This window comes from Oncorhynchus kisutch, unplaced genomic scaffold (genome assembly GCF_002021735.2).
Source record: "Oncorhynchus kisutch isolate 150728-3 unplaced genomic scaffold, Okis_V2 scaffold1596, whole genome shotgun sequence".
NCBI lineage: Eukaryota > Metazoa > Chordata > Actinopteri > Salmoniformes > Salmonidae > Oncorhynchus > Oncorhynchus kisutch.
In genome coordinates, this window is record NW_022263541.1 from 1 (window position 1) to 50,784 (window position 50,784).

General features: G+C 43.1%; 1 protein-coding gene and 1 long non-coding RNA gene across 2 annotated transcripts; both read left to right on the plus strand.

Annotated features, from left to right (window-relative positions):
• Positions 1–18,063: 18,063 nt before the first annotated feature.
• On the plus strand, positions 18,064–22,657 carry LOC116366882 (zinc finger protein 239-like). Its single transcript, XM_031818744.1, has 2 exons — positions 18,064–18,516; positions 21,300–22,657. The coding sequence occupies exons 1-2, from the start codon at positions 18,354–18,356 to the stop codon at positions 22,259–22,261; spliced, it is 1,125 nt and encodes a 374-aa protein (XP_031674604.1). The 5' UTR covers positions 18,064–18,353; the 3' UTR covers positions 22,262–22,657.
• A 15,687-nt stretch (positions 22,658–38,344) lies between these two features.
• Positions 38,345–45,183, plus strand: LOC116366883 (uncharacterized). The gene is made up of 2 exons (XR_004208320.1): positions 38,345–39,340; positions 44,949–45,183. It is a non-coding gene; the product is annotated as an uncharacterized LOC116366883 (long non-coding RNA).
• Positions 45,184–50,784: the final 5,601 nt, after the last annotated feature.

Here is a 50,784-nt window from a genome sequence, read left to right on the forward strand (position 1 = left end):
CACTGGTAAGTACTGTCTTAACAACAGAGGCACAAACTCTCAGTTGAACTGATGTTAGGTGTTAAGGTGGAAATCTGCAATGGCTACATCCATATTGTGACTTTTAAATTATTTATTTACAGCCATGTTTATTGAAGAATATAACACATGCCTCATGAGTTGAGGTCAACTGTTGTACCCCATCAGAACCCAGAATAAGCTTTTTTACTATAATGTTTAGAAACAATGTAAATCAACACTGTATAGCAGTTAAGACAGATTTGTACCATGTCAGCTCGGGATGTGAACTTGCAACCTTCTGGTTACTAGTCCAACGCTCTAACCACTAGGCTACCCTGCCGCCTCAACATGGTTAAAACTATAATGTAGGTCTGTCTGTAGTTACATTTCTCCAACCCCATAATCTTTTATTACCAAAATATGGTGGAATGACAGATTTGTTATTGTTTGAACTGCAAATTGCTGGGTTTTGTGTTTTTTTTAAACAGCAACAAAATGGCTGCCCAGAGACTTGGTTAACAGCTGAGGGATGGAGGAAGGAGAAGTGTAACCACTCTCAAATTCATAGAGAACGATATTGAAGAAACCTTAACCCAACACCTAGCGACCTCGTCAAGAAGTTCAGACATCTTGGCGTAACAGTTATAAGGTGTTGATTTGACAGTCGCTGGACCCAGGTTTGAGTTCAGCTCAGGGCTACCCCCTGAATTCAATACACTATGAATACAAGGACTGGCCATCCATGAGGTCATAATGATAATTTAACCAGTTTTCTAGGCTATATAGTATATTCTAGAATTCATCCATGATGTCATAATGATAGTTTAACCAGGTTTCTAGGATATATAGTATATTCTAGAATTCATCCATGATGTCATAATGATAGTTTAACCAGGTTTCTAGGATATATAGTATATTCTAGAATTCATCCATGATGTCATAATGATAGTTTAACCAGGTTTCTAGGATATATAGTATATTCTAGAATTCATCCATGGTGTCATAATGATAGTTTAACCAGGTTTCTAGGATATATAGTATATTCTGGAATTCATCCATGATGTCATAATGATAGTTTAACCAGGTTTCTAGGATATATAGTATATTCTAGAATTCATCCATGATGTCATAATGATAGTTTAACCAGGTTTCTAGGATGTACAGTGGGGCAAAAAAGTATTTAGTCAGCCACCAATTGTGCAAGTTCTCCCACTTAAAAAGATGAGAGGCCTGTAATTTTCATCATAGGTACACTTCAACTATGACAGACAAAATGAGAAAAAAAATCCAGAAAATCACATTGTAGGATTTTTTATGGATTTATTTGCAAATTATGGTGGATATGTATCTCCCTCATTTTTCAGAGTAAAAGCCTGAAACAATGCCTAAAGAATGACCATATGTAGAAGAAGCCATAGAGATCGTGACCTGGGTCCTAAGTCTTTGTATGGTGGATAGGCTTTCAATGGAAAAACAGCCTTTCAAAATAATAGTACTTCCTGGATGGATTTTCCTCAGGTTTTCGCCATATCAGTTCTGTTATACTCACAGACATTATTTTAACAGTTTTGGAAACTTTATATTTTCTATCCAAATCTACTAATTATATGCATATCCTAGCTTCTCGGCCTGAGTAGCAGGCAGTTTAATTTAGGCACGCTTTTCATCCAAATTCTGAATGCTGTCCCCTACCCTGGTGAAGTGAAGCATTCTGTTTAATTAAATAATTAAGACACACAAATTACTCAACGTCATAACTAGAGGGAGCCGCTCGTCAACACAACCTGACCGGAGGGAGCCGCTCCTCAACATAACCTGACCGGAGGGGGCCGCTCGTCAACACAACCTGACCGGAGGGGGCCGCTCGTCAACACAACCTGACCGGAGGGGGCCGCTCGTCAACACAACCTGACCGGAGGGAGCCGCTCGTCAACATAACCTGACCGGAGGGAGCCGCTCGTCAACATAACCTGACCGGAGGGAGCCGCTCGTCAACATAACCTGACCGGAGGGGGCCGCTCGTCAACATAACCTGACCGGAGGGGGCCGCTCGTCAACATAACCTGACCGGAGGGAGCCGCTCGTCAACATAACCTGACCGGAGGGGGCCGCTCGTCAACATAACCTGACCGGAGGGGGCCGCTCGTCAACATAACCTGACCGGAGGGGGCCGCTCGTCAACATACATTAAATTCAATTAATATACCTTCCGGCAACCCGCCTCACCCAATGTGATACGGATCTGCTTTTTTTTTGGCACCTTATAGCTAGAACCTTCATCAGAAGCTAATTAGCTACTAGCTATTTAGTCATTGTTAGCCACTGCTAGCGGCCTTTACCTTTTTAGCTCAAACACCATCGCTTTTAGCCTGGATAATACCTGCCAGTCTCACAGCGCGATATCAACCTGAGCATATCGGACTGTTTTTCTCCACTACATCACTGTATTCCTGCCGTAAGCTCTGGACCATTACACCAGATAATCCGCAGCTGGATAGCTGCCACCGAGTGGCCCAGCCTCGAAGCTAGCCTTGAGCCAGGCCCATCTCCCGGGCCTGCTCGGTGGACCCCATGATCACTCGGCTACACAGCTGATGCCTCCCAGACTCTTCACTAAGACGACTAGAAGCCACTACATCACCGGATTCCTGCCGTAAGCTCTAGACCTTTGCACCGGATTGGCTATAGTGGCCAACGCCCTTGTCCTGAAGCTAGCCACCAGTTAGCCTCGAGCAGGTGCATCTCCCAGCTAGCAAACAAAATTACTCAGCTACAGTACCTCTTTTGCCAATTGGCCTGGGCCCTTTGTCGACACGGAGCCCCGTTGTCGGGCTGATGGAAAAGCCAAAGAGCATTTTACTGGTTGAAGTGTTTTTTAAGTGCAAAGAGGTTGATTGCGATGACGATACAAACATTATATTAAGTAGGACGTTCAAACGAGGCTTACAATTTTAATCCAAAGTAGTGTGACATGCTCTCATAAGCAACCTGGACATGGAGGTTACTCCCCTGAGTTTTCCCCCATTCACATTCAGAATACATTGTGAAAAAACTAAATCTTTGCTCACCATTTTTGCTCCAGGAAGATATACTACATCCAAACTATCGGTTTCTTCATTAGGGGGAACGAGTTTCTACCAAATTGCATGTGCATCGCCCTCGTGCCGCAATTTTAGCAACACAGAAAGGTGCCTATGTGGAGACCAAAAGTCGTCTGGCACACTCTTAGGATTTCAACAACTTTAATAACTTTTTTTCTAGCCTACAATCATCGATGTTACTACTAATGTGAAACAAGACAAAATATGACTATTCTTGCTCATTTTAAGACAATTGTCAATAATCATTACAGACAACAATTGTTGTACAACATCATGGCTACGCTGTTGGCATCACCTTTTACAGTGGATTTCCGCTGTTGTGGGCCTTTAACCATCTGTCTGACTTTGTTGTTCACACAGGAGAGAGACGGGACTACCATGGGTCCTCTGGGGAGCCTCAACAACCTCATGACGCTGACGAGGCAGAGAACAGTCTCTCCACATTAGAACACCCCAAGAAACACCTGCAGAGATCCACAGGGAAGATAACTCTCTGCTGCTCTGACTGTGGGAAGATATTCACCTCATCAGGCATTACAATTCATCAGCGAACACACACAGGAGAGAAACCTTATAGCTGTACTCAATGTGGGAAGAGTTTTACTACATTGAGCAATCTGACTCGTCACCAAGAACACACACAGGAGAGAAACCGTATTGCTGTACTCAATGTGGGAAGAGTTTTACTCGGCTCAGCAGCCTGATAACACACCAGAGAATACACACAGGAGAGAAACCTCATAGCTGTACTCTATGTCGGAAGAGTTTTACTCATTCATCAGGCCTGATATCACACCAGAGAACACACACAGGAGAGAAACCTTCTAGCTGTACTCAATGTGGGAAGAGCTTTACTCAACAGTGCAACCTGATATCACACCGAGAACACACACAGGAGAGAAACCTTATAGCTGTACTCAATGTGGGAAGAGCTTTACTCAACAATGCAACCTGATATCACACCAGAGAACACACACGGGAGAGAAACCTCATAGCTGTGATCTGTGTAACAAGAGATACTCTGATAAAAGATCTCTGATCGAGCATCAGAAATACATGGAGTTATTTCATGATATCAATCAATTAATGTCACAATGTAGAATGTTTTAACATTGTAGAAGGAGTAATTTAATGATGTCACAATGTAGGACCCTAAATGTTTCTCCCTGTTCTATTGATTTCAACATGACATGGATATTATCCTCAGGGGAAAGATCCAGGCTCTGAATTGAGAGAGTAATATTTATGTGATTTAACTAAAGTGACCCACGTGAATCAAAGTGAAACACTTCAAAATGTAGCTAGCTGTTTTCTACAAATTGTCCTCTAACCAGGGATGTACACATTACTCCCAGATTCCGTGTGGTTTTTGAGCTGTTGGTTTTAACAGGACCTGCAACCTCATCTCCCCTCTCTCGCTCAATTGATGTCAACGTGATATTGATGAGTGATGACAAATAAGTGCTGTTCCATTGTTTAGCGACCCCTAAATTTAAATGCAACAATCAAAAATGTAGCTGATTGTCTTCTGCAGGTTGTCCTCTAACCAGTGAGGTAAAATGTATCTCCCATTTCCATGTGTTTTTGTTTTGTTTTACTTTCTAGAGCAGGTTCAACCTGATTTCCTCCCAAATCCATATGCGTTGCCATGGAACACAATTTATTTTGACTGCAATTTTTTTTCCGTATGGAAATTAGTTTTGTTTGCGCTCGTTCCAAGGGGACGAGAGTTCTAGAAGCTAGTGGGTTTTAGGATTCTATTGAAAGAAAAATTAGAAAAAAATAATATGATTGTTTATTATTATTTAGGAATAGGTGTTTTTTCTTGTTTTTAATTGTTGACAGCCAGTAGACACCATGTTTATATTGGTGGAAGGTGAAGCAGTGTAGTTGATTATAATGTGAAGTTGAAGTTGTTTTCTGTTGGTGGTGAGCAAACTTGTCCAACAAAAATATAGGATAAATTTGTTGTCTTAAAGGGGAACAGGCTTTGGTTTTTCCATTTGTGTTTTGAGGTTGGACTTTAGCACGTATAGCTCGTTAGCATGTATAGCTCGTTAGCACGTTGGGCGCACAGATCGGTGTCACCTCGTTAGTCATTATGTGTTACACCTGTGCTGGCTTATTTCATCTCATTAGTGGTAAGCTGTTTCACCTGAGCTGGTCCAGGTTCTATTTAAGAGTGTCTGGCCCAGTCTTGTTACATGTGGAGAGTCAACACCTTTAGTTGCACCAACTTTTTGGTTTTTTGGTCTTTAAGTTTGGTGTGGGTTTTTCTTTTGTTTGCCTCTTCTTGGAGAGATTTAGTGGGTCTCATGGTGGGTGTCTTTTTAGGTCCCAGTTGTTGTTACTAGTAAATTTTAATCGACACCCTCAGTGTCTTTCAGAACCCCTCCAATGAACAAATATGTGCAAAAGCAAAACATATCTTAGTATGAAAAACAGTATCTTCCACTATGTTAAAATAGTACATGGTACGTTTAGTATCACTTTTCAACCAACCCAGTTCATTTGTTGAAACTGAAATGTTTTGAAATCAACAATACGTCAAAAGATTCAACTACTGGATCAATCCCACTTTTCCAGCCTGCTGAAGGCGTGGTGGAGAGGTAAACACCACCCCCGACTCTACCAGGGGCTTGAGGTGGTCTCCCACAGCTCTGCTTATGTCATGTTCTGTGAACTTGCTGTTCCATTTCTTGCCTGCCCTGTAACAAGGAAACACATTTAGTCAAATTATACAGATGCACAATCGAGTGCATCCTGTCGGGCTGTATCACCGCCTGGTACTACCTGCCCTCCAGGACACCTACACCACCCGATGTCACAGGAAGGCCATAAAGATCATCAAGGACAACAACCACCCGAGCCACTGCCTGTTCACCCCGCTATCATCCAGAAGGCGAGGTCAGTACAGGTTCATCAAAGCAGGGACCGAGAGACTGAAAAACAGCTTCTATCTCAAGGCCATCACTGTTAAACAGCCACCACTAATATTGAGTGGCTGTTGCCAACATACTGACACAACTCTAGCCACTTTAATAATGTAAATTGATGTAAAATATATATCACTAGCCACTTTAAACAATGCTACTTAATATGTTTACATACCCTACATTACTCATCTCATAGGTATATGGATATACTGTACTCTATATCATCTACTGCATCTTTTTGTAATACATGTATCACTAGCCACTTTAAACTATGCCACTTTGTTTACATACCCTACATTACTCATCTCATATGTATATACTGTACTCTATACCATCTACTGCATCTTGCCTATTCTGTTCTGTACCATCACTCATTCATATATCTTTATGTACATATTCTTTATCCCTTTACACTTGTGTGTGTATAAGGTAGTAGTTGTGGAATTGTTAGGTTAGATTACTCGTTGGTTATTGCTGCATTGTCGAAACTAGAAGCACAAGCATTTCGCTACACTCGCATTAACATTGCTAACCATGTGTATGTGACAAATAATATTTGATTTACATACAACACTCAAGTAGTGGATATGGAGCATCTACAGCCTCAGTTACACCTGGCACCTAAATGTGACTCCTGTCATCTGATCACTCCAAACTGCATTAGGTTCAGATCTACCAGGACGGACCTTTGACAGTCTGGATGCAGTCAGGCCACTGAATATAAATAAGCAAACTGGAGATTCCTTCAAAACGGTTGCCGACAGTTACCGTGTAGGGCATTGCAAGGTTGGGTGACCAGGGTCATCTGGTACTGCTTCCTGGAGGAATTCAGGTGTGTGAAGGCTACCTGTGTCCTGCGTAACGTCATGAGGATGGACACGAGGACCAGGAGGGGATCTGCAGCTCGCCGCCGTGTCCCAGAGGAGGAGTCTGCTGCTCTGCAGGATGTTTCAAAGATGGGGTTCAACAAGGAAGTGCAAAAACAAAACAGGCTGTTTTAAATCACCCATATTGACCAAATGTGGAACAATTGGACACCCTATAACCCACACACACCTACACACTCATGTATCGATCTGATTGTTGGATTGTGTTGTGCAGTAAGCAGGTTCAGGTGTATAACTGTGGCTCCTTCCACCGTCAAGAGAATAGGCAAGAGGGCCAACCATGGAGAATAGTAAGACACTTCATTATTTCTAAAACTACGCTATATTGTTTGTCTAGAGAAGAGACACTATTATGTAATTGTGATGAACTGAGAGAATATTTATGTAGCACTGTAGTTATTATGCTCGTCAGCTAGTAGTCACTTGGAAACTAGTATTGGTATATATTATGACACACAATGACAGTTTTTTATTTTACCTTTATTTTACTAGGCAAGTCAGTTAAGAACAAATTCTTATTTTCAATGACGGCCTAGGAACAGTGGGTTAACTGCCTGTTCAGGGGCAGAACGACAGATTTGTACCTTGTCAGCTCGGGGATTTGAACTTGCAACCTTTTGGTTACTAGTCCAACGCTCTAACCACTCGGCTACCCCAAATATTCTTTAATTGGTAATTGGTACGCTAGATTACGAATTCCAATATCCTAATACACTTCCAACTCTGTGTATGGACTCAATATATTGTAACTGGTACTTGGCTGTTTCCTTGTATTGCTAATCACATCTGTACTTGATGTCTCACTGTTTTACTGCCGCTTTGTCTGTGATCAAGAGGTGTCAAGACCCCTGTGTTTCAAATATGGTTCTCGTCTAACAAAAAGCGTATAGTGCAATAGTACATTTACCTATGAGGATTCTCCATATGAAGTCTGTCTCATATGTCAGTGAGGATCATGCCTCTCTTATGATCTCTGTTCTCTTTATATACCTTTTTACAGGGGAAGTTCGCAAGTTTATGGAGCTGTGGCTAAACCACACTTTCACACTGACACTGCCCTGCTGCTTGCACCGGCCGCTTACTCGGGGACTGTAGATTGCTTACACTGAGTGCTTACTCGGGGACTGTAGATTGCTTACACTGAGTGCTTACTCGGGGACTGTAGATTGCTTACACTGAGTGCTTACTCGGGGACTGTAGATTGCTTACACTGAGTGCTTACTCAGGGACTGTAGATTGCTTACACTGAGTGCTTACTCAGGGACTGTAGATTGCTTACACTGAGTGCTTACTCGGGGACTGTAGATTGCTTACACTGAGTGCTTACTCGGGGACTGTAGATTGCTTACACTGAGTGCTTACTCGGGGACTATAGATTGCTTACACTGAGTGCTTACACTGGGATGGTAGATTGCTTATTACGTCATCTTAGACCTGTGTCTAAATGGAAGCTTCTTATTCTAAATCTAGGTCATGCACTACTAACTCCCATTCTGCTGCTTCCGTGTTACTGTTGGCTGATTCTACTTAATGATACCAGCTGGTTGTTTCTACCACTTGAGGCGGCGTAGGTGGCATGTCAAGCGTCAGCTGGGAGAAGTCTATGATAGGTATCTCCTCTGCTTCCCCCTGTTGTCCATTTTCTGCAGGTGTGGTCCATGGTTCCATGAGGTCCCGTGAATGCCTTGTGTTGCTGTCCCCATTGCTTGATGGAGTGGGCAGATTCTTTTCATCTCTTGTCACACCAGATATACGACATCCATAACTAGTGGTTTCCTCATTAGCATGGAGGACTTTATGCAATGAAATTGCCCTCGTGCCGCAATTTTAGAAAACACAAAGGGGCCTGTATTGTAGACCAAAAGTCTTCTACCACACTGCTTAGAGTTTCAACAACATGAATAACTTATTTCTAATCTACAATCTTAGATGCTACTACTAATGTGAAAACAAGACAAAATATGACTTCTTGCTCATTTTAAGACAATAATTTTAACATTCAATACAGACATCCATTGTTGTACAACATCATGGCTATGCTGTTGGCATCAACTTTTACACTGGATTACCACTGTTGTGGGTCTTTAATCATCGGTCTGACTTTGTTGTTCACACAGGAGAGAGACGTGACTATCGTGGATCCTCTGGGGAGCCTCAACAACCTCATGATGCTGAGGAGACAGAGAAGAGTCTCTCCAGATCAGAACACCTCAATAAACACCCGCAGAGACCCACAGGGAAGAAATCTCACTGCTGCTCTGACTGTGGGAAGAGATTCACATCATCAGGCAGTAAAATTAATCAGAGAACAGACACAGGAGAGAAATCTTATAGCTGTGGTCAATGTGGGAAGAGATTTGCTACATCTGTTAACCTGACTCAACACCAGAGAACACACACAGGAGAGAAACCTTATAGCTGTGATCAATGTGGGAAGAGATTTGCTACATCTGGCAACCTGACTCAACACCAGAGAACACACACAGGAGAGAAACCTTATAGCTGTGATCAATGTGGGAGGAGATTTGCTACATCTGGCAACCTGACTCAACACCAGAGAACACACACAGGAGAGAAATCTTATAGCTGTGGTCAATGTTGGAGGAGTTTTACAACATTAATCTCTCTGAAAGTACACCAGAGAACACACACAAGAAAGAAAAGTTATAGCTGTGATCAATGTGGGAAGAGATTTTCTACAACTGGCCACCTGACTCAACACCAGAGAACACACACAGGAGAGAAACCTTATAGCTGTGATCAATGTGGGAAGAGATTTGCTACATCTGGCAACCTGACTAAACACCAGAGAATACACACAGGAGAGAAACCTTATAGCTGTGGTCAATGTGGGAAGAGATTTGCTTCATCTGGCTATCTGACTCTACACCAGAGAACACACACAGGAGAGAAACCTTATAGCTGTGGTCAATGTGGGAAGAGATTTGCTTCATCTGGCTCTCTGACTCTACACCAGAGAACACACACAGGAGAGAAACCTTATAGCTGTGGTCAATGTGGGAGGAGTTTTAGTCGATCTGGAGATCTGACAGTGCACAAGAGAATACACACAGGATTGAAATCTCATAGCTGTGACGAGAGATAATCTGATAAAAGATCTCTGATCAAATATTAGAAAATACATACATGAAGGAGTTGTTTCATGATTTCAATGAATTAATGTCACAATGTAGAATTTTATAACATTGTAGTAGGCATATTGTAATGATTTCACAATGTATAAGCCTAAACGTGTGCCCACTTATGGAATTGATATCAACATGTTATGGATATTAGCCTAAAGGGGAAAAATCCAGGCTCTGAAATGGAAGAGTACTATTTATGTAATTTTACAAAAATTGACAAACAAAAAAAGAGTTTGGATCAAATCAAATTTATTTATAAAGCCCTTCTTATATCAGCAGATATCTCAAAGTGCTGTACAGAAACCCAGCCTAAAACCCCAAACAGCAAGCAATGCAGGTGTAGAAGCACGGTGGCTAGTAAAAACTCCCTAGAAAGGCCAAAATCTAGGAAAAACCCTAGAGAGGAACCAGGCTATGAGGGGTGGCCAGCCCTCTTCTGGCTGTGCCGGGTGGAGATAACAGAACATGGCCAAGATGTTCAAATGTTCAGCATGGTCAAATAATAATAATCACAGTAGTTGTCGAGGGTGCAACAGATCAACACCTCAGGAGTAAATGTCAGTTGGCTTTTCATAGCCGATCATTAAGAGTATCTCTTCTGTTCCTGTTGTCTCTAGAGAGTTGAAAACAGCAGGTTTGGGATAGGTAGCACATCCGGTGAACGGGTCAGGGTTCCATAGCCGCAGGGAGAACAGTTGAAACTGGAGCAGCAGCACGGCCAGGTGGACTGGGGACAGCAAGGAGTCATCATGCCAGGTTGTCCTGAGGCCTGGTCCTATCTCGTTAGCACAAAGGACGCACTGATTGGCTAAAACAGTATCCAATCTACAGAAGTAGTACTACGGTGTCACCTCGTTAGTCAGTATGTGTTACACCTGTGCTGGCTTGTCCATCTCGTTAGTGGGAAGGTGTTTCACCTGAGCTGGTCCAGGTTCTATTTAAGAGTGTCTGGCCCAGTGCTCCAGTTGTCTTGATAGATGTGGAGAGTCAACACCTTTCAGTTGCTCCACCTTTTTGGTTATTTGCTTCCTATTTATAAGTTTGAGGTGGTGGGACGGGTGCGCCATCGTCCGTGAGGAGATGGCGCAAAGTACATCTGGACCGTCGGTTCCGGGGATTGGACTGGCCAACACGGTGCGCTTTTCTTGGCGGGGAAAAGAGATGGAGCCTTGGGGGAGAGAAACCTTCGGGAGGAACATCCTAATGGGGCACCTAAAATTGAAGGTTAAAGATGTTCTATGCCTTCGGGGGAACCCAATGGAGAAGGGGTTTGATGTAACCCTATATTTGGAAGAAAAACACAATGAGATTATGAAGACGGTGACGGAAGGGAAAGAAGAAGGTCCCCTGTGTCATTACACGGTGACCAGCCTGGCAAGAAACAACTTCAGGGTGGTCACCGTAACCATGTACAATCCGCACGTGAAGGACGAAGAAGTGAGGGCCTTTCTGGGGAGGTACATGGACAATGTCTCCTCAGCGAGGTACCTCAGGGACTCCCTGGGTTTCTGGAATGGGAAGAGAGGCTTCCAGGCGTTACTCAGGGAGTCCCCGAAGAGTGTGGATGGCTACCTCCATCCTCCAGCAATGTTCTCCCTGGGGGCTGACAGGGGAACCCCATACTATGCACGTCAGCCCCCGTTCTGCAGGTGTTGTACCCTGGCCTCGTGCATTAATAAGAAATGTGGGTCGGAAGAGCACGAGGCCAGGGAGTGTGACGAGCCCAAGGCTTGCCACGGGTGTGGCTCCAGAGAACACCTGTGGCGTGATTGCCCGGATCGTCACAGGTCATACGCGTCTGCAGCTGGGGGGGGAGCGGGGGATGGGGGGAGGAAAGAAAGGACGCGTGCGGATTGCACGGATGGCACAGGGGAAAAGAAGGCAAGAGAAGAGGATGGAAAGAAGGAAGAAATGAGAAGAAAGATGGGGGGGGAAGGAGTGGGGGGACAGCCTGCCAGGCTTCCTCGAGGTCGAAATGAGGGATTTGGTGGAGGGGTTAGCGGGGATGGGACGTTGTGTCTCCCCGCTACCTCCTTCACCAAAGAAGAAAGGGATGAAGAGGGGGAGCTTGGCAGGAAGTGAGAGGGAGGGGGGTGTGGAGGGGGAGGGGGGGCTAAGAGAGTGGCGGGGGGGGGAGTGGAGGGTAATTTGTCCTCCCGGTTTGCCTCAGCCCCATGCATTTTAGTGGATGACTCCAGTGAGGGGTCGGTGGGCTGTTTGCTAGAGGGAATCCCAACTCCTGTTTGGGGAGATGGGGTCCCCTACATGCAGCCCCGAGGCAAACAGGGAGGGGGGGATGGTGGGTGGGGAGGGAGGACCCAACACACTGCCTGGGTCATGGGTTGGGATGGAGGACGGGGGGGCGTCAGGAGAGGAGAGGACGTCCCCACCGGTGGAGATGGACCAGGGGAGCATCGGGTGAGTCCTGTTTTTTTATTTTTTTTATTTGTTGTTAATAATTAAATGAATAGTTCTGTTTCTTTTTTTAGTCTAAATGTTAGGGGGTTAAGGGATAATGTTAAAAGGAGGGAGGTTTTTTGTTATTTAGAGGGTGTGGGGTTTGATTTCTGTTTTTTACAGGAGGTTCACCTGAGGGATGGTGGGGATGTGTGTAGATTTAAGAGGGAGTGGGATAAGGGGGAATCTTTTTGGGGCATAGGAGGGGTGCACTCAACAGGAGTAGGGATTTTGTGTGGGCATAGAGAGGTTAAAATAGAGAACACTTTTGTAATAATGCAGGGTAGAGTTTTGGGGATAGATGTTAAGTTTAGAGAAGCTAGATATAGGTTAATTGGGGTGTATGGGCCACAGGTGGCGGCAGACAGGAGGGAGATGGTGGACTGTCTGGCGCCCCTGTGTGTTACAAACAGGCACTTGGTGATAGGAGGAGACTTTAATATAGATTTAGGGGTAGGCAGTGATAGCAGTGCAGGTGCCATCTCTGGGCTAATGGCTTGCCATGGTCTGGTTGATGGTGGCCTGCACACTACTCCGGCAATGGTCGGTCCTACATGGCGCAACTCCAGGGGGGTTGCGCGGAGGCTCGACTACATTTTTGTATCCAGGTCTTTGGGTCAGTTGTCTGGGCGGCTGTTGCCTGTTTTCTTCACGGATCACGACGGGGTGTTCTTGCAGGTGGGGTCGCCAGTCTGCCTCTTCGGTAGGGGGTACTGGAAGTTAGATCGGGATATACTGGAGGAGCAGGCTTTCTTTGACGCATTTTTTTGTTTCTTTCGGAGGCTTGACGGCCTCCGGTCCATGTGCGAGGGGGTGTTAGAGTGGTGGGATTTAGTTAAGGTGAGGATTAGGGCTTTTATAATAGGATATTGTAGAAGGAAAAAAAGGGAGGAAAGGAGGGAGGTGGATCGTATCCAAAGGTTTTAGCAGACCGGTTGCGCACAGCCCTTCCCTACGTCGTCCACGAGGATCAGACGTGCGGGGTAGAGGGCCGCTCTATAAGATGGAACCTACAGTTGATCAGGGATTCCATCGCTTGGGTTGAAGATAGAGGGCTGCCTTTAATGGTAGCAGCGCTAGATCAGGCGAAAGCTTTTGATCGCGTGAATAGATCTTTTCTATTCAGGGTGTTAGGTAGATTAGGATTTGGGGAGAAGTTTATAGGATGGATCCGTACTTTATATGTCGGAGCGGGGTGTCGAGTTAGTGTAAATAGTCACTTAGGTGACGTTTTTGACCTCTCGTCTGGGGTCAGGCAGGGATGCCCACTCTCGGCTCTCCTCTTCGTTCTGTACATGGAGCCTCTGGGGGCTGCCATTAGGGCAGACACAGGGGTGGAAGGCTTGTTGATCCCTGGAAGTGGTGGGCTGCGTGTTAAGATGACGCAGTACGCCGACGACACTTCCTTGCTGTTGTGCAAGGACTCATGCCTGACAAGGTCCCTTGCCATCTTTGGGGATTTCACCCGAGCGTCGGGAGCAGTTCTGAACCATGCAAAGTCTTCCGTCAAGTTTTTCGGAAGATGGCGCGGTAGAACGGATGTGCCTGGGGGGTTCTCTCTCTGTGAAGGGGCCCTGAGGATTCTCGGGGTTCATTTTGAGACCTCCGGCTCAGCGACGCTAAACTGGAACATGCGTATCGCAGTGGTACAGAGGAAGCTAGCAATGTGGAAGGCTAGGTATTTGTCTTTTATGGGCAAAGTCCTGGTCCTAAAGGTGGATGTGTTGCCGTCTCTTTTGTATTTGGCATATATCTACCCATTGCCGGCTTGTCTGAGGAGGCCTCTAGTGAGGCTTGTGTTTCAGTTTATGTGGAGTGGCAGGTGCGAGTGGGTCGCCAGGGCACGTCCCATCGGGGAGGGAGGTAGGGGGGTACCACATTTCCCCCTCAAGCTGGACTCAATTTTTGTTTCTTTCTTGTTAGCGGAGCTTGCTCAGCCAGTGATACACCCGTCCGGTTACCTCCTGCGGGTGTTCTTCTCGTATCAGGCGAGAAGCGTAATGGTGTGGTCTAACACGGGTCCTCGGGCGGAACAGCTGCCGTGGCACTTTGGTCATGCGGCCAAGTGGCTGCGTGCGTACCCCGAGGTTGAAGTTGCCCGAGTAGGTTTAGACCACAGGCACCTGTACGAGGAGGTCAGGCAGGCAGGGAGTCCTGTGCCCGTAGCGGGCATCTCGTCAGTGGTCTGGGAGGGAGTGCAGGCGCGGGGCCTGGACAACAGGCTCAAGGACCTGAATTGGTTGGGCCTCCATAAGCGCTTGCCGGTACGTGCCATCTTGTACCGGTATAGTTTGGTGCAGTCCCCCACCTGTCCAAGATCCTCTTGTGGCAGGGAGGAGACTGTGCGCCATGCCTTCTGGGACTGTGCCTTTGCCGGAATAGTCTGGGCTAGGGCATGGGTGATGCTAGGTGTGGTTAGGAGTGATTTTGTTTTGACATGGGCTAGGCTAGAGAGAGGCGTAGGGAGAGCAAAGGGAACGGATAGGGACAGGTTTCTGCTCTGGCTTCTCATGAGTCTCTTTAAAAAGGGACTGTGGGAAGCCAGGCAGAATTTAGTCAAGACAGGGAGAGATTGGGGGGTGGAAGGGATAGTGAGAAGGGTGGAAGGTGATTTGAGGGGGAAGATGAAGAGGGAGGAGAGGAAGTGGGGGAAGCATGCGGCACGGGAGAGGTGGAAAGGGGGTTTAGGGCTGGGAGTGTTAGAGTGAGTTTGGTAAGGGGATAGATTAGGGAAGGGGAGATAGGGAAAGGGTTAGGTATTGGTTAGGTATGATGGGGAAGGACGATGCTCCCCTGAGGTTTGTTTTTGTTTGATGGTTTTGTAAATAGAATTAATTAAGAATGAATGAGAATTATGATTTTGTAATAGTATGAATGGTATTGATTGTAATAAATTATTTTAACCACCTTTTTGGTTTACTTCCTGTCTTTAAGTTTGGTGTGGGTTTTTCTTTTGTTTCCCTCTTCTTGGGCAGATTTAGTGGGTCTCATGGTGGGTGTCTTTTATGTCCCAATTGTTGTTACTAGTCAACTTCCAGTGACACCCACATAGTGTCTTTCAGAGCCCCTCCTAAAAAACAAGTTAATATTTTGGGTTGGATATTCCATCCAATTAATATTATAATCAATGGAATTTCCTTAATGTTCATTAGTATTTCAGTTGTTAATCTTCTGTCTGTTGTACTAAATATTTTTGTTTATTTTCATTTTGTTTTTCTTCCTGTGAAGCCATTGTGTTGCATCCATGTCTGAAATGTGCTGTATAAATAAAGCTTGATTTGATTTCAACAAATGAACCCAAAGACTGACCAATCAGTCCCTCTTAGTATGAAAAACAGTATCAATCCCACTTTTCCAGCCTGCTGAAGGCGTGGTGGAGAGGTAAACACCACCCCCGACTCTACCAGGGGCTTGAGGTGGTCTCCCACAGCTCTGCTTATGTCATGTTCTGTGAACTTGCTGTTCCATTTCTTGACTGCCCCTGTAACAGAAATAAATACATTTAGTCATATTATATAAAACATTAAAAGTAATGGATATGGAGCATCTATGGCCTCAGTTACACCTGGCACCTAAATGTGACTTCCGTCATCTGATCACTCCAAACTGCGTTAGGTTCAGATCTACCAGGATGGGCCTTTGACAGTCTGGATGCAGTCAGGCCACTGAATATAAATATGCAACGTTAAGAGGTGGGGTGAATGAGTGGGGAAAAGTACTATCTACACAAATCACCATAATAGCAAAGAACAAATGTGTGTGCCTGGGGGGAAATTAACTTTCATACAGCCAAAAGGGGTGGGAAATTACACCAATATCAGTGGTCAATTTGCACTAATGTAAATAAACATGGATGATGGAACATATTCCCTTTTGCTGATGTGATGAACCACTAAGGGGACATAAATATTTACCATCTAAACCATGTGTGACTTCTCACCTCTCTGGCTGTAGAAGTGTTCTTCCTAACCAGTCCCTCAACAGCTCTCTGACTGAGCTCCACCCTCACTGGGTCTTCAGAGGAGAGGAAGGCTGAGGAGGGTTGAAAGGATGAATGGATCAGTCACTCAATAAAGTGTAGAGCTGCTGTCTGATAAAATCACAATTTTAGTAGTTCATTAAAATAAACAAGGCTTTATGACTGCTGAATACCAACTATCATTCACTTAGATTGTGTAATTTCAGGTAGCGAAACATCCTTGGGACGTCCCTAGCCCATTGAAGTTTACATTTAAAATGGTTAAGTTATGGATTAAGGTTAGGGTTTAGGGTAGGGATGTCCCAAGAATCCCAGATAGCATTGACCATTGTGCATTTGTAACCGATGTGAAATGGCTAGCTAGTTAACGTGCGCTAATAGCGATGGTAACGATGTTTCGTGGGAGGCAGTTGTTTATGTCCCTGGTTAGAGCCCAGGTAGGGGCGAGGAGAGGGACGGAAGCTATACTGTTACACATTCTTCAGTTTCTTTTACGTAGCAGGTGTAAAAGAAACACAGACAAGACAAGTAGGCGCTCAGGTCATTATGGTCATTGTAGTTTAAAAAAAAATTGCATCTGATTATGCGTAACTGTATGTGGGGTTGTTAGAGAAGAATGTGATTGTCAGCCCTAACAATCCATTCTAGCACCTCATCAGGCTCTGAAAAAGTCTTCATTAATGACGTGTTCCTTCTATTCCAAGGGACAGCAGAGGAACTTCATCGATTCCACTCCTTCATCAATACAGTACAAGCAGTGAACATCTGAAATTCACCCTCACCTTTGATGTGCATGAAACAAGTTACCCGATGGTTGGACGATACTTTTCTCATCAATCATCTTAAAACTGGAAATCAACCAATCCTTACCTATGATGTTAACTACATCAGAAATAACTTAAAATGTATAACTTTAAATTAAACCAATCGTTTGCACTCATGACTTGAGTGATTAAAGTAAACCAACGTTTTGGAAATACATTATGCCATCTAACCAATCAAAAAATGTTAGCTATATGCAGTTATCTTAGCCAGCCAGCAAACGTTAGCTATTTAGCCAACTAGCTATTAGCCTAAACAGCATAACCAACCAGCGCGGTTGTGGTCAGCAGAGACCAACTACCGGAGACCAATTAGATCCCAACTAACAGTAAGCCAAGGTGGAAAAGGTTACAAAACTCCCGTAGTCTAATTCACAGAAAACATGCTGAAAAGTAGTGATGGGGAAACAAAGCTTCCTGAAGCATTGGCTCTTTCCAGATAATTGTTTTTTTTGTTAAATAGTTTCATTACTCAAGGCTTTGAGCGACACAGAATTTAGAACAGCCACATTTTGAAAGATGACGTCCCACACCGTAGCAGCGTAGCCTTCATGTCTTCTACGAAACCACTGGCCTTGATCGAGAGCATCAAGTCTATGCTGCATTGTGGGTAAACGGTGACTGGCTGACTGATTTATAAATAATAATGAGTAGTTATTTATGATGCAAGGTGATTTGTAAATTAGTGAGACAGCAGCCACCTGCACTGTCGGCTGCAAAGTCGAACGAGCCCAATACCAAACCAATCAGGTGTTCAACGAAATGATTCTTCAGACGTCATTGATCACGTGCTGCTGATAAAGGGACACTGCTTTGAATTATACCGCTTAGCGACTTCAGTACATGCCTCATAGCTTCAGTCTCAAACTTAACCCCGTTCCTGCTGAAGAAGAGGAGGTCTGCTGGATGGAGAAGGAAGCTCTCGTGAAAGAGGAGGCTGTTACAATACAAAAACAAGTCGAGGTTGAGGCTGTTACCGTGAAAGAATAAGAGAAAGACGTCTCAGTTAAAGAAGACTCGTTCAGAATGAAAGAGGGCGACGACGTTTCAGTGAAAGAAGTGGAGGGGGAGGTGACTGTGTCATCGAACAATGAAGAAGAGGAGGAAACTGGATATCTGGGCCCGGTTTCACAAACGCATCTTAAGGCGTCCGATGGATCTAACGATGAACAGGCCCTGATTAACACTAGTAAGTGCTGTCTTAAACAGAAGCACAAACTCTGCGGTTGTTGAACTGATGTGTGGTGTTAAAGGGGAAATTTGCAATTGCTACATCCATATTTTGACTTTCAATTATTTATTTATAGGCATTGATTCTTGAAGAATATAACGCATGCCTCATGAGCTTAGTTAAACTGTTTACCACATCAGAACCCCAAATAAGCTTTTTTTAACTCTAATGTTTAGAAACAATGTAAACCAACACTGTATAGCCTCCACATGGTTAAAACTATACTGTTGATATCATGGATGGTCAGTCCTTGCATCCATAGGTCTGTCTATGAATTTGAGAGTAGTTACATTTCTCCAGCCCCATCCATCTTATTACCAAAATAGTGGTGTAATTACAGCTTTGTTATTGGTTGAACTGCAGATTGGTTGATTGAATGTTTGGCTTTTTTAAAGGGGCCACCTAGTTTTTAAACAATCAAAATGGCTGCCCAGAGACCTAAGCTGTGTTAGAATACTCATACTAACTGCACTATTTGTGATGTTAATTGAGTATATAGTTTGCTTATTATAGTATGATGTTAGTATGCCAAGTTCCCGGATGTCGTACTAAATTCGCCAAAATATGAAATATACACGCAGTACTTTACGGCCCATAATGCAATTCTTCAGGAAATGGGCGTGACTTCACATCGATTTCAGATTTTTAGAAAATGGAGGAAAATATTCAGCCAAAGTCCAACGGAGCGGATACGAATGAACCTTAAAAACCTGTTGGTACTAGGGGGCAGTATTTTCATTTTTGGAAAAATAACGTTCCCAAATTAAACGGGATATTTTGTCAGGACAAGATGCTACAATATGTATATAATTTACAGCTTAGGATAGAACACACTCTAAAGTTTCCAAAACTGTAAAAAATATTGTCTGTGAGTATAACATAACTGATGTTACAGGCGAAAGCCTGAGAAAAATCCAATCAAGAAGTGACTCATCTTTTGAAAGCCCTGCGTTCCGATGCGTCCCTATTGAGCTATGAATGCCCTATCAACCAGATTACGCTTTCTACGTATTCCTCAAGGTGTTTACAGCATTGTGACGTAGTTTTACGCATTTATGTTGAAAAATACCCGTAGGCGGCTTCATTGCGGAAGTGGTCACCTGATGCTCCCTGAGAAATTCTTGCATAAAATACAGAGGTAGCAATTATTCCAATCGCTTCTACTGAGAAACCAATTGTCCCGGTCGATATATTATCGAATAGATATTTGAAAAACACATTGAGGATTGATTATTAACAACGTTTGCCATGTTTCTGTCGATATTATGAAGCTAATTTGGCGTTGTCGTGACCGCAATTTCCGGTCGATTTCTCAGCCAAACGTGAAGAACAAACAGAGCTATTTCGCCTACAAAAATAATATTTTGGGAAAAAATTTACTTTGGCTATCTATCTGGGAGTCTCGTGAGTGAAAACATCCGAAGTTCATCAAAGTTAAACGATTTGATTGCTTTTCTGATTTTTGTGACAAGGTTGCCTGCTGCTAGCAAGGCATAATGCTATGCTAGGCTATCGATAAACTTACACAAATGCTTGTCTAGTTTTGGCTGTAAAGCATATTTTGAAAATCTGAGATGACAGGGTTAACAAAAGGCTAAGCTGTGTTCCAATATATTTCACTTGTGATTTTCATGAATAGGAATATTTTCTAGGAAGATTTATGTCCGTTGTGTTATGCTAATTAGTGTCAGATGATGACAACGGTCCCGTTCACGGGATGGGGTGTCACTAGAGGTTAAATAATTATGACAAATGTTGAGCAATGTAATAAAGTAATGACTTTTCAAATAAGTTACATTACACGTAATGTTAGCTACACTACCCTTACAAAACGCATAGCATATCTTTACAGCAGTATGTATCGGTATGTTAACTAGCTACCTAACGTTAGTTGGCTACTTATACTTCAAACTTGCCAGTATAGTAACTATAAGTAAAATGGTAAGAGTGAGTGTTTCTCTGACTTGTGTCTAGCAAGCTATCCAACGTTAGCCAGTTAGCTTGGGTGCTTTACTGTCATTGCGAGGTCAGAACGCTTGGATCGACCCTACTCCTCAGCCATATAGTATTAGTTTACAAACAGTGGCGTTATACGAGCTTATGTTTTGGTTTCTGGTGGGGTAATACGGCTGAAACATTTGAGGTATTTATAAGTTATATTCTACAAGAATCAGTGGAATCAATGGTTATATAGTAAACGGGTCTTTCTATAATTGCCAGTGCAGATTTCCTGTTGGGGTCAAATTGTTAGAGCTGTTGATAAGTCATTGTATAATATTCTGGCAATTATTTTCATGCCATTACATTAAAAGCGAAAGATTGTCTTTTCTTAGCAAGGTGTTGCTCAAATATTGTTAGCTGCTAATCGCTAGTTATCAGGCTAGCTAGCTTGCTAAATGTATTAAGAGTCAGTGTAAACGTAGCTAGCTAATACTGCCTGGTAGACCTACTGAAAGGTGCCTATATTGGAGACCAAAAGTTGTCTGGCACACTGCTTAGGATTTCAACAACTTTAAAAATGTATTTTTTGCGTACAATCATCGACGTTACCACTAATGGGAAAACAAGACAAAATATGACTGTTCACTTGACTGTCTTAAGACGAATGTCAAATAATTAACATTCATTACAGATGTCATTGTTTGAACAACATAATGGCTACGCTGTTGGCATCACCTTTTTACAGTGTATTGTTGCTGTTGTGGGCCTTAAACCACCTGTCTGACTTTTTGTTCACACAGGAGAGAGACCTGACTATCGTGGATCCTCTGGGGGGCCTCAACAACCTCATGATGCTGACCGGGCAGAGAAGAGACTCTCCAAATCAAAACACCTCAAGAAACACCAGCAGAGACCCACAGGGAAGAAATCTCATTGCTGCTCTGACTGTGGGAAAGGTTGCAAATCTTCATCAGAACTTAAAATACACCAGAGAACACACACAGGAGAGAAACCTTATAGCTGTGATCAATGTGGGAGGAGTTTTGTTCAAGCTAGCCATCTGACTAAACACCAGAGAACACACACAGGAGAGAAACCTTATAGCTGTGATCAATGTGGGAGGAGTTTTACTACATCTAGCGGTCTGACAGTACACCAGAGAACACACACAGGAGAAAAACCTTATAGCTGTGGTCAATGTGGGAGGAGTTTTAATACATCTAGCGGTCTGACATTACACCAGAGAAAACACACAGGAGAGAAACCTTACATGTGTGATCAATGTGGGAGGAGTTTTGTTAAAGCTAGCCATCTGACTCAACACCAGAGAACACACACAGGAGAGAAATCTTATATGTGTGATCAATGTGGGAGGAGTTTTGTTCAAGCTAGCCATCTGACTCAACACCAGAGAACACACACAGGAGAAAAACCTTATAGCTGTGGTCAATGTGGTTGGAGTTTTACTACATCTAGTGATCTGACATTACACCAGAGAAAACACACAGGAGAGAAACCTTATATGTGTGATCAATGTGGGAGGAGTTTTGTTAAAGCTAGCCATCTGACTCAACACCAGAGAACACACACAGGAGAGAAGCCTTATAGCTGTGATCAATGTGAGAAGAGTTTTCCTACATCTAGCCAGCTGACTTCACACCAGAGAACACACACAGGAGAGAAGCCTTATAGCTGTGATCAATGTGACAAGAGATACTCTGATAAAAGATCTCTGATCAAACATCAGAAAATACATACATGAAGAAGTTGTTTCATGATATCACTGAAATAATGTAGAATGTTTTAACATTGTAGTAGGAGTGTTTTAATGATGTCACAATGTAGGATGTTTTAACATTGTAGTGGGAGTATTTTAATGATGTCACAATGTAGAATGTTTTAACATTGTAGTAGGAGTATTTTAATGATGTCACAATGTAGAATGTTTTAACATTGTAGTAGGAGTGTTTTAATGATGTCACAATGTAGAATGTTTTAACATTGTAGTAGGAGTGTTTTAATGATGTTCTACCTTATTGTTTGCCCTGTTCAATTGATTGCAGCATGATATGGATATTAACCTCAGGGGGAAATCCAGGCTCTGAATTGAAAGAGTATTATTAAATAAAAAGTGACTAACAAAAAAAAACAGCTGTGTTACACTTACTGCGTTGGTGACCCACTTCAATCAACATGCAGCACTTCAATGTAGTGAGCTGTTTTCTTCAAGTGGAAAAAAAATGCATGTAATATGATAATTGTTGCAGATGTTTGTGTATATACACACATGAAAACACTATAATTGGTCTATAATCAATTTTATTAACAATCCGACATCACTCCAGTATTTCTTGACAACATTTAAATTCTAATTGTCTTTATTCCCATACTGGGCAGTCAAATGTTTGCGTTTAGTCAGTGAGTTGCCATGGATCACAATTTATTTTGACTGCACGGTTTTCCTGTATTGGAGATTTAGTTTTGTTTGGGCTCGTTCCAAGGGCACGAGAGTTCTAGAAGCTAGTGAGCTTTAGGATTCTATAGAAAGAAAAATGAGAAAAGATACGATTGTATTTTACTATTTAGAAATACATAGCCAGACACGATGTTTATATTGGAGAAGGTGAAGCATTGTAGGTGATAATAATGTAAAATGGGAGTTGTTTTCTGGTGGTGAGCAAACTTGTCCAACACAAATATAGAATAGTAGTGGTGGAATGACAGATTTGTTATTGTTTGAACTGCAGATTGCTGGGTTGTGTGTTTTTTTTTTAACCGCAACAAAATGGCTGCCCAGAGGCTTGGTTTGGTTAACTGCTGAGGGATGGGGGAAGGAGAAGTGTTTCCGCTCTCACATTCTTATAGAAGGCTATTGTAGCAACCGTAACCCAACACCCAGCGACCTCGTCAAGAAGTTCAGAAATCTTGGCGTAACAGTTCTAAGGTGTTGGCTTGACAGTTGCTGGACCCAGGTTTGAGTTCAGCCCAGGGCTACCCCCTGAATTCACTACACTATGAATACAAGGACTGGCCATCCATGAGGTCAAAATTATTGTTTTAAACAGATTTTGAGGCTACATAATATGTTCTATAATTGCCAGTGTAGATTTCCTGTGAGGGCAAATTATTAGAGCTGTTGATAAGTCATTGTCAGCCATTGTTTTTCATGCCCTTACATTAAAGGCAAGACACCTAGATTCAATTACATTCATGAATTGGTTTGAAACCTTTGTTTTGGTGCCTTGACGGATTTGTAAAATATGGTTTGTCAATGAATAACTTTTAAAAAATGATTTAAATGTAACCTTTATTTAACTAGGCAGATCAGTTAAGAACAAAATCTTATTTACAATGACTGCGTTCCCTGGACGACGCTAGGCCAATTGTGCCCCGCCCTATGGGACTCCAAATCACGGCTGGTTATGATACAGCCTGGATTTGATCCACGGTCAACCAAGAGTCATCTGTAAATTCTATCAATCGCCCCACTTGTTTTTATAAAATCTATATGTACTGAACATATGATGCTTTAAGCTGTTTGATTAAATAAATAAGACACACTAGTGACTAGAGGGAGGCAGTCGCCAATATAATCTGACTAGGAGGGAGCCGGTCATCGACACAACCTGACTAGGAGGGAGCCGGTCGACGACACAACCTGACTAGGAGGGAGCACGGTCGACGACACAACCTGACTAGGAGGGAGCCGGTCGTCGACACAACCTGACTAGGAGGGAGCCGGTCGTCGACACAACCTGACTAGGAGGGAGCCGGTCATCGAGACAACCTGACTAGGAGGGAGCCGGTCGTCGACACAACCTGACTAGGAGGGAGCCGGTCGTCGACACAACCTGACTAGGAGGGAGCCGGTCATCGAGACACCCTGACTAGGAGGGAGCCGGTCGACGACACAACCTGACTAGGAAGGAGCCGGTCATCGACACAACCTGACTAGGAGGGAGCCGGTCTACGACACAACCTGACTAGGAGGGAGCCGGTCGTCGACACAACCTGACTAGGAGGGAGCCGGTCGTCGACACAACCTGACTAGGAGGGAGCGGGCCGTCGACACAACCTGACTAGGAGGGAGCCGGTCGTCAACACAACCTGACTAGGAGGGAGCCGGTCGTCGACACAACCTGACTAGGAGGGAGCGGGCCGTCGACACAACCTGACTAGGAGGGAGCCGGTCGACGACACAACCTGACTAGGAGGGAGCCGGTCGTCAACACAATTTTTATATTTTTATTTTTATTTGACTCGGCAAGGCAGTTAAGAACACATTCTTACTTTCAATGATAGCTTAGGAACAGTGGGTTAACTGCCTTGTTCAGGGGCAGGATGAACGATTTGTACCTTGTCAGCTCGGGGAACCGATCTTGCAACCTAAGGGTTTAGTATCCTGTTACCCTCTTCCTGTCAAACCAGAAGATGTAAGCATTGCAGAGGAGGATTGTCCAAAGTGGGGTATATATGTGGGGCATGCTGTCCGGTCCTCTGGCAGTCTCTATGGGGGTGCCACAGGGTTCAATTCTCGGGCCGACTCTTTTCTCTGTATATATCAATGATGTTGCTCTTGCTGCGGGCGATTCCCTGATCCACCTCTACGCAGATGACACCATTCTATATACTTCTGGCCCGTCCTTGGACACTGTGCTATCTAACCTCCAAACGAGGTTCAATGCCATACAACACTCCTTCCGTGGCCTCCAACTGCTCTTAAACGCTAGTAAAACCAAATGCATGCTTTTCAACCGTTCGCTGCCTGCACCCGCACGCCTGACTAGCATCACCACCCTGGATGGTTCCGACCTTGAATATGTGGACATCTATAAGTACCTAGGTGTCTGGCTAGACTGTAAACTCTCCTTCCAGACTCATATCAAACATCTCCAATCTAAAATCAAATCTAGAGTCGGCTTTCTATTCTGCAACAAAGCCTCCTTCACTCACGCCGCCAAACTTACCCTAGTAAAACTGACTATCCTACCGATCCTCGACTTCGGCGATGTCATCTACAAAATTGCTTCCAACACTCTACTCAGCAAACTGGATGCAGTTTATCACAGTGCCATCCGTTTTGTCACTAAAGCACCTTATACCACCCACCACTGCGACCTGTATGCTCTAGTCGGCTGGCCCTTGCTACATATTCGTCGCCAGACCCACTGGCTCCAGGTCATCTACAAGTAAAATCCAATCAAATTTATTTATATAGCCCTTCGTACATCAGCTGATATCTCAAAGTGCTGTACAGAAACCCAGCCTAAAACCCCAAACAGCAAGCAATGCAGGTGTAGAAGCACGGTGGCTAGGAAAAACTCCCTAGAAAGGCCAAAACCTAGGAAGAAACCTAGAGAGGAACCAGGCTATGTGGGGTGGCCAGTCCTCTTCTGGCTGTGCCGGATGGAGATTATAACAGAACATGGCCAAGATGTTCAAATGTTCATAAATGACCAGCATGGTCGTATAATAATAAGGCAGAACAGTTGAAACTGGAGCAGCAGCACGGCCAGGTGGACTGGGGACAGCAAGGAGTCATCATGTCAGGTAATCCTGGGGCATGGTCCTAGGGCTCAGGACCTCCGAGAGAGAGAAAGAAAGAGAGAAGGAGAGAATTAGAGAACGCACACTTAGATTCACACAGGACACCGAATAGGACAGTAGAAGTACTCCAGATATAACAAACTGACCCTAGCCCCCCGACACATAAACTACTGCAGCATAAATACTGGAGGCTGAGACAGGAGGGGTCAGGAGACACTGTGGACCCATCCGAGGACTAACCCTGGACAGGGACAAACAGGAAGGATATAACCCCACCCACTTTGCCAAAGCACAGCCCCCACACCACTAGAGGGATATCTTCAACCACCAACTTACCATCCTGAGACAGGGCCGAGTATAGCCCACAAAGATCTCCGCCATGGCACAACCCAAGGGGGGGCGCCAACCCAGACAGGATGACCACATCAGTGAATCAACCCACTCAGGTGACGCACCCCTTCCAGGGACGGCATGAGAGAGCCCCAGTAAGCCAGTGACTCAGCCCCTGTAATAGGGTTAGAGGCAGAGAATCCCAAGTCCATTATCTCCCTCACCAACTTCAAACATCTGCTATCTGAGCAGCTAACCGATCGCTGCCGCTGTACATAGTCTATCGGTAAATAGCCCACCCATTTTTACCTACCTCATCCCCATACTGTTTTTATTTATTTTATTTTATGCTCTTTTGCACACCAATATCTCTACCTGTACATGACCATCTGATCATTTATCACTCCAGTGTTAATCTGCAAAATTGTAATTATTCGCCTACCTCCTCATGCCTTTTGCACACAATGTATATAGACTCTCCTTTTTTCAACTGTATTATTGACTTGTTAATTGTTTGCTCCATGTGTAACTCTGTGTTGTCTGTTCACACTGCTATGCTTTATCTTGGCCAGGTTGCAGTTGCAAATGAGAACTTGTTCTCAACTAGCCTACCTGGTTAAATAAAGGTGAAATAAAAAAATAAAAGGAGGTGAATCTTGAGTTAGATATCGACCTAGTGTGACCATCCTGGTCCCTCAAGTCAGTGAGTCAACACAGGAAGGAGCAATGAATGGATAGTTCATTTATTTCCAAAGCTGCAATGATGGGACACACACAGTATGGATGAATGATCAGTAGTGACAGGATATAAATACCACTCCCACAGCAATTCTACATTAATCTGCCCTGTAATTTACTAACAAAACTATTGAAATGTCTATCAAAGTCATTGTGATCGTATAGTGGATTTAACAATTCCTACTAATTCCTAATTTACTATAATAAAAATAAATACATTATTTCCATGTGTCTCATATTCACTACATCAGAATATCGCGTCATCCATTTTAGTATCAAAATATATCAAATTGACATGGAAAATTACTCAATGTCCCCCTCAGGTGGCGAAGAAGTATAATACATCTAAACTAACAAAACCGGGCTGATAAACTGGCTGGTGTTCATGAGTTTGTGAAACATATACTTTATACTTTTGTCATAAATGACCTGCATTGATGAGACACACAGTGTGGATGAATGATCAGTAGTCGACAGGGTAAAAATAGCACTCCAAAAGAAGATGCATTTTCCAGTTAGATACCAACTTGAAAGAGGGATCTTTAGCATGAAATCCACATGGAAAACAGACATTTGGCAAATAACATATAAAGAGAGGCTGACTTGACGCCAAACAAACAACAGTAATTACTAAAACATAAATTGCTAATGTATGATTTAAAACGTGGATTTAATGATGTAATGTCAATTTTATACATTTCTAACCCAGGACCACTCAATTTTCAAGTTCTCCATAAATCTGCTGTGGATTACCCAGAATCCCACACCTTTATCACACGAGCGGCGCAGCGGTCTAAGGCACTGCATCTCGCTGGAGGCGTCACTACAGATCCTGGTTCAAATCCTGGCTGTATCATAACAGGCCGTGATTGGGAGTCCCTTAGGGCAGCGCACAATTGGCCCAGCATCGTCTCTGGGTTAGGGTTTGGCAGGGGCAGGCCGTCAATGCAAATAAGAATTTGTTCTTAACTGATTTGCCTAGTTAAATAAAGGATAAATATATTTAAGAAATACTGCATTGTGGGTAGTGTGGGAAGAGTTCACAAAATAAGTTAATAAATATGTAATAACGCAAAAACATAACTGTTTGTTCTTATAACCATAAAGTGACGACAACTAGCTTACTAAGTCTTTAATAACCACACTGTATTGTTACACTGGTGAGTAAAAACTCATGCTTCGTACACTTTATCTTGTTGTCTGAAGATAACATCTACATTTTACTCAACTGCGTTACCCACTCCAGTCAGCAGATGGCGGTCTGGGAATTTAAAGTTAATCTGCTGGTGTGACGTATAATCTAGTGGACGGAACGCTTCTTTCATCATCAGCAACAGTTCGTCAGACACCTCGGTAGCTTGCTAGACAAAATAGCCGAAACAATACATTACTTTAGAGGCTTTAGTGTATATTAGCCACTGTGTTTTAAACCCACTTCTATCGTCTAGTTAGTTATCCGATTTAATTTCATATTTACGGTGTTGTTATTATTCAGCTAGCGGGCTGGTTAAATTAGCATTAGCCTAGCTAGTTAACATCCCCGACCATGCGGTCACCAAGCTACTCTCCTTCTAATGAAGAGAAGGATATCACAGTAAATCAAGAAGTAGGGAGTGGGGCCGTTACTGTGAAAGAAGAGGAGGACGCGTTCAGAGTGAAAGACGAGGATGATGTCACAGTAAAAGGAGAGGAAGATGCAGTTTATGGCGTGAAAGAGGAGGGGGAGGAGATTACTTTCACATCGAAAAAGGAGGAGGAGGAAGAAGAGGAGGCACCTGGATATCTGGGCCCAGGTTCCCAAACGCATCTTAAGGCATCCAATGGTTCTAACGATGAATTTAGCCATAAGATGGTTTTGAGAAACCGTTCCCTGATTAACACTAGTAAGTACTGTCTTAACAACAGAGGCACAAACTCTGCAGTTGAACTGATGTTTGGTGTTAAGGTGGAAATCTGCAATTGCTAAATTATTTATTATTATTATTTACTCATGAGCTTAGTTCAACTGTTGTACCCCATCAGAACCCAAATAAGCTTTTTTTACTATAATGTTTAGAAACAATGTAAATCAACACTGTATAGCAGTTAAGAACAAATTCTTATTTTCAATAACGGACTAGGAACAGTGGGTTAATTGACAGATTTGTACCATGTCAGCTCGGGCCCGGTTACTAGTCCAACGCTCTAACCACTAGGCTACCCTGCCGCCTCAACATGGTTAAAACTATAATGTTGATATCATGGATGGTCAGTCCTTGCATCCATAGGTCTCTCTGTAGTTACATTTCTCCAACCCCATAATCTTTTATTACCAAAATAATGGTGGAATGACAGATTTGTTATTGTTTGAACTGCAGATGGCTGGGTTTTGTGTCTTTTTTAAACAGCAACTAAATGGCTGCCCAGAGACTTGGTTAACCGCCGAGGGATGGGGGAAGGAGAAGTGTAACCACTCTCAAATTCATAGAGCACGATATTGAAGAAACCTTAACCCAACACCTAGCGACCTCGTCAAGAAGTTCAGACATCTTGGCGTAACAGTGTTGATTTGACAGTCGCTGGACCCAGGTTTGAGTTCAGCTCAGGGCTACCCCCTGAATTCAATACACTATGAATACAAGGACTGGCCATCCATGAGGTCATAATGATAATTTAACCAGTTTTCTAGGCTATATAGTATATTCTAGAATTCATCCATGATGTCATAATGATAGTTTAACCAGGTTTCTAGGATATATGGTATATTCTAGAATTGATCCATGATGTCATAATGATAGTTTAACCAGGTTTCTAGGATGTACAAAAGTGGGGCAAAAAAGTATTTAGTCAGCCACCAATTGTGCAAGTTCGGCCACTTAAAAAGATGAGGCCTGTAATTTTCATCATAGGTAGACTTCAACTATGACAGACAAAATGAGAAGAAAAAAAATCCAGAAAATCACATTGTAGGATTTTTTATGAATTTATTTGCAAATTATGGTGAAACGCCACTAGCGCGCACCACCGCTAACTAGCTAGCCATTTCACATTGGCTACACGCGCTCTCAACATCAGACGACATTTTTATAAAAGTACAATAAAAGTTCGTAGAAACATGTCAAACGATGTTTAAAATCAATCCTCATGTTGTTCTTGTCATAAATATTCAATAATATTTCAACCACACAAAAGCTTCGCGCTGGGCTCATGGCTGAAAATGTCCGCTGTCCACTCATTGAAAGTGCTGTATCTCCCTCATTTTTCAGAGTAAAAACCTGAAACAATGCCTAAAGAATGACCACATGTAGAAGAAGCCATAGAGATCGTGACCTGGGTCCTAAGTCTTTGTATGGTGGATAGGCTTTCAATGGAAAAACAGCCTTTCATATCAGTTCTGTTATACTCACAGACATTATTTTAACAGTTTTGGAAACTTTAATTTAGGCACGCTTTTGATCCAAAATTCTGAATGCTGTCCCCTACCCTAGTGAAGTGAAGCATTCTGTTTAATTAAATAATTAAGACACACAAATTACTCGACGTCATAACTAGAGGGAGCCGCTCCTCAACATAACCTGACCGGAGGGAGCCGCTCCTCAACACAACCTGACCGGAGGGAGCCGCTCGTCAACATAGCATTAAATTCAATTAAATATACCTTCCGGCAACCCGCCTCACTCAATGTGATACGGATCTGCTTTTTTTTGGGCCCTTATAGCTAGAACCTCCATCAGAAGCTAACCAGCTAATTAGCTACTAGCTATTTAGTCATTGTTAGCCACTGCTAGCGGCCTTTACCTTTTTAGCTCAAACACCGGCCGCTTTTAGCCTGGATAATACCTGCCAGTCTGCACAGCGCGATATCAACCCTGAGCATATCAGACTGTTTTTCTCCACTACATCACTGTATTCCTGCCGTAAGCTCTGGACCATTACACCAGATAATCGCAGCTGGCTAGCTGCCACCGAGTGGCCCAGCCCCGAAGCTAGCCTTGAGCCAGGCCCATCTCCCGGCCTGCTCGGTGGACCCTATGATCACTCGGCTACACAGCTGATGCCTCCCAAACTCTTCACTAAGACGACTAGAAGCCACTACATCACCGGATTCCTGCCGTAAGCTCTAGACCTTTGCACCGGATTGGCTATAGTGGCCAACGCCCTTGTCCTGAAGCTAGCACCAGTTAGCCTCAAGCCAGGTGTATCTCCCAGCTAGCAAACAAAATTACGCCAGCTACAGTACCTCTTTTGCCAATTGGCCTGTACCCTTTGTCGACACGGAGCCCCGCCGGTCCATCACAACTGGTCTGCCGACGCAATTCCGTCTGATGTGCCCTCAACCTTGGCTACATAGCTGATGCCTCCTGGACTGTTCATTAATCACGGTACTCCATTTAGTTTATCTGTCTCGAACTCTGGCCCTGTGTGTAGTTAACTGACCCTCTCTGCCCATTCATCGCCATTTTACCTGTTGTTGTCTTAGCTAGCTCTCCCAATCAACACCTTGCTTTATGCCTCGCTTTATGGCTCTCTAATGTCAATATGCCTTGTATACTGTTGTTTAGGGTAGTTATCATTGTTTTGTTTTACTGCGGAGGCCCTAGTCCCACTCAACATGCCTCAGAGAACTCTTTTGTCCTACCTCCCACACATGCAGTGACCTCACCTAGCATAACTGGTGCCTCCAGAGATGCAACCTCTCTTATCGTCACTCAATGCCTAGGCTTACCTCCACTGTATCTGCACCCTACCATACCCCTGTCTTTACATTATGCCTTGAATCTATCCTACCACGCCCAGAAACCTGCTCCTTTTATTCTCTGTTCCCAACGCACTAGACGACCAGTTCTGATAGCCTTTAGCCCTACCCTCATCTTACTACTCTGTTCCTCGGGTGATGTAGAGGTTAACCCAGGCCCCGTGTGTCCCCAGGCGCTCTCATTTGTTGACTTCTGTAACTGTAAAAGCCTTGGTTTCATGCATGTTAACATCAGAAGCCTCCTCCCTAAGTTTGTTTTACTCACTGCTTTAGCACACTCCACCAACCTTAATGTCCTTGCCGTATCTGAATCCTGGCTTAGGAAGGCCACCAAACATTCAGAAATGTCCATCCCCAATTACAACATTTTCCATCAAGATAGAACTGCCGAAGGGGGAGGAGTTGCAATCTACTAAGTTCTAAGTTCTATCATACTTTCCAGGTCTATGCCCAAACAGTTCGAGCTTCTAATTTAAAAAATGTATCTCTCCAGAAATAAGTCTCTCACTGTTGCTGCCTGTTACTAACCCCCGTCAGCTCCCAGCTGTGCCCTGGACACCATATGTGAATTGCCCCCCATCTATCTTCAGAGTTCGTTCTATTATGGCCAACATCCAGTGAAATTGCAGAGTGCCAAATTCAATAACAGAAATACTCATTATAAAAATTCATAAAACATACAAGTGTTACACATCGGTTTAAAGATGAACTTCTTGTTCGTCCAACCACGGTGTCAGATTTCAAAAAAGCTTTACAGCGAAAGCATACCGTGCGATTATCTGAGAACAGCGTCCAGCAGACAAATCATTACAAACAGTTACCAGCCAAGTAGAGGAGTTACACAAGTCAGAAATAGCAATAAAATGAATCGCTTACCTTTTACGATCTTCATATCGTTGCACTCACAATACTCCCATTTACTCAATAAATGTTAGTTTTGTTCGATAAAGTCTCTTTATATTCAAAAACCTCCGTTTTGTTCACGTGTTTTGATCAGTTATCCTACCGATCCTTGACTTTGGCGATGTCATTTTCAAAATAGCCTCCAACACTCTACTCAGCAAACTGGATGCAGTCTATCACAGTGCCATCCGTTTTGTTACCAAAGCCCCATATACCACCCTCCACTAGGACCTGTATGCTCTCATCGGCTGGCCCTCGCTACATATCCGTCTCCAAACCCACTGGCTACAGGTCATCTATAAGTCTTTGCTAGGCCACCTTAACTCAGCTCACTGGTCACCATAGCAACACCCACCCATAGCACGTGCTCCAGGAAGTATATCTCACTGGTCATCCCCAAAGCTAACAACTGCTTTGGCCGCCTTTCCTTCCAGTTCTCTGCTGCCAATAACTGGAACGAATTGCAAAAATCACTGAAGCTGGAGACATATCTCCCTCACTAACATTAAGCATCAGCTATCTGAGCAGCTTACCGGGCGCTGCAGCTGTACACAGCCCATCTGTAAATAGCCCATCCAACTGCCTACCTCATCCCCGTGTTTTTATTTCCTTTTTTGCTCTTTTGCACACCAGCATTTCTACTTGCACATCATCTGCTCATCTATCACTCCAGTGTTAATTTGTTAAATTGTAATTACTTTGCTACTATGGCCTATTTATTGCCTTACCTCCTTACTCCCTTTGCACACACTGTATATAGATTTTTCTTTTGTGTTATTGACTGTATGTTTGTTTATTCCACGTGTAACTCTGTTTTTTTGTCACACTGCTTTGCTTTATCTTGGCCAGGTCGCAGTTGTAAATGAGAACTTGTTCTCAACTGGCCTACCTGGTTAAATAAAGTTGAAAAATAAAAAAATGTATGAATTGTTCATGATGTCATCTGGTGATTCATTTTTTTTCTTCCTGTTGTAAAGTATAAACACACTGAAGAAAAACAAATACATGTTTTGAGCAAAATAGTTTTTTTTTCAGACAACTGCAAACTAGAAGGAGTGAGTGATGTCATAGTAAGGCATTCGCTTGATGGGTAGTCATGATGTCATCCAATAGGCGACTGATCTTCATGTGAAATTCATTTTTCTTTTTTAAATCCTTCCTGTTCTGTCAAGTTGGTTGTTGATCATTGCTAGAAAGCCATTTCAAGTCTTGCTATAGACTTTCAAGACGATTTAAGTCCAAACTGTAACTAGGCGTGAAATGTACTCATAAGCAACCTGGAAATGGAGGTTACTCCCCTGAGTTTTCCCCCATTCACATTCAGAATACATCGTGAAAAAACTAAATCTTTGCTCACCATTTTTGCTCCAGGCAGATATACTTCATCCAAAACTATCGGTTTCCTCATTAGGGGGATGAGTTTCTACCACCGCATGTGCATCGCCCTCGTGTCACAATTTTAGCAAACACAGAAAGGTGCCTATGTTGGAGACCAAAAGTCGTCTGGCACACTTCTTAGGATTTCAACAATTTTAATAACTTTTTTCTAGCCTACAATCATCGATGTTACTACTAATGTGAAAACAAGACAAAATAGGACTATTCTTGCTCATTTTAAGACAATTGTCAAATAATCAGTACATTCATTACAGAAAACAATTGTTGTACAACATCATGGCTACGCTGTTGGCATCACCTTTTACAGTGGATTACCGCTGTTGTGGGCCTTTAATCATTTGTCTGACTTTGTTGTTCACACAGGAGAGAGACGGGACTACCGTGGATCCTCTGGGGAGCCTCAACAACCTCATGATGCTGACAAGGCAGAGAAGAGTCTCTCCAGATCAGAACCCCCCAAAAAACACCTGCAGAGATCCACAGGGAAGAGAACTCACTGCTGCTCTGACTGTGGGAAGAGATTCACCTCATCAGGCATTACAATTCATCAGCGAACACACACAGGGGAGAAATCTTATAGCTGTGATCAATGTGGGAAGAGTTTTACTACATCTGGCTCTCTGACTTTACACCAGAGAACACACACAGGAGAGAAACCTTATAGCTGTACTCAATGTGGGAAGTGTTTTACTCAGCTCAGCAGCCTAATAACACACCAGAGAATACACACAGGAGAGAAATCTTATAGCTGTACTCAATGTCGGAAGAGTTTTAATAATCCATCCGGCCTGATATCACACCAGAGAACACACACAGGAGAGAAACATTATAGCTGTACTCAATGTGGGAAGAGGTTTACTCAACAATGCAACCTGATATCACACCAGAGAACACACACAGGAGAGAAATCTTATAGCTGTGATGAATGTGGGAAGAGTTTTACCCAATCTGGAGCGCTGACAGTGCACCAGAGAATACACACAGGAGAGAAACCTTATAGCTGTGGTCAATGTGGGAAGAGTTTTGGTCAATCTGGAGACCTGAGAGTTCACCAGAGAACACACACAGGAGAGAAACCTTATAGCTGTGGTCAATGTGGGAAGAGTTTTGGTCAATCTGGAGATCTGAGAGTTCACCAGAGAACACACACAGGAGAGAGACCTTATAGCTGTGATCAATGTGGGAAGAGTTTTGCCCAATCTGGAGCGCTGACAGTGCACCAGAGAATACACACAGGAGAGACCTTATAGCTGTAGTCAATGTGGGAACAGTTTTGCTGCATCAAGAACTCTGACTCAACACCAGAGAATACACACAAGAGAGAAATCTTTTGTCTGTGAATAATGTGGGAAGATTTTTGGTCAATCTGGCCATCTGGTATCACACCAGAGAGCACACACAGGAGAGAAATCTTATAGCTGTGATCAGTGTGCCAAGAGATACTTTAATAAAATATCTCTGATCAAACATCAGAAAATACATACATGAATGAGTTATTTCATGATATCAATGGAAAAATGTCACAATGTAGAATGTTTTAACATTGTAGTAGGAGTATTTTAATGACGTCACAATGTAGAACCCTAAACATTTGTCCCCTGTTCTATTGATTTCAACATGATATGGATATTAGCCTCAGGGGGAAAATCCAGGCTCTGAAATGGAAGAGTATTATTTAACAAAAAGTGATTAACAAAAACATTGTTTTGTTACACTTACCACGTTCGTGATCCACTTGAACCTAAATGCAACACTTCAAAATGTATCAAGCTGTTTTCTGCAAGTTGTCCTCTAACCAGGGATGTACACATTACTCCCAGATTCAGTGTGGTTTTTGAGCTGTTAGCTTTAACAGGACGTGCAACCCCATCTCTCTCCTCTTGCACAAATGATTTTTGATTTCAACATGATATCGATGAGTTATAACAAATAAGTGTTGTGTTCCTTTGTTTAGTGACTCCTAAATTTAAATGCATCACTCCAAAATGTAGCTGACTGTCTTCTGCAGGTTGTCCTCTAACCAGTGAGGTAAAATATATCTCCCATTTCCATGTGTTTTTTTAGTTACAACCTAATTTCCCCTCTAATCGATATCAATGATTTATTGCTTCTTGTCAAAACAACAGCGTTTTTGGTGCTTGTGCAGTTTATAAGGAGCTTGTTTTAAAAAATACAAGAAATATGATTATTGTGGCAGATGTTTGTCTATATAGCACATTTTATGTTTAGGTTTTCAATTTATCCCAAACTGTTTCTGATATTGGTTATTGATTTGGAGACGTTAAAACTGTGTTTTGACATTGGGGAGATCACACCTAGCAAAATGTCATTGAAAAGACGTTGAAAATAAGACTTTAACCGAATATTTCATATATACATTTCATGTAACATTTAGTAATCATAATTATTTATGCAACCAACTGAACATTTTTGGTTACAATTATATTGACGTTGTTGCCCTGCTTTTAAAATATTAGGGTTCATTTTCCAGCCTGCTGAAGGTGTGGTGGAGTGGTAAACACAGCGTCTATGGCCTCAGTTACACCTGGCACCTAAATGTGACTTCTGTCATCTGATCACTCCAAACTGCATTAGGTTCAGATCTACCAGGATGGGCCTTTGACAGTCTGGATGCAGTCAGGCCACTGAATATAAATAAGCAACGTAAAGAGGTGGGGTGAATGAGTGGGGAAAAGTACATTCTGCACAAATGACCATAATAGCAAAGAACAAATGTGTGTGCCTGAGACCTATCTCAGCCTCCAGTATTTATGCTGCAGTGGTTTATGTGTCGGGGGGCTAGGGTCAGTTTGTTAAATCTGGAGTACTTCTCCTGTCCTATTCGGTGTCCTGTGTGAATTTAAGTGTGCTCTCTCTAATTCTCTCTTGGAGGAGGACCTGAGCCCTAGGACCATGCCTCAGGACTACCTGACATGATGACTCCTTCCTGTCCCCAGTCCACCTGGCCGTGCTGCTGTTCCAGTTTCAACTGTTCTGCCTTATTATTATTGGACCATGCTGGTCATTTATGAACATTTGAACATCTTGGCCATGTTCTGTTATAATCTCCACCCGGCACAGCCAGAAGAGGACTGACCACCCCACATAGCCTGGTTCCTCTCTAGGTTTCTTCCTAGGTATTGGCCTTTCTAGGGAGTTTTTCCTTTTTCCTTCTACACCTGCATTGTTTGGGGTTTTAGGCTGGGTTTCTGTACAGCACTTTGAGATATCATTTGATGTACGAAGGGCTATATAAATAAATTTGATTTGATTTTGATTTGAAATTAACTTTCTTACAGCCAAAAGGGGTGGGAAATTACCCCAATATCAGTGGTCAATTTGCACTAATGTAAATAAACATGGATGATGGAACATATTCCCTTTTGCTGATGTGATGAACCACTAAGGGGACATAAATATTTACCATCTAAACCACGTGTGACCTCTCACCTCTCAGGCTGTAGAAGTGTTCTTCCTAACCAGTCCCTCAACAGCTCTCTGACTGAGCTCCACCCTCACTGGGTCTTCAGAGGAGAGGAAGGCTGAGGAGGGTTGGAAGGATGAATGGATCAGTCACTCAATAAAGTGTAGAGCTGCTGTCTGACAAAATCACAATTTTAGTAGTTCATTAAAATAAATAAGGCTTTATGACTGCTGAATACCAACTATCAATCACTTAGATTGTGTAATTTCAGGTAGCGATACATCCTTGGGACGTCCCTAGCCCATTGAAGTTTACATTTAAAATGGTTAAGATATGGATTAAGGTTAGGGTTTAGGGTAGGGATGTCCCAAGAATCCCAGATAGCATTGACCATTGTGCATTTGTAACCGATGTGAAATGGCTAGCTAGTTAGCGGGGTGTGCGCTAATAGCGATGTTTCGTGGGAGGCAGTTGTTTATGTGTGCAGAGTCCCTGGTTCGAGCCCAGGTAGGGGCGAGGAGAGGGACGGAAGCTATACTGTTACACATTCTTCAGTCTCTTTTACGTAGCAGGTGAAAAAGAAACACAGACAAGACAAGTAGGCGCTCAGGTCATTATGGTCATTGTACTTTTAAAAAATAGCATCTAATTATGTGTAACTGTATGTGGGGTTGTTAGAGAAGAATGTGATTGTCAGCCCTAACAATCCATTCTAGCATCTCATCAGGTTCTGAAAAAGTCTTAATTGATGACGTGTTCTTTCTATTCCAGGGGACAGCAGAGGAACTTCATCAATTACACTCCTTCATCAATACAAGCAGTGAAAATCTCACCTTTAATGCGCATGAAACAGGTTACCAGATGGTTGGACGATACTTTTCTCATCAATCATCTTAAAAACTGGAAATCAACCAATCCTTACCTATGATGTTAACTACAACAGAAATAACTTAAAATGTATCACTTTAAATTAAACCAATCGTTTGCACTCATGACTTGAGCTATTTAGCCAACTAGCTATTAGCCTAAACAGCATAACCAACCAGCACACAGAATTTAGAACAGCCACATTTTTACAGATGACGTCCCACACCGTAGCAGCGTAGCCTTCAGGTCTGCTACTAAACCACTGGCCTTCATCGAGAGCATCAAGTCCATGCTGAGTTGTGGGTAAACGGTGACTGGCTGACTGATTTATAAATAATAATGAGTAGTTATTTAAGATGCAAGGTGATTTGTGAATGAGTCAGCAGCCACCTGCACTGTCGGCTGCAAAGTCGAACGAGCCCAATACCAAACCAATCAGGTGTTCGACGAAATTATTCTTCAGACATCATTGATCACGTGCTGCTGATAAAGGGACACTGCTTTGAATTATACCGCTTAGCGACTTCAGTACCTGCCTCATAGCTCCAGTCTCAAACTTAACCCCGGTCCTGCTGAAGAAGAGGCGGTCGTCTGGATGGAGAAAGAAGCTCTCGTGAAAGAGGTGGAGGAAGAGGAGGCTGTTACAATACAAAAACAAGTAGAGGTTGAGGCTGTTACCGTGAAAGAAGAAGAGAAAGACGTCACAGTTAAAGAGGGAGACTCGTTCAGAGTTAATAAAGAGGGGGACGACGACATTTCAGTGAACGAAGAGGAGGGGGAGGTGACTGTCACATCGGAAAATGAAGAAGAGGAGGAAACTGGATATCTCGGCCCGGTTTCCCAAGCGCATCTTAAGGCGTCCGATGGTTCCAACGATGAAGGGGCCCTGATTAACACTAGTAAGTACTGTCTTAAAAACAGAAGCACAAACTCCGCAGTTGTTGAACTGATGTGTGGTGTTAAAGGGGACATTTGCAATTGCTACATCCATATTGACTCTTAAATTATGTATTTATTTATAGGCATTGATTCTTGAAGAATATAACGAATGCCTTATGAGCTTAGTTCAACTGTTTACCACATCAGAATCCCAAATAACTTTTTTTACTCCAATGTTTAGAAACAATGTAAACCAACACTGTATAGCCTCAACATGGTTAAAACTATAATGTTGATATCATGGATGGTCAGTCCTTGCATCCATAGGTCTGTCTATGAATTTGAGAGTAGTTACATTTCTCCAGCCCCATCCATCCTATTTCCAAAATAGTGGTGTAATTACAGCTTTGTTATTGGTTGAACTGCAGATTGGTTGATTGAATGTTGTGTTGCTTTTTTAAAGGGAAAACCTAGTTTTTAAACGAACAAAATGGCTGCCCAGTGACCTGAGCTGCGTTAGAATACTCATACTAACCATACTATTTGTGATGTTAATGGAGTATATAGTGTGCTTATTGGTCATAGTATGATGTAGTTAGTATGCCAAAATTCGTCGTACTAAATTCGCCAAAATATGACATATACACGCAGTACTTTAGGGTGCATAATGCAATTCTTCAGGAAATGGGCGTAGCTTCACATCATTTTCAGATTTGAAGAAAATGGTGGAAAATAATGGTGGAAGAAGTTCAACGAGAGCCGATACAAATGACCTGCTTTAAATAATTATGACAAATGCTAAGAACATTTTAAGGAAATGTAAAAGTAATGACTTTTGAAATAAGTTACGTTACACGTTATGTTAGCTACACTATCCTTACCAAACGCATAGCATATCTTTACAGCAGTGTATTGGTATGTTAACTAGCTACCTAACGTTAGTTGGCTACTTATACATCAAACTTGCTAGTCTAGTAACTATATTCTAACTAACTACCCAATGTTTGTTGAATTGATTAGAGAGCAGAAAAACTGATGGATTTAATAACAGTCAACACATGTTGAATATGGCCGGTGTCAGTGGTTTCTGGTGGGGTAATATGGTAGAAACATTTGAGGCATTTGTAAGTTCTATTCTTCAAAAATCAATGGTTATATAGTAAATGGGTCTTTCTATAACTGCCAGTGTAGATTTCCTGTTGGGGTCAAATTGTTAGAGCTGTTAAGTCATTGTATAATATTCTGGCAATTATTTTCATGCCATTACATTAAAGGTGAAAGATTGTATTTTTCTTAGCAAGGTGTTGCTTAAATAATGTTGTGTGCTAATCGCTAGTTAGCGGGCTAGCTAGCTTACTAAATGTATTAAGAGTCAGAGTAAACGTAGCTAGCTAATACTGCCTGGTACCAGTGCTGTTGTAGGCCTAGAGAAGCATGTTTGTGCAACGGTATCTTATCAGAGAGGAGTAGGCGAAGTATGAATATGTTGGCTAGCTAGCAGGCTACATGAAGTAAGAAAACAACATGTAATGTAACATCTAATTAGGATCAACTGGAAATACTGACCATCACTTTGGTTCCTACCATGTCTTCTTCGCTGAGGTTTGTCAGACTACACTCATCAGGTGTATTGCTGCCACCTACAGTAACCAAAATGCAAAAAAATGGGATTAACAAATCTTACTAATTACCTAAAATAAACACGAACCAAATTCACTCCACTACCCTGAATTTCGAACAAAAATGGTACTATTCAGATCCCCACACAGGTTCATGAACCTGAGAGGGCTGGAACGTCTAAATTCAGTTCTCCCTGTAACATTTTGTCTGAAGTCCTGGAGATCCAGAAATCCATTTGCCGCCTTCACAATGATGTCTAGCTTAGATGTTTTATTAGTTTAGTATTAATGCAATTTATCACTGCGGCAGTGAGGGCAATGCAAACACAATTTTGTTGTAGAAACTCCTCCAAGCTAATGCGGAAACTGCGTGTTTTAGACGAAGGTTGCTAATACTTTATTAATGCAATTTATCACTTGCGCTATAAACACAACAAAGTCCACCTTGTTCACTATTAGTGTGTTGGGATCCTTCTCCTGCATGGCTTTACTGTAGACTGTGGGACATCCACTACCTTCTCCTCTCTTCTCCTTCAGCTATTTTCACTGCCTCCACATAGGATACCTGTTGGATGGGCCTGATCATCCTAGCTACTGTGACATCATTCATCCGTACAGGGCACTCCAGGAACTCGGGAACGTGATTCCCATCACAATTACAACATGCTTCATCTGACTACGACATATTTATTCCTTCAACAAACACTTGCAACATGTCCAACCTTTTTTACAATTGTAACACTGCAGCGGCTTCTGTAGATCTCACTTACCCAGGTTTTACACAAGATGGGAGAACCACTTCACCAAACCACAGTAAAACCTTGCGTCTATCATTTGTTTTAATCAACATGCATCTTCCTGAAATGTTATCCCTAAACCACAATAAGCTTTCTCCTTTTGTGCTGTTGACACACAATCAGCATCATACTGCTCCTGGTCACTCGAACCAATTCCACTTCACCATCTTTGAGACCGCAAACCGGTCACCCCAAAAAAACATCCTTGCTGATAATTCCCACTCCGACCATAAACTGCTTTTCATTACCAACTTTAGCCCTTTTCACTCCACTGTTCTTCACCATCGTCCACTCAGTATCGGTAGTCATTTAGGCAGATTACCTTAGTGTTCTTGTGCACAGGGACTATGGTGTTCTGCTTGAAGCATATTGGTATTAGACTCAGACAGGGGATGAAAATGTCAGTGAAGACCCTTGCCAGTTGGTCAGCGCATGCTTGGAGTACACATCCTGGTAATCCGTCTGGCCCTGTGGCCTTGTGAATGTTAACCTGTTTAAAGGTCTTACTCACATCGGCTGCGGAGAGCGTGATCACAAAGTCGTCTGGAACAGCTGATGCTGTCATGCATGTTTCAGTGTTACTTTCCTCGAAGCGAGCATGGAAGTAATGTTGCACGTCTGGTAGGCTCGTGTCACTAGGCAGCTATCGGCTGTGCTTCCCTTTGTAGTTTGCAATCATTTGCAAGCCCTGCCACATCCAACGAGGGTTGGAGCCGATGTTCAAGGGGTATATCAATCTCCCCAGGGTAGCAGTAATACATTTAGATATTTGTCCACAAGGGGATACCCCTCCCATAGGTGGCTCATTATTGGGATTCATGGCTGATTGCTACCTGTAGCTCACTATGAAGTGTCTATTGATACAGGTAAAGGGCCCTGTTGGAGATGGCTGGTTGGTAGCTGAGTCGAGGGAACAAGCAGGGTTGGACAGAGCCATGTTATTATCCCACACAGTCTCTGTGGTTCATATAAACCCCGTTCCTGGGAATTAGATTTGATTACAAATCGTCCCAGTCTGTTACCACAGAAGGGGGTCCGTTTGTCCCATTTCCAGCTAGGTTGCGGTGCTTTTTCATTTCCAGAGTCTTTTTATTTTGGCACTGTCCATATGTAGCTTGTTTTTGGTCACAGAATGGCTGAATAAGTACAACATTTTACCTGGAGCTAACTATGCAGAGCATAGGACATATTGAATGACTAGCTTCCCTCCAAGTCTGAAAGCACACGCTCTCCATTAGGATTAAATTAAAGATACGGAAAATAGGAGTGGCAATTTCGTCCGCTATTATCCTCAGTAAGTTTCCATCTAGATTGTCAGACTCTGGTGGCTGATCACTGTTGATAGACAACAATAATTTTTTCACCTCTTCCACACGGACTTTACGGAATTCTAAAGTCGTTCATAATTTGGTCAGATACACTTGGAAGTGTAGTGTCAGCATTCGCTGCTGGTATATCATGCCTAAGTTTGCTAATCTTGCCAATGAAAAAAATCATGAAAGTAGTGGGCTTTGATGAATGAGCCATCTGATTCAGTTAATGATGGAGCATAGTTTGCCCTTTTTCCCAAAATTGTATGTACGGTTCTCAAAAGCTTTTTACTATCATTCTTTGTCATTTGTCTTTGTCGTTTTTCTTCTTTTTATTCAGTTTAGTCACATGATTTCTCAATTTGCAGGATGTTTGCCAATCGGTTGTACAGCCAGACTTATTTGCCATTCCTTTTGCCTCATCCTTCTCAACCATGCCATTTTTCAATTCCTCATCATTCCACTGGGATTTAACAGCTTTTACAGTCCTTTTCTTAATGGGTGCATGCTTATTAGTAACTGGAATAAGCAATTTCATAAATGCGTCCAAGTGTCTGGTTGCTCCTCATTACACACCACAGAGCAGCAAATATTCTTTACATAATCAACATATTAATCACCCGTTTTTACTAAATAATCGCGACACACAAATGACTCGAGGGAACCAGAGATCAAAATAGCCTAACCATAAGAAAAAAAAAAAACTCCTCCTCCCGCTGCTGCTGGCCTTAAATTCTGACGTTATGCTCCTGAAGTTTTCAGTAATAGACTAAAACAGCAGTCGGCAACGTTTTCCATTTGAAGTAAAAAAATTCTGATAATTTCTACTGATCTGGTGCCAGTTATGATTTTCATATACACATTTTACTGGAACAGTTTAATTTTTTAATCGTATCTCAAAATCATTGTCTGTGACTGATCTATATTCTATATACATAGAAATAAACATTATTTAGATTTATATAATTTATTGCCATTGCCAACTATGTAAAAATAGCCTACCTAAAGCCAACAAATAAAAACATCTAGAAAATATCCAGATAAAAATAAATCGCATTGGCTGAGCATGGCCTGTCTACATAGTTGATACACTGTTTAAAGTTCTATCACCTAGGTCTGTCTGAAACAACATGATAGCAACATTGTATAAAATATTCTGGGCTCTCAGTTTCCCGCACCAGAGAATTTGGGACAGACACAGCTGTAGGCTACTTGTGAAAGGGATAAGAAGTAATCAGGTATTGTATGACATTTCCGCTGGATCAGAGCATTACATTTTTTCCCTTTCATGTCGAGTGGTTATCAAGAGTGAGAGCTGGAAATATTTTACTCTAATCAATAGTTCGTTAAAGTATTTGTAAGACTTTGTTTACTTGCTGTTTGAGGTGAAGAGAAAATTACTTTGAGAAGCTCCACAAATCATTAGTGGTGGTGCGTAAATACTATCAGACATCCCCAAATAGGTGCATCGCTCTCTGCATTGCCCTCTGTTTGCTAAAACGCAATTTGGTTGCAGAAACTCCTCCATGCTAATGCGGAAACCGCTAGTTATCCCAATACCATAGACCTACTGTAGACTCATAACTTCACCTAACAACATAGACCTACTGAAATGTGCCTATATTGGAGACCAAAAGTTGTCTGGCACACTGCTTAGGATTTCAACAACTTTAAAAACGTATTTCTTGCATACAATCATCGATGTTACCACTAATGGGAAAACAAGACAAAATATGACTGTTGTTCACTTGATTGTCTTAAGACGAATGTCAAATAATTCACATTCATTCCAGACATCATTGTTTGGACAACATAATGGCTACGCTGTTGGCATCACCTTTTTACAGTGTATTTTTGCTGTTGTGGGTCTTAAACCACCTGTCTGACTTTTTGTTCCCACAGGAGAGGGACCTGACTATCGTGGATCCTCTGGGGGGCCTCAACAACCTCATGATGCTGACAGGGTAGAGAAGAGTCTCTCCAAATCAAAACACCTCAAGAAACACCAGCAGAGACCCACAGGGAAGAAATCTCATTGCTGCTCTGACTGCGGGAAAGGTTGCAAATCTTCATCAGAACTTCAAATACACCAGAGAACACACACAGGAGAGAAACCTTATAGCTGTGGTCAATGTGGGAGGTGTTTTGTTCAAGCTAGCCATCTGACTCAACACCAGAGAACACACACAGGAGAGAAACCTTATAGCTGTGATCAATGTGGGAGGAATTTTACTACATCTAGCATTCTGACAGTACACCAGAGAACACACACAGGAGAAACACCTTATAGCTGTGATCAATGTGGGAGGAGTTTTACTACATCTAGCGGTCTGACATTACACCAGAGAACACACACAGGAGAGAAACCTTATATCTGTGATCAATGTGGGAGGAGTTATACTACATCTAGCGGTCTGACATTACACCAGAGAAAACACACAGGAGAGAAACCTTATATCTGTGATCAATGTGGGAGGAATTTTGTTAAATCTAGCCATCTGACTCAACACCAGAGAACACACACAGGAGAGAAACCTTATATCTGTGATCAATGTGGGAGGAGTTTTGTTCAAGCTAGCCATCTGACTCAACACCAGAGAACACACACAGGAGAGAAGCCTTATAGCTGTGATCAATGTGAGAAGAGTTTTCCTACATCTAGCCAGCTGACTTCACACCAGAGAACACACACAGGAGAGAAGCCTTATAGCTGTGATCAATGTGAGAAGAGTTTTCCTACATCTAGCCAGCTGACTTCACACCAGAGAACACACACAGGAGAGAAGCCTTATAGCTGTGATCAATGTGGGAGGAGTTTTACTACATCTAGCCAGCTAACTTCACACCAGAGAACACACACAGGAGAGAAACCTTTTAGCTGTGATCAATGTGACAAGAGATACTCTGATAAAAGATCTCTGATCAAACATCAGAAAATACATGCATGAAGAAGTTGTTTCATGATATCACTGAAATGTCACAATGTAGAATGTTTTAACATTGTAGTAGGAGTATTTTAATGATGTCACAATGTAAAATGTTTTAACATTGTAGTGGGAGTGTTTTAATGATGTCACAATGTAGAATGTTTTAACATTGTAGTAGGAGTGTTTTAATGATGTCACAATGTGGAGTGTTTTAATGATGTCACAATGTAGAATGTTTTAGCATTGTAGTAGGAGTATTTTAATGATGTTCTACCTTATCGTTTACCCTGTTCAATTGATTGCAGCATGATATGGATAATAGCCTCAGGGGAAATCCAGTCTCTGAATTGAAAGAGTATTATTAAACAAAGTGACAAACAAAAAAAAAGAGCTGTGTTACACTTACTGTGTTGGTGACCCACTTTAATCAACATGCAGCACTTCAATGTAGTGAGCTGTTTTCTTCAAGTGGAAGATATATATATATATATATATATATACACACACACACATGAAAACAGTATAATAAATTGGTCTATAATCAATTTTATTAACAATCTGACATCACTCCAGTATTTCTTGACAACATTTAAATTCTAATTGTCTTTATTCCCATACTGGGCAGTAAAAATGTTTGCGTTTAGTCAGTGAGTTGCCATGGATCACAATTTATTTTGACTGCACGCTTTTCCTGTATTGGAGATTTAGTTTTGTTTGGGCTCGTTCCAAGGGGTCGAGAGTTCTAGAAGCTAGTGAGCTTTAGGATTCTATAGAAAGAAAATGAGAAAAGATACGATTGTATTTTACTATTTAGAAATACGTGTTTTTTTTCTTGTTTTTAATTGTTGATAGCCAGTAGACACTGTTATATTGGAGAAGGTGAAGCATTGTAGTTGATTATAATGTAAAATGGGAGTTGTTTTCTGGTGGTGAGCAAACTTGTCCAACACAAATATAGAATAGTAGTGGTGAAATGACAGATTTGTTATTGTTTGAACTGCAGATTGCTGGGTTGTGTGGGTTTTTTAAACAGCAACAAATGGCTGCCCAGAGGCTTGGCTTGGTTAACTGCTGAGGGATGGGGGAAGGAGAAGTGTTTCCGCTCTCACATTCTTAGAGAAGGCTATTGTAGCAACCGTAACCCAACACCCAGCTACCTCGTCAAGAAGTTCAGAAATCTTGGCGTAACAGTTCTAAGGTGTTGGCTTGACAGTTGCTGGACCCAGGTTTGAGTTCAGCCCAGGGCTACCCCCTGAATTCACTACACTATGAATACAAGGACTGGCCATCCATGAGGTCAAAATTATTGTTTTAAACAGATTGTGAGGCTACATAATATGTTCTATAATTGCCAGTGTAGATTTCCTGTGAGGGCAAATTATTAGAGCTGTTGATAAGTCATTGTCAGCCATTGCTTTTCATGCCCTTACATTAAAGGCAAGACACCTAGATTCAATTACATTCATGAATTGGTTTGAAACCTTTGTTTTGGTGCCTTGACGGATTTGTAAAATATGGTTTGTCAATGAATCACTTTTTTTAAAATTATTTAAATGTAACCTTTATTTAACTAGGCAAATCAGTTAAGAACAAAATCTTATTTACAATGACTGCGTTCCCTGGACGACGCTGGGCCAATTGTGCGCCGCCCTATGGGACTCCCAATCACGTCTGGTTATGATACAGCCTGGATTTGATCCACGGTCAACCAAGAGTCATCTGTAATTTCTATCAATCGCCCCACTTGTTTTTATAAAATCTATATGTACTGAACATATGATGCTTTAAGCTGTTTGATTAAATAAATAAGACACACTAGTGACTAGAGGGAGGCAGTCGCCAATATAATCTGACTAGGAGGGAGCCGGTCATCGACACAACCTGACTAGGAGGGAGCCGGTCGACGACACACCTGACTAGGAGGGAGCCGGTCGTCGACACAACCTGACTAGAAGGGAGCCGGTCATCGACACAACCTGACTAGGAGGGAGCCGGTCGACGACACAACCTGACTAGGAGGGAGCCGGTCGACGACACAACCTGACTAGGAGGGAGCCGGTCGTCGACACAACCTGACTAGGAGGGAGCCGGTCGACGACACAACCTGACTAGGAGGGAGCCGGTCGACGACACAACCTGACTAGGAGGGAGCCGGTCGACGACACAACCTGACTAGGAGGGAGCCGGTCGTCGACACAACCTGACTAGGAGGGAGCCGGTCATCGAGACACCCTGACTAGGAGGGAGCCGGTCGACGACACAACCTGACTAGGAAGGAGCCGGTCATCGACACAACCTGACTAGGAGGGAGCCGGTCTACGACAAACCTGACTAGGAGGGAGCCGGTCGTCGACACAACCTGACTAGGAGGGAGCCGGTCGTCGACACAACCTGACTAGGAGGGAGCCGGTCGACGACACAACCTGACTAGGAGGGAGCCGGTCGTCGACACAACCTGACTAGGAGGGATCCGGTCGACGACACGAACCTGGACTATGGAGGGAGCCGGTCGGTCGACACACCCTGAACTAGGAGGGAGCCGGTCGTCGGACACAACCCTGACTAGGAGGGAGCACCCGGCTCGACGACACAACCTGACTAGGAGGGAGCCGGTCATCGTACAACACGCTGACTAGCGAGGGAGCCGGTCGAACGGACACAACCTGACTAGGAGGGAGCCGGTCGTCGACACAACCTGACTAGGAGGGAGCCGGTCATCGACACAACCTGACTAGGGAGGGCGCCGGTCGACACGACAACAACCTGACTAGGGAGGCGAGCCCGGTCGACGACACAACCTGACTAGGAGGAGCCGGTCGTCGACACAACCTGACTAGGAGGAGCCGGTGCATCGAGACACCCTGACTAGGAGGAGCCGGTCGACGACACAACCTGACTAGGAAGGGAGCCGGTCATCGACACAACTGACTAGGAGGGAGCCGGTCTACGACACAACCTGACTAGGAGGAGCGGTCGTCGACACAACCTGACTAGGAGGGAGCCGGTCGTCGACACAACCTGCACTAGAGGGAGCGGGCCCGTCGACACAACCTGACTAGGAGGGAGCCGGTCGTCAACACAATTTTTATATATTTATTTTTATTTGACTCGGCAAGGCAGTTAAGAACACATTCTTACTTTCAATGATGGCTTAGGAACAGTGGGTTAACTGCCTTGTTCAGGGGCAGGATGAACGATTGTTCATCGGGAACCGATCTTGCAACCTAAGGTTTAGTATCCTGTTACCCTCTTCCTGTCAAACCAGAAGATGTAAGCATTGCAGAGGAGGATTGTCCAAAGTGGGGTATATATGTGGGGCATGCTGTCCGGTCCTCTGGCAGTCTCTATGGGGTTGCCACAGGGTTCAATTCTCGGGCCGACTCTTTTCTCTGTATATATCAATGATGTTGCTCTTGCTGCGGGGCGATTCCCTGATCCACCTCTACGCAGATGACACCATTCTATATACTTCTGGCCCGTCCTTGGACACTGTGCTATCTAACCTCCAAACGAGGTTCAATGCCATACAACACTCCTTCCGTGGCCTCCAACTGCTCTTAAACGCTAGTAAAACAAATGCATGCTTTTCAACCGTTCGCTGCCTGCACCCGCACGCCTGACTAGCATCACCACCCTGGATGGTTCCGACCTTGAATATGTGGACATCTATAAGTACCTAGGTGTCTGGCTAGACTGTAAACTCTCCTTCCAGACTCATATCAAACATCTCCAATCTAAAATCAAATCTAGAGTCGGCTTTCTATTCTGCAACAAAGCCTCCTTCACTCACGCCGCCAAACTTACCCTAGTAAAACTGACTATCCTACCGATCCTTGACTTCGGCGATGTCATCTACAAAATTGCTTCCAACACTCTACTCAGCAAACTGGATGCAGTTTATCACAGTGCCATCCGTTTTGTCACTAAAGCACCTTATACCACCCACCACTGCGACCTGTATGCTCTAGTCGGCTGGCCCTCGCTACATATTCGTCGCCAGACCCACTGGCTCCAGGTCATCTACAAGTAAACACTTCCAAATCAACATTTATTTATATAGCCCTTCGTCACATCAGGCTGATATCTCAAGTGCTGTACAGAAACCCAGCCTAAAACCCCAAACAGCAAGCAATGCAGGTGTAGAAGCACGGTGGCTAGGAAAACTCCCTAGAAAGGCCAAAATCCTAGGAAGAACCTAGAGAGAACCAGGCTATGTGGGGTGGCCAGTCCTCTTCTGGCTGTGCCGGGTGGAGATTATAACAGAACATGGCCAAGATGTTCAAATGTTCATAAATGACCAGCATGTTTGAATAATATAAAGGCAGAACAGTTGAAACTGGAGCAGCAGCACGGCCAGGTGACTGGGGACAGCAAGGAGTCATCATGTCAGGTAGTCCTGGGGCATGTCCTAGGCTCAGGTCCTCAGAGAGAGAGAAGAAAGAGAGAAGGAGAGAATTAGAGAACGCACACTTAGATTCACACAGGACACCGAATAGGACAGTAGAAGTACTCCAGATATACAAACTGACCCTAGCCCCCGACACATAAACTACTGCAGAGCATAAATACTGGAGGCTGAGACAGGAGGGGTCAGGAGACCTGTGGACCCATCCGAGGACTAACCCTGGACAGGGGCAAACGGAAGATCATAAAACCCCCGCCACGTTGCAAAGCACAGCCCCCACACCACTAGAGGGATATCTTCAACCACCAACTTACCATCCTGAGACAGGCCGAGTATAGCCCACAAAGATCTCCGCCATGGCACAACCCAAGGGGGGCGCAACCCAGACAGGATGACCACATCAGTG

Coding starts and splice junctions, on each gene's coding strand:
- LOC116366882 (XM_031818744.1), top strand. CDS start 18,354: ATGAAAGAGGGCGACGACGTTTCAGTGAAAGAAGTGGAGGGGGAGGTG. Junction 18,517..21,299: donor ACAGGCCCTGATTAACACTA/GTAAGTGCTGTC, acceptor TTGTTCACACAG/GAGAGAGACCTGACTATCGT.